At 45.0% G+C, this 52,553-nt stretch overlaps 1 protein-coding gene across 1 annotated transcript; it reads left to right on the top strand.

Annotated features, from left to right (window-relative positions):
• The first annotated feature begins 5,762 nt into the window (after positions 1–5,762).
• YPEL2 (yippee like 2) lies at positions 5,763–33,613 on the top strand. The gene is made up of 4 exons (XM_062592621.1): positions 5,763–6,068; positions 25,836–25,879; positions 26,633–26,741; positions 28,299–33,613. The coding sequence occupies exons 1-4, from the start codon at positions 5,952–5,954 to the stop codon at positions 28,386–28,388; spliced, it is 360 nt and encodes a 119-aa protein (XP_062448605.1). The 5' UTR covers positions 5,763–5,951; the 3' UTR covers positions 28,389–33,613.
• Positions 33,614–52,553: the final 18,940 nt, after the last annotated feature.

Raw genomic sequence — 52,553 nt, 5'->3', positions numbered from 1 at the left:
GCAGTCTCCCGTGATTTCTCTTGTTGATATTTTCCTGTCTCCATGGGCTTGCAGGGTCTTGGAGAATGAGCTGAGAAAACACAGGCCTTAGGGTAGGATGCTTATGCCTCATTTATCAGTAATAACCCCTGTTGATTGAGGTGGCAGTGCTGAGCTGCATGGAGTGTCTTATTACCGTGTTTAAAATTGTTGTGTTTCGGAAACTTGATACTAACAGCGTAAAGGTACATTGTCTACATCCAAATACTATTTAACCTCTTTCTTGGCTTTCCCTTGTCTTCCATGCTTAAATTCAAAATAATCTTACTGTCTTTCAGGACTTTTCAGTACATACATCTTACCCTCATACCTTCAGGTATGAGCTGGCTTTAACTTTTCAAAGCTGTTGCGGTTCTGTATGGTTGTAAGGATCTCCAAAGCTGCTTCAGGCCCAGGATCTTTTACTGCAGTGCTACATCATCAGAGTGCAAAAGCTCCTTAGCTGTTGCCCAGTGTCTCTGGTGCCTGTGAGGATTCAGCACTCTGATGTTTGGACACTGTTGTTCTACAGGGAAAACTGCAGAACCCAGACTCCTGTTTCAGTGTCTCATCTAGAGACTATCCTTTCTCTTTTAACCTGCAATCCCTTAAAAAATGTGGAGGCAGTTAGTTTCCTTTTCAAAAAACTCTCCCTCATAAGTAAGCGTACTTTCCTCAAGTGCTTTGTTACAGTCACAGTAACAACCTGGAGTACCTTTGGAAGCTAAAGTTTGTGACGTTGTGGAGAAAAAGACACTCAGAGCTGATTCTTGCTGTGCTTGAGTTACAGTCACCATAAGCACATCTTTAGTTCTTGGTATATTAATGAGAAGAGACACCAAAGAGGGAAGGTTGGCTTTCAGCATAGACAGACTTTTTCAGAACTTTCATAGGCAGCTTTACAGAGCATTTGTTGTGTTCTGGTAAGTATTTAACTGATTAAAGTTTCTCATCTTAAAAAGCAAATAATCTGCAAAACCAAACCCAACAGACCTGCTGTCTGCCTTTTCAGAATGAAGAGATTGGCCTCTGAGCTGCTTTGCATGCAAGTTTTATGCAAAACTGGACTTCACTTCAACAGCTTTTATGTTCTCCACCATTTGGCATATGGACTTGTACAAACAGTAGCCTCATCTAGCTAGTGTTGGGCACAGACTAACCATTTCTCCTTTTCTGTGTTCCTGAATTTCTAAACAATCTCACGTGAAAAGTGGCTGTTGGACAGGTAGAAGGCCTGAATAGGAAAATACATATTGTGTTTTAGCCTTTGTGGAGAGGTGGTGTCTGCTTACAACTTAACAGGATTAGGCAAGGCTTCCCTAATGTACACATGCAGAGTGTGTGCAAGCAGTACGTTCAGCTGATTCTCTCACTGATAGCCACAGTAATGGTGTCTCTAAACTTTTCCCTAGAATTTTTTCTTTCTTTTGCTCTAAATTAGTTTTCTGACTTCTTGCAAATCACTTAATACACACACATTTCTTTTCCATGGACTTGAGTTGGGTCTATCCCAGAGATGAAATACTGGACTGTGTTGCTGATGGCAGATATGCAATCTCTTTAACAGTACTGGGTGCCATGATTAATCATTAATAGACCCTTAATAGAATGACTTTGCAAGTGCCCACCACCAGTGAGGTTGACAGTTATTAACTCATGTGATGCTGAAAAGCCACAGGCACAGCCACAATCATCCATGTGCCTTTGTTCTGCAGTAGAACGAATGCAGCAGTAACCATTAAATGTACTGTAATTCAAATGTGTTTGTCCCTAGGACAGAAGAAAAACACAGGAGGTTTTTTCTTGTGTTGCTGACAGCAGTGGCTCCCATTTTGTATGTTTTGAGATGACATCCAGGAGGGAAGTGGGTCCTTACAACTTAGTAGCTGTGCTCATAGGCTGCAAGAATGCATTTCCTATTGTTTTTCCCTCCTCTTCTGCACTTTGATGAGAATAGAGCTCTTGGTGGGTAATGCGCATCGATCAGACGATGGGGTGGAATGCTGTACGTATATAGTGCCTTTATAAAGTATTACTATGATACTTGTACTTGTCTGAAGTCTTTTAAAGGTGTTTCCCCTTAGCATCTTCACTAGGTTTCACACCAAGATCATAGCTCACAGATTTTTATTCTCTCCCCTGCCCTAAGTAAACAGATCAATCCGTTTGGTCTTTTCAGCACAGAACTGAGAACAGGAACTACGGTTTATCTTAATCTGTGCCCAGATATCGTCTCACTTGAGTTTTTCATCCACTTCTGAAAGGACAAATGGATTTGCCAACCTCAGGTGTGTTGTGGAGGTCAAATAAATGAATACTCCTGAAGTGCTTTTTTAGAAAGCTTTTTACAGTAGATAACAGAGAAATGAATTTAAAAATTAGGTAAATCCACTGGTAGTGTTCTAGAGTATTGATGCTTAGGAAGCCTGGGCAGAGAGGAGAGCAAAGAATGCATACAGCATTGCCCTAATATTTTATCCTGCTTGGGCATAATTTATGTCTCTGTTTGGCTGAGATGATGCCTATGGATTGCTTTCTCTCCAACTGTAATGCTGCAGTGCTAGACTGTTGTTGCTGTGATAGGCAGCTGATTGGAAAAGAAAGCCCTTGGCATGACAGTAGGGGGGGAAATAGTAAAACTCTCTGTTGGTATGTTTACCTACTCATTCTGCAGAAAAAGAGTGAGAGAGGATTGCATGGTTTTATTACGGTTAAATGAAATTTAAAGTTCAGACACAGGTTGTTTTCTCATAGAGAAATCGGGTGAAGTGATTGCCAATCCTTTCTTGCTCTTTCTTCCAGCTAGTCTGTCTGCTGTAATTTGTTTCTAACTGACAGGGCTTGGTGATTTGCCTTGGAATCCAATTGCGTTTGGCCCAAGTAAGAGCACATTTAGTCTCCTGCTTCCTTGCACTTGGATGGCAAGGCACATGGCTCACAAATTCCAGCTTCTGAGATCCGTTACAGATGGGATATAGTGTATCAACTACTGAATCAGGGCTTTGGAATTTGGGGATGGTTCTGTTGTCTTGTGACTATAAAGGCTGGCACTTGGTTAGTTCAGGAAAGCTGAGATATATTGATTTTAGTTAAAGCAGCAGAAAATAAGGAAGGATTCTCCTTATTTTTGTGTCTTTTTCCTGTCCTGTTGTAGCCTGAGGTTTCAGTCCCCTAACTCCTTCTCACCTTAGAGGGGAAAACAATGCTGTCTAATGCAAAATAAACTCACTGTTGACAGTTTTCTGCTCTACTTGAACTGAGGCAGGATAAGGGTTTGATAAGTGTTTGATTTCTCTTCCTTCACTGATTGCTGTCAATAGCCAGAACTTACTGAAACCCAGAGCTGTAGCTATGCACCAAATAGTGCACAGGCAGGCTGCTTAGCTACAAGTTGGCCAGATGAACTCCCAGCAAGGCCAAAGGAAGCTCTTGTTTTTGACTAGAATGAGAGCAGATTTAGTTACTAAGAAGCTGCAAAGTGAGCCCTTCTGTGTCAGGATGGGTCTTCCAAAGCTCTCACTGTAACTTTAATTGGAAAAGATTAATCTGATTAGTTAGTATGTGCAAAGAGCTTTAAGGATGAAAAGTGCTATGTAAGTGCTGACTGTGGTGATGATGATAGATATGCTTTATCAGCAATTTGCAGGATGAGTAAGAATCTTTCTCCCTTTGACTGTAAGAGAGCTGCCTCCTGGAGGGCAGAAGAAAAATATTATAGAAAAAAGGAAAAAAAATCCCCAAAACAGAGATGTCCTGTTTCCTTGTTGATGTCTGCCTCCTATTGAGCACTCTCTGTGGTTGTCATATAACGAACCCTTGACAATACTAAATGATGCCCTTGTGAGCTTATAACTACTCTCCAGTATAGTGCTTATAATAACTGTACTGAAAGGATTGCAGATACTGTGCCTGGCTCTCAGAGATTGTCTGGTTGCCAGTAAATCCTATGGATAATGCTTTCAGAAGCGATAAAGTAACTTGGATGGTTTGAATCCTCTTTTTCAACAATTACGAAAAGACTTAGGAGCAGAAGTGTTGAAGATGGGTTTCCATAAACGGCATTTTGGTACCTTAGTGACTAGGGGTTTTGCAGATCTCACTCTCTGACAGTGATCACACTTTAGGCTTTCTGGCAGACAGCAGTGATAGTATCTGATTTTTACCGTCACTTTCTCAGTATGACTTGAACTGTTGTGGCAAGATGCTTCTGTCCAATGGCAGAAGCGGCCATCTCTATGGGATGCGTACATAAGTTCTGCAGGACTGTCTCTTGCAAGAGTTTTCTTGGGTCCTGCAAGAGTTTTCTTGGGTCCAGCTTTAAGTTCCCTGATTCATCTTCTGATTTCCAGCCTACTTTTTTTGACAGTTTCCCCAGTTGCAAGCAAGAAATATTTACTTAGAGTAGTCCAAGTCCAGCATTTTTTTGTAGCACACCTTGAGCTCTGTGTATTGCTGGCCCTTTGGGAAGGCTCATCCAGCTGAGCAGTGGCAGAACAGCTAAGCATGGAAACTCTGAGCTATTTTAATAGTATAGCAGCATAGTGACCTGGGCTGGCTTTACCCTAACCTGGAAGATAATCAGATATACTTCAGGCAAGTTACTCCTGGCAGCTTACAGACCAGTTCTTAAGCTTTTGTGCTTTGCCCACCTTAGAAATTTACATTTCAGGTCATGTTGGATTTTGGGGGAGAGGGGTTAAGGCAGTTGTAATACTCAGTGTACAAAGTACAGTCTTGGGAACTGAACAGAATCATGTGTTTTATGGAAAAGAAAATCCTCTTGGGAGGGGCAGTCTGAGTCCATGATTAATTTCTAGAGCGTGCCTGCATGCCATGTAGCAGATGAAGTGAGGGGAGCTACTTCATTTATCCTGTATTTCTTTGATCCTCAGAGGAAACATTTGTATCTTAAAAGGCTTATAGATGTGGGTATCTGAAAAACTGATTTCTGCCAAAGAAGACCCAAACATGAACTATATAGCAAGTTCCATCAAATATATTAGATAAAAGGTGTTTCAGTACTGAATAGGATTTTTAAACAGTCTGCTATTATCAAGAGTAGCCTTTGGAAACTGCTTCTAGCTTTGACTGCTGTCAGATGTTCTGAGTAAAAAAATACTGAAATGCAATTTATAGGACAGCTTCTACTGTTAGAGCTTTCAATAAGTTATAAGGGAGAATATGATGAAGTAACACTCCATTTCCCATGTGGAAACGAGGGCAGAATGAAGAGGAGAACTGGTTTGGTGACTAGTGCACTTTCCTAGTCGCTGAGGAAACCCAAGTTCAGTTCCCAGCTTTCCCACAGACTTCCATCGTGTCAGGTTAGTGAGTCACCTAGGAGAGCAGCTGGCAGTGCCAACTCTGCACCTCTACTTTCTCTGTAGCTAGTAGAGCAGGGTTTCTCTAAGGGGTAGTACAGAGCTGGACCTTAACATGTGTTGTCCTCCATAGGCATTTGGCATACTAGGTTTGATGAAAATCATTTTCTTATCACTTTTGTGCCTCTGTAATCCTTTCCAAATCCATTAACTGCTGGAACAATGAATCCTCCTTAATTTAGTCAGCAGATAGTATTCTGGTCTCCTAGCTACTCTGACTCTTCCCTGCTTTCTTGATCAAATGCTGGATCATTTTGTTGGCTAGGAGACTGTGATAGATTGCATTTTAGTCTAGTGTATGTTGAGTGCATTTACTTAGTGTGACTCTGCTGCTTTCTGTTCTTTTTCTGAATTTAGGTTTGAGTGAAGCCCCTGTCATCTCCATCAGAATCTCTTCCTCTGAAGCTGACATCAGTGTGTGGAGCCTGCCCCACACCCATCACCTGCCAAACCACGGCCTTTACCTGCGTCTTCCGGTGTTTCCCGTGCGACCCATCCTGTGGGAGTGCCTCCTGGGCCACCCCGGAGTTCACGCAGCGCTCAGTGGCTCCAATGGTGAAGATGACAAGGTCCAAGACTTTCCAGGCATATCTGCCTTCATGCCACAGGACCTACAGCTGCATTCACTGCAGGGCTCACCTTGCCAACCACGATGAACTCATTTCCAAGGTACGTGCATGACCTCACCCTGCAGGTGTTCAGGTAGATGCCTTCTCCCTGAGGAGCAGAATGGCATGCTGACACTGCAGTTCAGTTGCTTTGGAAATGCATGGCCTAATTGGCGCTGCAGTTTTTGCCTGGAAAATGGGCTGTTCGCCTAATGGATCTACTTGTGAGCTTCCCTTTTTTTTTGTTTTAAGTCACCTTGAAACTAGCTGTAGGGGAGAGGTTTCCAGTTTCTGACCTCTGGAGTGCTTTTAATGGTGGTCTGTCTCATCTCAGTACTCACTCCTCCCCCTCACTCCCAGCTGCAGAACTCCAGTACCTGGTGCCTAAGACTGCATGAATTACCTTCTTAATACTTCTTGTTCATGTACTTGCTTGTCAGCATAGCCAAAGGGTTGTTGCATGATCATGAATTGGAGAAGTGTCTGGAGATGTTTCTCTGTTAATCTGTAAACTATGCTAAGCAACTACCTTAGAGCCCCTCCTTAAGAGAAGTTTCTCTGAACTGCTACTGAAATGTAAGACAGCTTTCCAAAAATTATTGAATTGTTGCTCAAACCTTTGTCGTTTTGCCATTCTCTTAACAAGAGACTTTGTGGTGAAGAAGCAAGGGGGGGGGTAGGTTGTGCTCTGAGCTGATGAGGGTGGAAGGATTCTGTCCTGTGTTCTGACCTATTGATCACAGAGGAAGGGGTTTAGAAGATAAGCTGAATGAGAAGCTTTCAGAACCAGTAAATGAGGAGTCTTTGATGTGGAGGGAGTAGACCAGAAAGATCTTTTTCTGAAGTTCAAAAACTACTGCTAAACTTTCTCAGAGCAGCTATCTGAGCCTGCTGTGCCTGGCTGTGGTCAGGCATCAAGTTTCTAGGTCTTGGCTGCCTTGGCAATCAACCATTCCATAAACTTTATTCAGCTCATAAATTTTATGTTCAGAAAAAGCAGACACACCACAAGATTTATTAGCTGAGATGAGAGGAAATTATACTATGAGCTGTGAGTGGTGGTGGGGGAAGGGTGCAGCTTAAACCTTTAATTCAGCTTCTTGGAGCAGTGTGTAGAGAAAGGCCCGGATCGCAAGGGATAGAGGTGCTCTGTCTGTTAGGAAGTGTGTAGTCCTTCACTCCTACCTGCTTGCACAGAAAATACAAGAAAGTGTCTCCTGGCATCATGGGCGTTGGTCCTCACTAGGTTGAAATCTTAGCAACTGTGAAGGTCCTCTTGGATTCTTCCTGCTGGGCGTTCAGGACCTGTCGTCTTCCATCGGAGACTGTTCCCTTCCTTTTTCCTCTTAGATGTTGTATGGGCTAAGTTGATTGGCACCTCTGTGATGTTATCTCTATGCCAAACAATAGAATTTTAAGTATTCTGGTATGAATAATGCTGACTACAAGACTGCAACAATTTTTGTTTTTCATGGCTTCCATATAAAGAAGCTTCCTATTAGGATATCGTTTCTTAGTCATTCTGGGCCTCATGGGAGTTCCTCTTCTGGAACAATCACTGCCAAGAAAGACTGCCTTGTCCTTAAGGGTGATAAAGCTGAGAGCTTCTAAAGAGCCAGAGGTTATACATTTCCTCAACAGAAAGAGGCTTTGAAATGTAAATGTCAACAGCACAGTCTAGCATATGAATATGCTGAATATGAAACACTTTCAACTTCTTAGGCCAGCTATATGAGTTCAGGACCTTGCTCCTATGCTCAGTTTTGTTATCTGTAAACTCCTCTGCCTGTCCAGGGTAGCAGGAGAGTTGTCATAAGCTGGATTTTGTGTTGAGATACAGAAGATGCTTTACTGGACAGAGGGAGACTTGTTTTACTTACTGTTTTTATTGTGGATCAGGGTTTGTGCAGTGACTTTTTTTTTTTTTTTTTTTTCCTCCCCTGATACAACTGATCCCCATCCAGGGAAAATACGAGGTTATAAACAACCAGTAATTTCAACTTTGATGCTTTCTTCTCCTTCTTGTCCATGCTTTTCTGGTCCGCTGTGCAATGCAGCCAGTTTTGCAGTCAAGTAGCTTCCAGCAGAGCAATGCCAGTGCTGCAGACTGCTTGGAATTTGAGCTTTCAGCCATCAAGGCATACAATAACTGCCTAAGAATGCTGATTGCTAAAATATGCACGTAAGAGAGAAGATAGGAAAGCATGAAATAGGGTAATTTATATTGGATTGTGGAAATGTTAATTACAGTGTGTTAGGGAGCTCATACCTGTTCTTTTTAAAAACCCATTTTGGACTGTGGTGTAAATTCATAATGAAGCTGGGGTTGCAATGGCTGGTGGAGCATTAGTGGGTCATGCAACTTGAGCTCAAAAGAGTTTGGGATTTTAGAGTCAGAAACCTTATTAAAGTACATTCTTTGTATAATTGTAAACCTTATAAAAATAATCGTGCATTCATAGTTTGTACAGCCAGCTATTAAACTGAGAACAGAGGAGCAGTGGCAGTCCCTTCCTCAAAGGGTTTGCAGTATGTGTAGAAATTTTCCCAGGCAAACTTAAATAGTCATCTTTTTATCTGTTTGAGTTTGGATTTAAACATCTCCCTGAGGCCTTCTGCAGTTCTTTCATCCCAACCTTATATTAGCATCTGAGAACTAGGCAGTGCAATTACTTTACTTGTTTTCCATATGAAAATCTAGCAAACCAAAGAAAGAAACAAGCACCATGAGATTTGAAAAGAGAGTGAGATATTTTTTCAAACTGGAGTGTTTCTCAGTCTGCAGTGTATCCCATCTTGAACCTGACTATGTCACTTTAATCACAACAGCCTAAATGACACCATCTTTGGAAACTTTCCCTGGAAAACAGGCTTTTATATAACAGCAGGGTGTTGGTGTTTTGGCTTGATGAAATTAATTCCTCTATTCCTCTTGCCCCAAGTTGTGCAGAGACCGCTTGAGAGCTGTGCTGCTTTGCATGCCGTGAGCTTTTAGCTCCTTTGAATACATACAAATTGCAGCATCGGCTCATGCAGTTGGCTAAAGCACTGGCTAGAGCTGAATCCCAATTTTGTTCTGTGTAAATTCATAGTTTATTTCCTCTTCATCTCTAAGTTTCCTCTTTGCCCTTCAGCACCAGTGTTAACTTAATCTGGCTTCACAGTATTTTGCCAAGATTTGATATCACAAGGCACAAACATGCCTCAGCAGGACTGATTTTTTTTTTTTCCCTCTTAAAGGAAACCTTGTACGTTTAAGGTGGGTAGAAGATTCCTCAATAAGGCATTGCTATTTAAAGAAAAAAATCGATGCATAGGCTTTTAAGAAACTCCAAAGCTGTTACATGAAGCCAGTTACCAAAATGTTGCCTGCCTACTTGGCCTTTTATCTTCTGCATGCAGAGAGAGAAAGTGGTTTAGTGTGTCTGATTTGTAATAAGATCTCAATTATGGGTTGGATCGTCTGGCTGAGAAAGGTCTTACTGACTTAGGAAATAGAAGGTGACCAGATAGATTAGGTGGAGTGAGTAACTAGTTTTCCTTTATATATATATATATATATATGTATATATAATACAGACATACTATATATATATATATGTATATACGTGTGTGTATATACACCCACACATCTATATATTCCTTTGGTGTCTGGGTTTAGCCTGAGTGAAGGTTCTTGTTTCCTTGTAGCAATGCATCATTTAAAAATGTATGCCAAATTTAGTACATACTCTTGTTTCATTGCTTTTTCCAAAGCCTAAGTGGACTGAGACTGTGGGAACTCAACCTAGCTCTGCAACTGATTCCTGTGTGACCTTGAGAAAGTCACTTAATGTCTTTATTTCTGCTTTCCCCACTTTACAATGAAACGTTACTGTTTTGTCCAGTCTGCTTAGAAAATAAAGCTTTGGAACAGGTACTGACTGTTAGTGTGAATTAGTACAGTGTATCCTAATCCTCTTTGGCTTTAGTGTAAAAAGATAATGCCAGACAACTATAGTTTAAAAATTGTTGTTTAATATCTTCTTATGGCCAAAAAATACGTGAAAGATGGTTTTTTGTTACACTTTTCCTTCCCAAACAGAAAATCCTATGTTTTTCAGATATATTTAAGAAAAATATGTATTCCATAACCAATGGTGGTAAAATCTCTCCTGAAGTGGGAAACAGATGGGCTGCTTTTGAGAAGTGTGGCTGCTTCATTGTTTTCCAGTAGGGCTTAAGGCACAACTAATGTAGTGGGCATTCAGCAGCATAAACAGCATTTCTTCTTCTTCTCGGAATGGTAGTTGTGATGCTGGTTTGTACCTGCTCTGTGCCATGGGAATTCTTTGATAGCCTTTGCTGTTTGAATTCGTATGTACCTGGTGCCCTGTGGAATAGGATGGGAACAAGAACAGAAAGATACAAACCAAACACAGCTGCATTAGAGTCTTGGGCGCTGACTTTTCTTGCTATCTGTACAGTAATTCAGCAGAAATGCCCTTGATTATGGAAGTATGTAGGGAATGTCTTGTGGGCGTCCTGCAGTTTCTTTTTTTCATGAGTTACTGTGATCCAAGTGCTAAACATTATGCAGTGATGTGTTCTCTGAAGTTAGCCCAAGGCTTGCCTAGGAAGTATAATGTTTTTCTTTGATGTCTGCACAGGCCCCTTTCCGAACATGAATGTGAAACCATTCAATACAAAAGGCTGCAGCTCTGCCAGCACAGAGAATTTAGGAGAAATAGTGAATGTATATGTGTCTGACTTTTATATTTGGGGTTGGACTAGTAGCTAGGAAATGCTTAGAAGCTCTACATCTATCTTATGGGACAGGAAGGAGATGCAAGATTTCTAAACAATTGCCACTTACAGTCATTGTGGCCTTGCTGCTTCCCTGGGAGCCAGACTGCTGGAGCCTGAGGTGGTGGTTGTAGTTATCTTTTGGTGATCCTGATGGCCTGCTTGAAGCATCAAACTTTGCTCCATGTTACATGTGGAGGACCTTAGAAGGATTTGAAACTTTAGTGCCATCTTTTAAATAAGCAGTGGATAAATTCAGCTACTTCAAAATATTTCATGCACATAGGCAGTTTATGTGGCAGGCACTGAGATAAGTGGCAGTTGCTGGGTTTTTTCTTACCTCTTGCTCTCCCCCCTCCCCCCCCCCCCCCGAAAATCTGGGGAAGGCAGTATGTAGTTCCTCACTTCAATTCTCATGGACCAGCAGTGCTGCTAAGTCAGCATGTCAATTTGCCTGGAAGACATGAAATTATTTGCCCAGGGGGGATATGCATACATGCAAACAAGCTGAAAACTAACCATAAAATTGTGCTGTAGCTGTTTCAAAACTTTAGTGGAAAGAGAAAGAGGTATTTAGTAAGTGTCCAAGATCAGTGAAGTGAAAATCTTACATTTCCATCATGGGAAAAAACTGTATGTGTTGAGGTGAGTATTCCTCCTTTAAAGGTGAAATTCACCATTTTGCTCTATGTTAGATTTCTTCTTTCTTTAAAAATAGTTCTTGTTTCTTTGTGAATATAGATTTACATTCCCAGCTCCACACTAATGAACTTCTAAGGCTGAGAGAAGCTATCAGATCATGGAGCATAACCTCTTGTAGTACATGGCTCAGTGGATTTCATTGTGGTTGCAGCATGTCTTCCAGAAAAAGCATTTAGACTTGATTTGAAGACTTCAAAAGGGAAAATTCAGTGATCTGCATGGTCATTTTTTCCAGTGTTTAGTCATCATTACTATTAAAAATTGGAGACTTTGAATTTAAATTTCTGGCTTGTGTTCCAGTCATTGGCTATTATTTTCCCTTTTTGTTAATGAAACAGATCTATAGTACCTAGTATTTTTCCCTATAAAAGGTATTAGTATGCTGTAATTAAGGTCATTCTTGATCACTTTTTGATAGGCTAAACAATTTCAGCTTTGTATGTCATGGTGAAATGTTGTTTTTTCCAGTTCTAAATCACTTTTGTGGTTCTTTTCTACATCTGTAGCATTTCAACATCTTTTTAAGAATGAAAACCAAGCTTGTTCCAGCCTCAGTCTCAGCAGTGTACAGCAGAAACTTCTTTACTGTCTATGCATTTCAGAATTGCGTTAGTGTTACTGACTTGACACTGCACAGTAAGTTTCTGTTTGTTTATTTGTCTGCTGTTAGCTCTTTATGCACCAGGTTTATCAATTTCATGCACATTTCCAGCAACTGTACAGTAGCTTTTACATCATAATTCTCACTCTTGTTCCCTAAGGAGTTGTCTCTTTTAGATATTATCTAGAGCTCTGTTTTTAATTGCATGTATTACTAGAGATCAAGCTGTAACTGATGAGCAGCAAAGCAGTTTTCTAAGAAGTTTTTAATTTCCCTTTTCATTGCTATGAAGATGTATGTATGTACCTAGTAGTTTGTCTTGACTTCCATAAAGTTTAAAATTAGACATGAGCTGAGAGAGCTTCAGTTCTCAGTAAACAATGTGTCATCAAAGTTGTTGTTAAGCAGTAGCTTTTCCCTTCGATTTTTTAACCAAGAGATGGAGCATGATTGGGCAGAAATGAACTCTTGTATTCACATTCATCCCAAGACACCTTTATAGACAGATTTGTTTACTGTTCTTGCTGTTGTTGGCCTTCATTATGGTGGGGAGGAGTGGAGTGGGTGTCATTTGAGTACCTCTTATCAGCTCTGAGAAGCCTTTATTTGAGAGAGAGAATAAACAAACAAATGCCTCTTGCTGGAAAAAGTCAGAATATGAAATCTTGAAATCTGTGCTGTGTAATGAATATTGGTAGTACCTGTTCTGTAGCACAGCTGCCTAAATTGGATCTTTCTGTCCTGTGTAATTGCTTCCTCTGGGGCTCATTCTACAAGTTACAGAGTGCTCCTTCAGTTCCTGGTGTCCTTAATGGGATCTGAAGGCAGTCAGGGATAGGCCTCTTATTTAGTCAGGATGTGGTTGTTTAATGGAAAGAGCCCAAGGTAATTTGTACCTCCTTGTATAATTGTGTTTATACTGCAATTAATTGCTATGTGATTTTAAAAATATTTCATGCTGTTCCAGAAAAGAAAGAAAAGAGTAATAATTCAAACTAGTTTTGAATTCCCTGTCAGGGAGGAAGAACAGGATAAAAATGGATCTTCCGATCCATCACTTTCTTTGTGGAAATAACTCTCCTTTCATCTGCTTCCTCTACCTTAGAATTGATGACCTGGGCATAAATTAGATATTGTTCCCATCTATTATCCAGGCAACTGTCAGGGACGAAGGACACTGAATCATCAGGGTTTTTGCATCTACTGCAAATTCTGAATGACTGGAGCATGGAGCTGCTCAGGTCTGAGCCTCCCTAGGTTCACTGGGTGTTTGTTGTTGGCCCTTACAGTTGGAAGAGGAGGAAGTGCAAGCAGACCCAATGGCTTGCTGATTGGATGAACTGCCCTATGAACTTTCTTTGCAGGTGTGTAATTTTTATATGGTTGTAAGATTGGGCCCAGGGAAAACACAGATGCATGGGTGTGAGTGTTGCAACTCTGGGACCTCCATGTGCTGGGAATGGCTGGTGGGTCCTGTCTGTAATCCACTGACAGCTGCACGTATGTGTGGGCAAACTGTAACACTGGGAACATTATCTGTTGTAGGCCCACGTCTAGAGGGGCTGGTTGCAGGGGCTGTGTCTCAAATGCTGGTAGAGTTCACGAAAGATAGGAAAAATAAAGGGCTTTTTCAGTTGTTCCTTCTTGGGGAGAAGTACCCTGGTTTCCCAGGAGGAGCTTCTTGTGATGCTGTTTTCTGTTGCGTTCTCATTTTGTAGTAGCAGGAAATGCTGTTAGAGGGTTTTACATTTGTTTTAGGGGAGCCCTTATGTCTGCCAACAATAAGAAAATTTCTCTAGGATTTTGACCTCTCCTAGGGAGGGAGCAGGGAGGCAGCATCTGTCTGGTGGTGGTGGCTGGCCTGATAGTTTTTCTCAGCCAGCGGAACACAGACAGACAAGGACTGAAGCACAAACACGCCAGGAAGCTTCACCCAGAGTCCCCTCTCTTAAAATGTGCTGTATTTTCATCTAAATCACAACCTCAAGTTAGAATGAGCAGCTACAAAGAAGGTACAAACTGAGGCTATCATTACCCAAAACCTGGAATTAGATTTTCAGTGATCTCTCTCTTAGCAGTGATTGCAGTGGAAGGAATGAGTTAAAATCAGATTAAGCTTAGCTGCTTACAGAGTATCTCAAGTACAAATACCTCAATTCCGGTCTAGCTCTGAGAGAAGAGGATGAGGAGAAATACAGGAATGTGTACACACATGTTCTGCTCCAAAACTCTAGGTCAGGCCTGGCCTGCATTCTGGCATGTGGTGTGACTACCAGAGCTGAGAAATCTCAGTGTCTGGGGAACTGTCCTCTGATGTACACATATACATTAGATTTCCGTAGAGGGCACATCCACAGTAGTAAAATGAGGTTCAGTGCCGTAAAGCTTGTTTTGTAGTAGAGATGAACATGCAGAATATAAATGGCAAATTGAATAAAGAAAGGGGAACTTTTAGCCTTCTCCTCAGTGGTGAGGTGTACATATATTGGCTCAGTCTTATTGCAGTGGATCTTATTGAGAGGACAGAGAAGAGCCCTGCACGTTCTCCCGTGGACAACTCTACATTTGCTGAAAAGCAAGTTTCCTCTCATTGTCAACATTAGTGCTATTCTGAGCTTACTGGCAGCCTTAATGGAATACAATGTTCCATTAATACATGGGCAGTCGCTGTTATGCTGCTAATTCAATAACTATTGCATTAGCAGTTTCCATCTTCCACGTTCTATCTTGTGTTTATCTCTAAAATCCATATAGTAAGTAGCAATAATTAATGTGGAAAGAAAGGGCACTACCCTCTCCCTACTGCCTTGCCACTCCTTTTTTAAACAGCTTGATTGTTGGTCAATCAGCCAACAGGCCATCAACCTACAGGAAAACAGCGGCACCCAAAAATCTTTTTGGAGAAGAAGCCCCGTAGCTTGCAGAAACACCAGAATAAAATATGTTTTTCATCTCTCTGTGTCCAGAAAGAGAGAGCTGGGCTTTCTGTTGTGCATCCGTTCATGCTGTCCTTATGTTCTAAAGCATAAAGTGTTGTGTTTGAATGATGTCACCAGTGACTTAAATGTCAGAGATGCCAAGCCCGTCTCGGCTCCCTTGAACTTCCTGGGGATCTGGGAGTGCTAGTGGCTCTTGAGAGTGAGAGTGTGAAGGCGGAGGGATCAGTGTTAACCAGCAGAATGGCCTAAGGCCCAGCATGAAAACCTGGAAGATGTGCATCTTCATATCAGAGAGGAATTGGTTCCCCTTTCTTTTCCTTCTCCCGTCCTGTATCATCTAGATCATTCAGTTAGTAGTAGTGCTCGTGTGAGGAGCGCAGTATGCTTTATATGATTGAATATAGCTTGTACTGAAGGGTGGCAGTGGCACCAGAAACCATCAAAAATCATAAGAGAAGCTGCAAAAAGTTGCAAAGTTTTACAGAAGTAATAAATCTGGTATTGTTTTTGTTTGCTTTCAATTTTTTGCCTTTAGCGTTCATATTTTGAAATTCTGCTTTGAAGTCTGGAGGTAGAAACACACTTAAATAAAAGCAGAGTCTAGGGGCCCAGGGCTTTAATGAGTGGTCTGAATAGCACAGAACTCACAATAATGTGGTGAGACCCAACAATGTCACATTTAAACTGAGTCAGTCTGGAGGGGAACCTACCCTGTTGGAGAGAGAAAGGGACGGAGTTGTTTGCAACTATCTGAGTTTGCAAATACTATGTGGAGCTTTGCTCAGCTTTAGCTTAGCAGCATGCTGGCTTAAATAGATATTAGAAATCTGTGCACTTGAGGAGAAACATAAATCTAGCAACTTGTATTTCCCTAATTACTGATTTTCATTAATTGCAAAGCCTATGGAGAGATTTTTCCTTTCCTCTGCAACTGCAATATAAAATTTGCCTTTGAAGGAAATCTCTTCCTTTCTCCTCTGATTATAATGGGCAGGCATACCGACACATGAGTTAATAACTGGGAATCTGCTCCTGAATCCTGACCCATTTAAATCAGTTTGTGCAGCCCATTTGCCTGGAAGCAACACAGCCCCATTGGAGCATTGGTGTCACCTTCATGTTGTGCTGACGTGTGTTCGAGAACCGTTCCAATAAACAGGACAGAACAGCATTTCATGGCTCGCTTCTGATGGTATCGGGCGTCCGCACGGTCCCGTTTGTTTTCTGTCTTCCTGAGCAGTCATGATGTTGTAGCGATAACCCTGTAGAATGGTCTCTTGCAGTTTATGTCACTTTTTCCCTTTGTGCTTTTCGATGTTGCTTCTATTGCCAAGGAGTCTTGTGAACAATGCAGTTTTTTCTTAGTTTCAGCTCTCATAAGCATGGGAAGATGAGAAAATCTCTCTTTTTATTATCATTTAAATAAATGCTATAAGTCTTTGTTTTTAAAAATGATTTAATTACTACTAAAATTTGCATAATTTTTAAGCCAACTTTATTATTTCAAGAATAAGGTGGGGGGAGGCTGGTATGTGACACTGGAACACGTGGATTTCAGAACAGCACAGAATCCGCAAAGGAAAAGTTGCCTGAGGGCAAAAGGGCTCTTGGGTTTTTGGAGGTCTGAACAGGCCTTTGGCTGACTGACAGCTGGACAGCTTCTTTCAGCCACTTTGGAAAGTCTGCCTTAAAGTCCCTTCTTTTATTTTTGGCACAGAGAACTCGGATGCAGCTCATGCAGTGCTGTTTGTCACCCCGTAAGCACCAGTGGAAGAAGTGGGTAGCGCGTGTGCATTGATCTTGTGCTGGCTGTGGTCTGCTTAGGAACTTGGAAGAGTTCCTGTACTGCCGATGGGTGGAGAGTCTCCTTTCTCGCGCAAGGCCAGGACTTGATGCTTTCCCCACAAAAGTGGGTTGCAGTAGAAGCGTCAGGTTCTTCAGTCACTGTTAGTACGCTCATTGATTAAGCTGAGTTCAACTCTGAGAAACTAGTTTAAATATTTCTGCCTACTCAAGTCAACTTTTTCCCTGACAGTGTTGTCATATGGGCCATTCTTGGCAGTGGAGAATGTATTTTGCAGGAGGTGGAGGCAGTGCCACCAGGATAGCCTGCTGGTAGTTCTGAGGGTGTGTGCTCAGACCTTTTGCACTGTCCGGCTGCAGTCTCTCCCCACCTATCCTGTGTGGCGAAAGTGCTGAGTTGGTTCCTGTTAGGACAAAAGGCTCTTATCGGGAGCCCGGCTTGCCCCTGCTGTGCTGTAAAGAAAACCCACCACCGTTTGCTTTGGGTGCGGAAGGAACAGGAATGGGTACTTGCTGCTGCCAGGAGGCAGAATAATAATAATAAAAAAAAAAGTCACAGTGATGTCTCCCATTTTTCCAGTATGTGCAGTACCTTCCATCATTACCAGGGCACAGCACTGTGTAAAACTGCTTTTTTTTTGTAGGATGTAGTTGTTTGTAGGATAAAACGTAGCAGACTACTAGTTATTCACTATGCTATTGCACAGCAGCTTAGACTGCTAAAGAATAATGCCATGCCGGAATAATTGAATTACTTCAGAGATGAGTTTGGTCCACTAATTCTGTATTGACTTTGGTCTTTAAATAGCGTTAAGGACCCATGTTAAAACTCAATTAAAACTCAGGAATGCAGTTAGAACAGGCTGAGGTCACATCTGTGCACAAGGTGGAATAATGTAACCGGTTCCCTTGACGTGGGTTTCTATCTAGCATAATCATAGCAAAATTGAATCTCAGTTTAATCTGATCATTCACTGTCCCTTCTGTGAGGAAGACAAAGGTGGAATTAATGAACCCCGAGGAGGGCTCTGTAGTCTGTGTGGATACAGAGACCTGCTAATTGAACTTGTACTCCCTTGGCAAGTAGTTGGGTATGATGAGAGCAGACGATTGAAACTGCTTGTGCTGTCTGGTGCAGGCCCCCATAATCTGCAGTAGATATTTTCACAGTTAAATTTTCCTGTTTTTCTTTACACTATGAGAGCCTGTGTAGTGACTCACCAGTAATCTCCACTTAGAGTCATCATGTACGTAGTGCCGTTACTAGGTATACGGGCTGCTGTAAACATATTGCAAGATGTTTTTTTTTTTAATCAGATCATTTTTGCCTTAATTAATGGGGCTTGAAGGATGCCATTAAGGCAGAGCTGTCTGTGCGATGTTGGTTGTTACGTGGGACAGCAGCTGACAGGCACTGGGATTAAGGGCTGGAAAGAGTGGGAGGAGAGTGAGGAATGCAGAGATAATCTTTTTGATGAATAAGACAGAGCATCCGAGAGCTGCAGCTGCTGGTGCCCAGTTCCTCGGCTCTGTGTGTTTCTGTGGCTCTAGAATGTAGAAGAGGTGCAACTGTGTCTTATAATTGCTTAGTCTGCCTACTTTAGAGAGGAAAACGGGTAAAAATACCAATATTCAGAAAGGAGAAGGAGCTTCTGTATTGATAGGTTTGCGTGCATGAGCGTGGGTGCGGCAGATCTACCTGGCCTGAGCCACACTGCAGACTGTCGTGCTGCAATGGAGCCAGGAGTTAGGCCTGGCCACGGATTTGACCACCCAAGTGAGGGGTACTGAAAACAGGATGGCCAGATGGTCAGAATTTTTTTTTTAATCTTGTAGACAATGCAAACAGAAATTGCCTAGTTTTGAAATTGAAACTTCCTTGTGTCCTATACACACTTGACCAGGATAACACTGCAGATTCTTGTTTACAGCAGTGGCTTGGCCAAGGTTGTTATGAAACTATAGTTGTAACTGGGAGAAGCCTTCTATGGTCTTAGGCTTAATTGCTAGAAAGTCTCTGGGGAATTTGTCACAAGGGCTGTGAAATAGGAGACAGGAGCTCTGGTTCGGTCTTTATCTGTCCATGTTTTCTCTTTCACAGCAGCCAAGTCCAGTGCATTAAGCCCTGTATTCCTTAGAAAAACTCCCATTGAGTTTGAAGGGATCAGGCCTTTGGGCAGTGTGTGTTTCTGCTGAGAACCACTTGTAAACTAAGTATATTATGACATTTTCTTCATTTTGACATGAACACCATAGCAAGGATTAATCTAAATCTGAGCTAGTACTTATCTCTGTAAGAGCGTCCTCATTTTTTGTAGTTTTACTGTGAGTTTCGTAGGATTTAACAGTTCTTGAAATCCCATCTGCTCGAATCAAGGGATTGAGTAAGACTTTTGATTTATCTGAAGGCCTAGGAAAAGCCCATCTTTGGGCCAAACATGACTTAGATTGGTAGTGTCTGGCATCTTGTGGGTTGCCAGTGAAATTTCACCTGACCTGTATTTACATGACTCCCTAGTATAGAAATGCCAATGAGTATAAGGGAGTCAAGCCAAACTGAAATAGAATTTAAAAATGCATTGGAGAAAAGGAAAAAAACTCTAATTGGGTGCCTTGAAATAAGCGGTTTCTGAAGGCCTGTTGGGAATCAGAGTTGGGGAGCTGATTACAAATAAATTGGAATCATCTTATCTGATTTGATGAGACCAGAGTCTCACTGAGTGTTGACCTCTCCCGTCTGAAATCTGCTGCATGTTTCTATGGTAATGGACTTCCTCTCCAGCACTAACCCAAGGCTTTAGCCAGCTGCACCCCTCGTTGCCAGTGTTAACAAGGTTACGTGGAAAGCACTGGAAGTCAGTTTCTACTAGAACTCATGTTTGTGGTCATTTTGTGTGTCACTAGTAGTAATGCAAGTCTTGCCTCTTCTGCTCCTTTGGCAGCAGGGTGGTTTAAGAAGCTTGGTCCATCCATCCTATCCCCAGCCATAGGAAGTGGTCCTTCTGTTATGCTGTTTTTTTTTCCCCCCATGACTATATTTTAGAGTGATGTAATCAGAAATAATTTTACAGATTGGTAGTTTCTTTTTTTCAGATATCACGGATCAGTGCAACTGAGGAAGCAGAGTAGTCTGTATTGAGGGTGTTGGGAGGAGATCAGACTGGTCTCTTGCTAATAAGAATAATAAACTGGAACAATCTTCTGAAACTCCTGAGTTGAGCTTATTTGGCCAGTGATGGGACTTCCCTCAGTTATTCACATGGAACCCTTTGGGTTCAGAGAGCCTGTTATTTTAGAGCATATCTTTTTCAAAAAAGTCTTGTGTGCATTCTGGTGAGATTGACTTCATGCTTTGATCACACTGAAATGTCTCCTCCACGGCCCCCCGCCCCCTAGTGAATTTGTATTAGAACAGAAATCTCATCCTTTGAAGTTTAAGGGCTGAATCAGCAGCAGGAATAGATAAATCCTGCAGGCAGTCTTCTGCAAATGACTCTAGTGATTTAAAAATAAAAGGTGTACATGTAGATGGGAAGTGAGAGATAACAGAGCTATCTGTGAATAGATCATTGGATGAATTTTTCACCCACAGACATTAGTGACGTTTGAAAACTGTAGCTCCTAATGTTCTTTCTCCTATTCGCCGAATTTCTCCGTCCCAATGGAGACACCACAAGCATAAAAAACATGCTGTCTTTTGAAAAGTCCAGATGGCTGTGATCAGTTGGCTTTTCCTATTGCTGCTGTTTCCCATTGCCTAGGACATGCAGACTCCCACTGATTTCCAGTGGAGGCTTTGGTCCCTCTATTCCTGTTTGCATTCTTGCAACAAGAGTTATTTGTAGCTTGGAGGGGCACATTCTGTTCCTTTTTCCCCTTGGACATCTTTGGGACTGGTTGCCTTTTCATTTTTGTTTTATTGGTTTGTGTAGAGGCTGCCAGCTGGATACAGGTAAGTGGGGGTTTTCTCTGCTGCAGTCTGCAGAGAACAAGCATCAGTATGTAACTGTTTAATCCTGGCAACTGCTTCCTGGTTTTCCAGATGATTCCAGCTAGCTGCTCTTGTGTTTAGGCTATTGTCAAATGCCATCACAAAGACTTTAGGATGTTAATCCTGTCATCTGTTCAGTGCGTGGAACTGCTGAGTGGGCTACGGAGTGAATGGGAAGCTGTAGAGACTAGGGAGAGGAGTATGGCATGTGGGTGTGTTTGGAGCATATTCAGAATTCATACCTTTCGCATGTGAAATTTTCCTTCCACATCTTCAGCAGTCACCAATAGCAAAGGAATGCGCAAGTGCAAAGGTCTGATGCCAGTGGGAAGGCAGGTGGAACATGAGACAGGCTGCTTGAGGTTGATGTGTCCTTGTGTCTGTCTGTAGTTGTCCCTGTGCTGTTGCTCTGCTGAAGAAGGCTCTGAAAGTCATGTGCATTGCTCAGAAAGCACTGTCAGAGCAAACAGAATGTTAGATTGAGTGCTTCAAATTGAGGTCAGAATATAACACTTGGACTAAACCAAAGTGACAACTCCTAAGGTCATGGGTATTGAGTATATAGAGGTTCAGATCTGAATCTCGCAGGGTGACTCTGTCTCTAGTGAGCAGAACATGTCTGCTGCAAGGGAGCTAGTACTTCTTGGATGCTGGTTCCATGTTATGCTTCCCTCTGCAGCAGATCTGGTTTAGGAGCACCCGTGAAACCAAGTTCCCTATTCTGCAGTCTGTCTCTCACTAGAACTGTCATTCTGCATCATGGTTCTTTGACAGCAAATTTCACTTAAGAACTTCCTGCTCTGAATTACTTGTATCTGCCCCCATACCATGGTTATTTAATAGCTTGTGTGATTCTGCTTTAAACTGGATACATGATATGATACAGTAAGTAAAGGCTACTTTCCCCATTCACCCCCTAAAAAAATACTGATTTCACAGATCTAATTTGGAATCAGCACAGCTGAGGGGGCAGTAATGAGTGTCTGTAAGTTGGGTGATAGGAGCCTCTTAAATCAGAGCAGCTGCCAGAGGAATGTTAACATGGAGCTTTTGCCATAATGAAAGACAGCTTGGCAGGCAGGAGGATCTGCAGCCAAGTAGCTGACTCAAATGGTTTCCCACCTGGGTACTCAAATCGGCTCTTTTTAGGGCACTACAGTTTTTAGATGCCTCTATGCTCAGTGGAGCTCCCAGGCTCAGAAAAGGTTTTTGGCGTGAGTCATGGGGAGGGCTATGTTGTGTATTGCACATCTCAGAAGCCTGAACTGGTGTTTAGAGGGCTCAGGCAGAACAAGGAGGGAGGGTTCTGTTGCTGGCATATACAGATGTGTTTCCAGCCAGACACTTAAATGTTAGCAGTGAGAAGAAAAATATGTGCTTGGGCTCTCAGTGGGAAACAACAACAAAAAAAATCTTTTCCATTTCTTAGCGCTGGAAAATGATGCCGGGAGCTGTTGTCTTAGAGAACAAGAAGTCTGGATTTATATGTACGTGTGCAAGATGCACATCTGAATGTGTATCAGGAAAATGCAGAGCACAGAAAGAAGGTTTTATTGCTGACTGTTGCTGTTGGTGAAAACCAGGTGTGTTGTGGAAATCTCTTTGGGCTTTTCTTGAAAAAATGAACAAGAAAATGTCTGTATATAAACAGATCTGTCTCTCCTGGCTTCAGAAGAATTGGTACATGCTGTAATGGCAATGGAGTTCCAGAAAAGGTTGAGGTTACAAGACCCAGAAAAAAAACTACCTTTGCTACATTTCGAAAGGCAGAATCAGCTTTGCCTTGTGGAAGTCGAATGCATTAGTGAACTTCTTGTGGTGGTTACCAGCTCTGCCTCACTTCTACTTAAGGATTTGGCAAATTGTATAAAAAGATGCAGGGTGGATAATAAGACAGGCAGCAGCACTGAAAGCTGAGCCAGTGGTATGTTGGACACTCCTGCTTGGGCAGAAGTGATTTTTTGCAGTGACTGCCCTTAGATGTCCTAAAGCCCTGGCTTGAGCTGAAAGGAAAGACATCTCTGAGAGGATGCTACTGTCCTCTGGGAGTGGGTTGGAACAATGTCCAAGGAAGCCCCAAACACAAAGCTGATGGGTTTGATTTTATTGTTTATTAAAGACAGGCCTTTGTACAGCAGTAATGGAAAGTCCTGTTTCTGTACCAATAAAAATTTTGCTCCCATGGTGGTTGTTATTGGCAAACTTAGTCACTTTGGTGTTTATGGAAAAATATTTACTGGGAAGGACTGGATGGTTAGCAAGTTTCATCTGCTTTTGTTTTACTTTGGCATGTGTGTTTCTGTGGGACCTTCTGTTTTGTCCGTCCTTCCAGGCTTGTTTCACTCTTCTACAGCTTAGAGAGCCAGCGCCGTTTGCTATAACGGGGGTAGAGCGTTGCATGGGATTGGCCCAGACTCCTCCTCCTGGGCTGGAGAGGGGGGTCAGTTTTGTGTTAATTTTTAATTTACCATGCAGGACACCAAGACAAAGCAGTGTGTGTTTTGTAGCACTCAGGCTAGACCTAGTTGGCATGTGTGGTATCAGCCAGCTGACAATAACAGTAATAAAGAACTTGAGTGCTGTAGAGAGATTAAAAGAAGCCCCTCTAATAAATGCAAGTACACAATCACGCTTCAGCCATGTGTCCTATTTAATTCTTTCCCAGGAAGAGGCATTCCTCCGGGTGCTGCTTTTTGTCCAAGTGAAAGAGATATCCAAGTGCCTCAGGCATATTCTCTGAATTCAGAGTGGCTCATCTGAGCCCTGGGTGGCAAGTAATATTAGACTCTAAACTCATCTCTAGAACAGTTGCTCCTCTAGGATTGTGCAAGTTATCTTGCCCAGCAGTGACTTTATAGCTGGAAGAGCTATTGCTGCCATCTGTACCTCACAGGCAGCTTTCATTCCTGGATATGACTCTCTGCCTGTGTGCCCCATGGCATTGGTTTTGCCCTAGAGATGCCTCTGGTCAATGGTGAGGAGCCTTTTCTGTATGTTCTTGCAATTGAGGATCTTTCAGTGGGCCTTGGCCATTGTTTAGAAGTGTTTCAGCACCAAAAAGTGTACCAGGCTGAACACCATGACAGATTGTACTTGTTCTTTTGTCAGAGTGATTTTTAAATCAAGCCTTTAATGAATTTTATTATTTCCTGCTGGTCAGTGGATTTCCCCTCTCTGCCTTTCAGATGAGTAGGACTCACACTGGAGAGAATGTCTTACAGGCTGATAAAGAACTGCTCGCTATTACCCCAGTCAACACGCAAGAAATACTCCTTGGAGCTCTTTGATTTCTGCTCTTCCACATCCCACTTGTCTTACACTTGATAGCAGTAGAGCAATCCTGCATTGGCTGGGGGGAAGGTGGACGCTTGTCATGACTGAATGTAATAATATTTTTTTTTCCCTTGGAATGGCCTGCTGTAGGGACTGAATTTGGCACCTTAGGTCTGGAAGCCTGAGGAGTTGGTGCCCCAGTTCCAGCAGCAGGAACTGTCAGCTCGGAGGCGTGCAGCAGCTTCCCTGGTGTGTTGATGCAGCTCGCTAGAGGAAGGCAGGAAGCAGTTCATTAACACTGACTATATATGAATGTAAGAAGCAGTGCAAATCCGTCCACAGACTTGCTGGTTGTCAGATGCAACTTCGCTTCTCTGTGAGGCAGCGGATACTTGAGCACTTACCGTATGCTGTAGTGTCTCTGGCTGAGTGTATCCCTAGAGCTCGATTTACAGATCGGGACAACCGTGTGCTGGGAAGGGTAGAGACTTCCTGGAGATTCCTGCCTGTGATCGCATGTATGCCCCAATGTATCTCATAGGATAACTTGTGTGCAGCGAGCTCGCTTGCTCTTATAAACACCAAATGTTTAATTCAGGGTATGCCAAAGTACATTGTAAATGCAGGTAGCATTTGCTGTATGTGAGCCAGCTCTTGCAAGTGATACCATTTCATAGGGTAATGTTACAGACTTGACACACATGGAGCCTGTCGGTTCTTGGAGGCATCCCAGATTTTTGGAGTGTCCTGCTGGGTTCGGATCGAAATGCCATTTTTCGGCTGTCTTTTGGGGAAGCGTGGGGTAGAGTGGCTGTGCCTTGACTGATGATTATCTGGCACATGCTCTTCTGCCACTGCTACTGCTGCTCTCTTCTCTATACTTACCTCTAGTCAGCTCTATCTTGTCCTTAGGTTCAGGTACAATCCTGAGGTATTTTACATAGGCAGTGTATGCTTAGTAAATAATTTCCCTGGCACCACTGAGAATATAAAGGCCTGCAGAGATTTCTGCAAGGTTAAGGTCTTTTGTAAACTAGCTTGAGTAGAGATTGCACTTGCATGCCAGCACCTCACACAGTTAAGTCTTGATTTTTGAGTTTGCTTCTGCATGCATCTATGCAATCTTTATAAGTGGAATTCACATGTCATTATAGTACTATGGCAGTGTTTTGAAAGTGCAGCAGTGAAAGGGAAGTGTATGGGAGCATATTTAAGCTTTATTCTTTTAGAAAAGAGATTTAAAACAATATCTGGCAGCTAACCTGAGTTAGGCTAGGCTGACACAGCAGCATGTGAGGTTTAGGAAAGTGAAATTCATAAGTAGAACCAAAAAGGTGAAAATGAGCATCACTAGAATACGAGAGAGAGAAAAAAAAATAGAGCTATACGTTGGACTCATATAGATACGTAAATGCTGATAGTATTGGGTGATAGAAGTAGGTGAAGTTCCCAGTAGGCTGCCAGGATGCCTTGGAAAATGTACACGCGTTAGAAGCTGAGGCAGCTGTTCGCTCTCTGTCTGCTGGACAAGACCTCTGTTAATCAGTTCTTGTCTTCTCCTGACATTTCACTTTCTGCTGGTTTCGTCTTGAGGACTGCAACGATGCACATTTCTCCGACTTGGCTAACAGTTGCTATAACTACCATTTGAGGTCATTAACGCAGTTGTTGAGGGCACTTCTGGTTTAGGCTCATTTCTATCAAGCAACTGAATTTTATTTTCTTGCCTTTCAGTCCTTTCAAGGAAGCCAAGGACGAGCATACCTCTTCAATTCAGTGTGAGTATAGCTTCTTGTGTGTCATCTCTGCATCTTTTAGGATAGATTTAAGAAAACCCTTGTAAATAAGCAAACAAAAGGTTTGTCTTCCTTTATTGTAGAAAAACTCTGCCTTAAGTCTAAGGGAATAGCACTGATTCATGTTTGATTTTACATTCAGGTAAGAGGCTAGCAAAGATGGTTCTTTTGTCATCGAATTGAGAAATAAGAGCTAAGATGAGTCATTCTCTTCTGAGGGAATATAGCTGGACCAAAGAATCAAAGTTTTGTGAACATAAAGAATACCTAATACCTAAATATGAACTTACCTTTTAGAATTAGCATAAATATAAAGCATTATTTTCCCTTTGGAAAATAGTTCTGGTGAGAGCATGTTTTCTGCTGGGATATCTGTCAGAAGAGCTATTGACTTCAGTTACATTTTTCACATTTCCATTTGGGAGAATTAAAAAAAAATATGCCATTTTATCAAATTGAAAATGAAAATTTTCTCAAAGTTTTACTAAACTTTATTTTACTAAAATATTATAAATCTCTTCAAAATTTTTTAGAATCATTAGTTGAATAAAAATTGTGTTTTACCTTTTCATTCTGTTCTGGGACTGCAAGAGATTTTGTTTCTAGAACAGCTGTTTTTATTTTGAATTTCTTGCTTATATTTTCAAATACTACAACAAAATTGCTGTCAGTTTCATAGCAGTGTCTTGCTGTGGAAACACACATTAATGGGAAGCTGCTCTCCTTTTTCCCCAGAGTTAATGTGGGTTGTGGCCCCGCAGAAGAGCGGGTGTTATTAACAGGATTACATGCGGTTGCAGACATTTACTGTGAAAACTGCAAAACCACACTGGGTTGGAAATATGTGAGTATCATTTGTTTTCCTGTGGACATCTTTGCTGCAGCTCTTTCTGAAGGTGTATGTGTGGTGAAATGGCCTCGTGGAAAGAGCATTGACTTGGGAACCAGAAATGTGGATTCTGGTCTGTAGCTGTATCTCTTTTCCTTTTTGCATTTCCATTTTCCTTCTTGTATTTTGTTTGTTGTTTGTAGTCAGAGCAAAAGCTCTTTGTGGCAAGACATCTTGCTAAGATGTTTAAGAGTGTATACAGTGGGCCTTGTTTTGATGGACATCCTGTGATGATACTTAGTGCAAATAAGGATAACTTCACTCAGTCTTTGTGGTTCATACTGTCTTTTTTTCCAGACCGCCTCAGAATAACAGAATGATCCATACGTTTGTTGTTAATCCTCTATCTTCCCCACTGGAAATGCTATTTAACATGAGTTTATCTGTTTGCTGTCTCTTGCTCTTCATAAATTCAATTACGCTCAAATAAAAGCTTACGCTATGTTCTAATTTCTGCTTCAGGAGACACGCAGCATACTTGTTTGTTCAAAACATTCTGACCAGTGTTTAAACAAAACACTTATTGTATCGTGACCTTCCAACTGCTCTATAATAAAGAATAGAAAAATAAAGGACCAAAAAACTGATGCAGTAGGAATCCCTGCAGAAACACATCTAACAAATGGAGAAGGACGTTAATACATAAAATTTGTACTTTTGTAATAAATTCAATTTTCACAAACACAGCAGTGAGCTCAAGTCTCTCCAGCAATAGGATTACATTCTTTCAGGTGCATTGTGAGCATGCAGACAGCATACCTCAGTAGAGCTGAGTTCTGATTATCACTTTTGAGGGTGCAACCAAAACGTGTAACTGCAGTCTCTCTCGGTTAGAGGTTCCAAGGACTTCCTTATTTCTGGAGTTCTGTGTCGTCAGAGCATAGCGTCCTTGTAGCTGCAAGCGTCCATGTGTACAGAGTGGGTACTTCCCATCACTTGGTGTATTTGCTCCATTTCTGCTTGAAGTTTGCCATAATCAAGCTTACTCCCAATGGTAGTATTTACTCCCTGTTTCATCAAAGGACCTCTGCATCGTTAACAAACATTAATAAATTCTCAGGCCACTTTGCACAGGGGCAGGTTTTATCACCAGTGATTCCTAAAGCATAGATCAAGGCACAATTGCTGTAGGCCTACAGAAAGCTACATGTTCACATGGTGCTGATTATTTCTTATTTTCAGCCTGTAAGGATACCTTCAGATAAATTATGTTTCCTACATGTTAATTTTCATCATGAGCAACTGGTTTGGTCCAAACCCTTAAAAGAGTCCAAACTCTTGTACTTGGAGCGTGCTTGGAAGTTCAGCTAGAATCAGGGTTTAAGATTCTTCCAAACATAGTTTTCCCAAAAGGTAGTAGTAATTGCTGCTGATTGCGCTTTTACTTGATAGACAGATCTCCCACCCAACCTAAGCCTTGTACTCAGAATTCCTGGGTCTGATCTGTAACTGTGACTTTAGAATATGTAAACCTCCAGATGTCATTCTGATCTCATTGTTTCTCTTTTTTAGGAACATGCTTTTGAAAGCAGCCAGAAGTATAAAGAAGGCAAATACATCATTGAACTAGCTCACATGATCAAGGATAATGGCTGGGATTGAATGGGAAGAGCCCAGCCCTTCCAGCGTGTAAGAGAATGCCATCCAACCGAACATTATATCCAAGAGTGAGAGAGTGACTGAACGCTTGGTTCCATGCATTTAGAGGCTCTGCAGTTTGGGAGCGTCTTCACACCCTTCTCCATCTTTATTGGTGACTGGCCTCTAAATTTCTGTCTCTCTGTCTCTTTGCTTTGTATCTGTTTGTGAGTTGACCCTGGCTGCTTCTCTCTCTGTTCTGGCATTGGCTAAGAGAATGCACCGGATGCCCGACAGCCATTCCATGTTGACGAATGTTTAAGTGCAAACTGAAGTTGGCTCTGTGGTGGCATTTTATCAGAAGGTCTCAGTGCGGGAGGAAGACCTGAGTTTTGGGCAGGAGAAGGTGAAAGGGGGTGGAGAGTGGGCCAAAAGGGAAGCCGTCAGAAGTGAAACTGTACTTCTCCTTTAAGTCCTGGTTAACCAAGGCTTGAAACTATCTACTTGTCTAAATGGACAGAAATATACCTCACGGCTGCGTTCTCTCCAAATCTTAAAGCTGTGGCTCCAAAAGTGGGGCTTCAGTCCGAGCTGGCTGAGCACAGGTCATAATCAGTGCCCTCCTGCTAGCTAATTGTGAATCTGTGTTTTGTTTGCCATTTATGAACTTGTTTGTGGGAGGAAGGGGAGACCTGATGGCTGGAGAGATTCCCTGCTGCTCCTTTTTCTCTCTTTTTCAGAGCAGGTTGGCTAAATCCTACAACAGAGCACAGCTGTGGGAGCATCCACAGCTGGAGAAACCAAATCTTGACTCTTGAGCCCTTTAGAGAGGAGGAGAAAAACACTTTAGGCAGAAGGGGGCTGAAACTGCAACTTAGAAGATAGAACAGAAAGCAAAGCCATGTGCTAGGCAAGAAAGGGGAAATCATTTGGGGGAGGTTGGAGACAGACTTAGTGGCATAAGATACTCCTTGATCTCCCAGCCTTTAGTGAGCATACTAGGGAGTCTTTTACCAATCCTGTGCAAGTAGATAAATGCTGTTACAGTATCTTTTTCTTAAATCTCAGGCCCCAGCCATCAGCTCCACCCTTGGAGCCTGTCAAAGAAATGATGCGACAGTGGGGAGAGGAGGGAGCAGAGGACCCTGCCAGTTGTAGCAGTATTGCGTAGGTGGATATTTCAAGCCATGAGGTATTCCCCCACAAAAAAGCTTCTCCCCCTAAAAATTAAACATCTCCCCCTACCCCTGAAATTGTTTATGCCTTGGAGTTAAAGGGGAGGGGCAGGTTTGGGTGTTGCAACTGTAAGGGATAAGTCCTTCCCATTTTAAGTTTTTCGTATTAGTTAGTATGGACGTTGCCAAGGTGGTTTGTGGGGAAGGGGCATCGTGTGCGAGAAGGGAGCTGTGTTACACGTAAATGACAATGTGAAGTTTGCTCTGCAACAGTCCAGCCAGTATCTGGTGCATGACTCAAGACTATTTAACTGAATTTGTTTTTATCTCTCTGAGTGAATTTTCTTTTTGTTTGTGGAATTCTTTCAAGTAGGTTAATCCACTGGGGGAAATCTTTGTTAATCCAGAAGGAAAGAGTATTGTGCAGGGGTTTTCTAACTCCTTATGAAACCGAAGCTTTGGAGTTGTAGCCTGTTGTTGCTGGCCCCCACAGCCAGGATATTCAGAGTTAGCTACAGAGATTGGAGTGGGGAGAGAGCAACAAAATATTCCACTATTATATGGAGGAGATAGGAGCAGAGAGGCTACTTACAGATTGGGGCCAACTTTCCAAGCTGGGGCCTTGTGCTGAAACCCAAACCCGATGGCCTGTCTATCTGAGTAATGGCTATTTTTTCCCTTAAATCACTATTCTTGTGACAGCATGTTGTTACAGCCTTGGAAAGGGAAGTGAGCTGTAGGCTGGCTGTGGCTTCTGTAATGGGTGGGATTAACTCACTTATGTGGCAAGCCTGTTAGGAGGTAGCTTCTGCCTTTACCCTTTCCGTTGTGGCTGCGTAACAGAGACGCTTCAGCTTTCATTTCTGATTGTCCACAGTCACTTTTTCCATTGTCCACATTCCCTCATCTGGTAGAAATCTGGTAAAAATCAAAAACTCTGCAGTACCCATTAGCTTGTTGACTTTGGCACTGGCCTGAACCCATTTTTCTGTCCCTTGGTTTTTGAACCATGACAATTTATTGCGTTGTGGGTAGTGGGAAGTCATTTGCATTCTTTGAAGAGCTCTTCAAAATCCCCAAATATGCAGCCTTTAAAGGCATCTGATAGGACCTGGGAGAATTAAGGGATAACCCAAAATCATTAACATGAGGTTGACAAACAGAACACATCTGGGCTCATGATTTTATGTTGGTAGTGTTACGTTGGCCCTGGTTGCCTATAAAGAGCAGTCCTGCCTAGAGGACTGCTCTAAGAAATAAAAAGAAGTTACAGAGTGCTGTCAGATACAGATGTTTTTATATTTGAGACCTGAAATGATGATGATCCTTCAGATTGGGCTGTTTTTTAACTGTTCACAGGGGCAACATTTTAATGGCAACCAGTGCAAGTTTAAATATAACAGCATTTTAATCTGATATTAATTGGCTTTGTCCCTTCAACATCTACAGATTTACGCTTGCTGAGAATCTGACCTCAAGTCCTGATATAAAAAAACTGTATGCCTGTGAATGTCCATGCACACAGAGAGTTATTTATAGACAGGCTTAAATACATTATAGAGGGAGATGAAAAAAAAATGGCCTGTGAGGCTCATTTGACATTTGTTCTCTGTTGTGTGTCCATTAAACTTAAAAGTACTTCTTAGTCCGCTGCTAACTCATCTGTGACTTGCTGTATTAAGACACATGACCGTATTGGGAGCTGGTGACAGACAGGATGATTAGATCAGTATGCTAGTGGATATCACAATCAGCGCAGTCTAAATTGATGGCTTGTCGGGTAATAAATTCAGAACATAACCAAAGATCTGAGCTATCTGCATCCCTCTGGTCATGTCGCTTAGCTGTAGCCAGGTAGTTACCTTGTGGGGTGAGCAAGGTGGGACCTCTGTTTCCGAGCTAGAGATGTGGCCCACAGAAACTACCTCCTCCAGCAGGTAATGCCTGAGCATAGAGCATCGGGCACTGGGGGTGCTGCTTTCCAGGGCAAGTTTCCAGCAAGAACAGCAGCAAGTTTTGCTCTTTTCTTTTTCTTTTTTTCTCATACATATACATATATATATATATATAATGTGGTGGCCTGGTCTTTGGCAAACTGCAGCCATGGCTGTTGGGAAAGGCAAAGTGTATACACACCCTTGAGTTTACACCACCTTAGTTTACCCCAAAGCTCAGTCTACCCCAAAACTTCGATAAGTTTTTTTTAATTTTTTTTTTGCTCTGGTGGATTATCTGATGTGAAATCCTGATCCCTGTAATAAATATTGAGATAATAATATATACAAAGCAGAAAAAAAGCATTATCTTGTGAAATATACTTTTGTAAATAATATTTAATTTTTTTAAAAAATAATATATTTGGTGCTGTTTTCTCAGAGCCCCTCCCTGAGAGCACTTTTTGTTGTTTATAAGTGATACTGTTTCCTTCTGTATTTGTTGGAAAATATGTTTAAAGGGAAACAAAAATCATAATATATGTTGTCCTCTAAAATTAATCCATTTTCCTCTGGACGTGGCAGGAGAGGGGAGTCGCTCCTGGTTCCACTCAGCAGGATTTGGCTCCTGCACAGGCCATTGCCAGGTTACGGAGAGCAGCCTGTGGTCCAGGGAGATATTGGCGTGTGCGGGTGGGACGGAGGCGTAGCCCCAGGCACCTGGGAGCGCTCAGCTGTCTGGAGCTGCCCACGTGCCGAAACAGCTTCTTCAGTCAGTGCCTGAGGTCCCAGTCCGGCAGTCTGATCCCTGCAGGAGAGCTCTCATCCCCACGGGGAGCCCCACAACGCTCGGGGGGCTCTGTGTGGGCACGGCTTTTCTGACGAGATCTGGTTTGTAGGATCTGGGCCTGAAATTGTCTCTTGCACCAGTACTGGCTGGAGTGAAGTAGATCGCAAGACTTAGAATATGCAAGTGAACATAAGCTTGCAACCTCTGAATCTCTGTTTCCAGTTGCTTGAGGGCAGCAGGAATGGAGGATGGCGATTTCTAACTAGTCATCCTTTTTAAACTTAAAAATGTCTTTGGACGTGGATCCTGGTTTTCTTCTTGTTTTGTTTTGAAACCAGGCTGTTATGTAACAAATTAAAAGTTTACCTCTCTGGCAGTAAAGTTATTTTTTTGTTTTCCTTTCCGTCTTTAACCTCCCACCTTCTCCCTGCTCTTCGTTTTTAATTCATTGGGTCTCTTATTTATCCCAAAATGGACCAACAGCACAAACCGTTGGACTGTTTTGCTGAGCAAGGAGCTGTTTTCAGTGCTGAATAACTGCTGCACGCTCTTTAATTTTCTGTTTGGGTGCAAACAATTTGAAAATATGTATAAAAAAACACCCTACAGATGAAATTTGTTGTTCTTGTGATAATCAAATAAGAATTTTCTCTGTATGCATTTTTCTAACTGGTATGTGAGAGTGTATTAATCATGCATTTCACTGCACTTCCTCCTTTTGGAAGGAGCATCATGTTTCGGTGTGAACCAGTTCTTGGATGAATAGATGAGACACAAACACCCGGTTGGGTAAACAGATTTGCAAGAACCAGAGCTCAACTCAGTGGGAAAGAGCTCTTCTCACCAAGTGAGAGGTCTCTGAAATTAAATGTTCAGAAACAATAATGTTAGATTTTGAAGAATCCTGTTTAAAAAGAATAAACAGAAGAGGGGAAACAAAATCACATTGAATTAAAAAATCAACGTATTTAATGCAAGCAGAATGGCATTGTGTAAGGTACAATTACAAATAAGCTATTCTCATAGTTATGAACTGTATGTATCCTTTGTTTTGTTTTTCGTAAGGATATGGGAATGCTTTCCCCACTGACAAAACTAAAGGACAATATTTCCAATACCAGCCTGTCTGTTGATGCTCTTGTGTTTACAAATTGTGTGTATACTTTTATTTCTTTGATCTTGTTTTAATTTTATTTTTTGGCATATTCTTTCAGGTCATTTGCTTCAGTAATAAATGCAATTGTTTGTTTTCAGATAATTGTTTTTCACCTTTTCATGTATTTGTACATTGTATATAGTTCTTCAGTATTAGAGGGAGGCATATTGTTTGTCATATTTACAATATGTGTTGGTGCTCATTTGAGAAAATAAAATTTTCAAGTACTAAAACGTGAGTCCACCTTTCTATTTTAGTCTTCTAGACTGTGTAAATTTTAAAATGACTACAAGCGACAAAATTTGGTTGTTCAGTAGATGTTAGCTGTTAGCATGAAAACAATCAGATAAACCCTCTTTTCTAGTATCTGCCAGTGCAGAGCAGTGTCCTGTTGTGCCCATGTGTTACTTCAGGACTCAGAGGCTGTAGTCACGGACGAGGGAGGCGTTGCACAAAGCGTGCAGACAGAACGAAAAGATGATCCTTAGCCCCGACCGTTAGCATTTAGTGTAAGATGAAACCGCAAATGGATACGGAGACAGGGAGGAAGTGTAAGGAAACAGGAATATAGTACTCGCCAGCCTGATACTGCGTTACTGTGTATGAAGATGTTACCTTTCCTTAAACTGTGGAGAGAGGGAATGGCATTTTCTGGGGAATTACACTACTTCAAGACTTTTTCCAAAAAGCAATAGTAACATCAAACTGCTGAAATAAAATGCCATTGCTCGAGCTTGGGTCTGTTAAGTAATTTCCTATTGAAATTGAATTATTGAATAATTTCCTAGTGTTTTGTTAGGATTTTATTAGTACAGTTTTCTAGCAGCACATGCGACTGTCAGATGAGTCCAGAAATTTTGAGTTGCCAGATAACCTCCCAAAGCTTTACATAGAGCTTGGGGAATTGGGAACAGATCTGCGGAAGCGTTTCAGGTGCTCGCTCTGTCCCCGGGAGCTGTGTGTTTTCTGTCTTGGTGCATTTTTGTTTTCACAACAAAATGAGGAGCAACAAGCCCCTGTGAAAAATCCAGCCAGTTTGGAAGCCTGTGCAGTTTAATACAGCCAGAGCCAAATAATACAGTTATGTGCATCAGCATGAAGCTTGTCCTACTGGAGCAAAAAATCAAGTGGCATGAATGCAGGTTTTGCTTGCTGGTAGAATTTAGTTTATAGTTCTGTGTCTTGTGTAGTCATGTTGCAGTGACTGTAGGGGACATCTGTTACTTGTAATGCTAAATTACCAGTTAAAACAAAGAAAGCATTGGTAAAGCTGTCTGGCATATTTGGATATTTGGAAGTCAAATGCCCACTTCAGGCTTTTAGCAGGTGAAATTTTTCTGGTTCGATTCACAGTAGTCCAGAAGCAAAGAAAACTTACGCTTGGGAAGCGGAGCTTGTACTTTAGAAGAGAAAGAGAACGCAGGGTGTGAGTGTTCCTTAAACATTAGAATGTAGAGCAGTTCCTTTGAATAGCAAAGGGAGCATGTCCATTTCAGACACATGCTATTGCATTTTTATGAATCATCTTTTCTGCTAGATGAAACTGCAACCTGCCAACACTCTGAGCTGATACAATGGTGTTAACTTAAATGCCAGAATTGCTTCTGTGAATCCAAACGAGTGGTATAAAATGCTTTGCTTCTTGGTGGCTTCGGTTCTAAAATCCATTTGAAACTCTGATTAGATTCAAAACAGTGCTTCCTTTGAGGTTGTTTTGAGTGAGCTGATGCCATCCCTCATCATCCCGCTGCTGCAGACAACTGGGGCCCGTCCCTTTGCCCTGCACCAGTAGCCTGCAGTTTACAATGCTGCTGCTCTTGACTGGGCACTCTGCGTGCCTTTAATTCCCAAAGTGTCAGAAATAGCAACTTGGCCCTCTTTGGAAAGGACCTAATCACGCCAGGTGCTAAATGCCCTGAACTCAAAATGTAGTTCAGGCCATAACAAGAAAAGCTGCACCTGAAAGGTCAGACACAAGCAGCTGAGGAGGAATCGGTGACTACGTGGGAGGAAGAGCAGGCTATGTTAAGGAGATGGTAATCTAGGTCAGAACTAAGGCCAAGGAAGAAGCAATTGCAAACAGACAATCCATGTGCGCCCTTCGGTGTGGGCAAAGAGGTTCCGCTAATGGGAAATACAATTTGTTGCCTGCCCAGCAAGCTCAATGTGATTTGAGTTCCTGGCTTCAGCAGAATGTTATTTTGTCATTGCAGGAGCACAACCTGTGTGTATATATATTCAGTGTGTGATCTAGACTCTGATGTTTGAATCCATAAGAAATAAATGTTAGATGGTCTTTACTTCTGCCCAGCACGGACCGAAGCAGGAAGGCCTTAAATATGATGATACTTCCAAAAACTGTGAGGCTGGTCCTTTGGGCATGTGGCGGTAGCCTGGAAATGAACACTGGGTATGTGCAGGATTGCTCCTGGCCTCTGTTCTGTAATTAGACTTGTTACTACAAACCCCTGAAGCTGATATATGCGAGCAGCTGCTGCTGAGTTACTCAAAAAGCCAAAAAGCTCTTGTTTGCTTTAACTGTTTCCATCATCTGTTGTCAAGACAAGCAATTACTACATTGAAAGGGCAGCTAAACAAGTACCTGTGTCCCATGGATATGCATGTGTGCACAAGAAGAGGGATTTGGTTTCCACTGTAGTCAGCTGTTCCTCCTTGGTTTAGGTTACAAGGCAATAAATTCCAGCAAACAAATGAAAGGCTGGTACATCCTACCCTGCTCTAGGTCCTCGTGAAGCAAGATGAGAATAAAAAGCCTGCAGCTTTGTAATGCCAGCAAGGCATGTTAACCAAGGTCTGCCTCTGAGTGGCTGCGTGGCCTGGGAAAAGTCACTTTGCTGCGGGCCTGCAGGAGGTGTGCGGGGTTGCGAGAGAGTTATTTTAGCAACTGGAATTCAGAAGAGGGAGTGGGGTGGGCAAAATATTCTCAGCATGCGATCCCCAGTCTCTGCGACTGTGGAGAGGTGTGGGGCAAGGACTGGTCCCGCTTGCTGTCGTGCTGCCCTGCCACCGTGCCCGGGGAGGGTGGCAAGGTGCCCCGGCCGTGCCTGCAGCGACGGACCCGGCTGCTGTCGGTGGGCCCGCACGGCCCTGCGTGGCCCCATCCTTGCCGCTGGGTGCGCTGACTCGGTCAGCACGGGGGGCTGCCTTTTGTGACAGACCCTACGAATCCTTTCCGCCGCTTCGCGTGCCGGCGGCGTGATCCCAAGCAGCTCTGAGTCATGCTCCCCTGGGTGACTGAACATGTGTAAAAGGAGCTTGCGAGGTCTGTGTGTGCTCAGTGAAGACCAGTTTGTGCATCTCTGCCTACTGCAACACGCTGCTAACGAAACAGGCACAGCTAAGTACCTTCTGCAAATCAGCTTAAAGCATCTCAATATAGGCATCTTAAAATGGCTTTGGAGAGCCTTAACTCACTGAATGCTGCCCAGAATGGATCCTTGGGGTAGCCCAACTGGCTGCCTTATGTCAGAGCTTAATAGCGGACATGAGCAGAGAAAGGTGGTTTGCCAGCGGGGCAAGGCTGCATCCAGCAGCCTAAAAGCACCACTAGATAACAGTGTAGTTAATGCACAGCACAGCCTTGCTTGCCCCAGGTCATGCAAGCCCACTGCTGCTGTAGCGTTTTATCTTGGAAAAGAAAGAGCCTAGAGCAGAACCAGCCATGAAGGAACTTGGGCTTTGTCCCTGTTTTGACTCTAATTTTAATATGTGACTAAGAGGAAAGTCTAGTTCTCTGCCTCATTTCCCTCCCCTACACACACCCCTCCCTGAAAACCTTGCTGCTTTTGCTGAGCCCATGAGGCTGCTTACAACTGCAGAGCACACCGCGATACTTTCCACCGATGGCACGAAGGTGCCGACGGCTGAGGGGGCGCACGATGCTGCAGCAGAGAGCCCTGCTAACCTGCAGGCGTTGCTCCAGACTGCGCAGCACGGTGCTTGACTGCTCCACAAGGCTGAGTGCTTGCCAGCAGTGCTGAATAGGACCTTCCCTTCTGCATCTAAACCAGCCCCATGTTCAGACATGGGGAGACATTACATCGTTTGGCAAGAGGTCATGGACGTGATTGTCTTGAATATGGCTGGTAGGAAAAAAAAAAAACGGTTTGATTAGAGCAGAGCGTTGTGTGTGGCTCCGGAGATTGCTGGGAATTGACTGCACAACTGCTCCCTGGTAGGAGAGTTATTTGCTTGTTGTTCACAAACTTAATTCTGTATGGTCATGGCAAGCTACCAGTGCCAGTTTGGATCTAAGTCCTATAGGGACGTTCCCTATGGCAAAAAACATTGTGCTCAGTATTTCCCATCATGGACAGCAAAAAAGACAATCTGGCCTCTTGGCCTGGCAGCCCTGTGAGTAAGAGCAGAAGGAAAGACTCCAGGGTACGTCCCAGCAGTGCTCCCCAGGAAGCGCCTGCCCTCCCACGTCAGCCCTTTGATTCTGCTTAGGAGGAAAGTGGAGAAGTGCCAGACCCTCAACGTGGCCTTGAGGTGCATTTACACCGCACGTGCAGAGCGAGCCGTTCTGGTTGGGAGGCTTTTGTGCCGGCAGTTGCAGCTCAGCAGGGCTGAGGCTATCGGTCGAGGGCTCCTCAGGAAGCCAAATCGCTCTTTCCTCTGCTCCCGGTGCTGGCTGCCAGCGTGGGCGAGGAAGGAGAGAGACGGTCCCTGTGCTGCAAGCACAAATGGGCTATATTTGCAATACAGGGCCATTCTCTCACTTTCTTGCATTAGATGTATTATTAAGCTGCAATTAGAGTGCACCAAGCTTAAAGCAGTCTATTAATAGCAAAGTGCAGATAAGCTGACTCAGACAGCGACAGAGGAGGCTTTGGGAAGCGGTGGCAGCAACCTTGGCCCTCCGCTCCAGGGCAGGAGGCTGCTGGCATGGCAGTGGCAAGGCTGAGAGGGAGAGATGCTTGTACAGTAAAGCTCCTTCCTTCCGCCACATTGCTTTGGTGATGCCAAGATGGGAATAACGATGGCCACAGGAGCTGCCTTCTTCAGCCTGGGGGCCGGGGTGACCTGTTGAAGGCCCAGCTGTACGGAGAGACGCTGCACGTGGCTTTCAGAGCTCCCTTTAGATCCGACCGGTCACGATTTTTTCAAAAGACAATCATGTGGCTATAAATACAGCAGGACTAGTGGCCTTTAATCCTGGTTCAAGAGCAACTCAACACCTCGCAGGCCACCGTGCAGGATGGCTCCTGTCCTGAGGTGTCTCCTATTGCACTGACATGGTGGTTGCAAACAGAGATGGACCCAGTCTGCAGTGTCCCATCGCGATGGGACTTTCCTGGGAGATGGGTGACATTTGTGACTGGCTTTTTGGTCTTCTGCCCTTTTTTTTTTTTTTTTTTTTTTGAGATGAGGGGTGTTTGAAAAAGATGCTTCAAGCTGCTTCTCAGTTATCAGTTGACGTGCTCCTTCATCCTCCTCTCACTCTCTGCCTTGATACTGAAGCACTTTACAACCTTCAGTGAACTAAATCTGGCACTTTAGGGCATTTGTCCTTCTGCCCCCCACAGGGACGATCGATCTCAGTGGAGACAGGAGATTTTTCTCCCCGAAAGAAAGGTTTTACAGTAGTGTTTTTTAACACCGACAAACACGCCAGGGCTATTTTTACCCACCTTTTGGCTGGGGGTATAAATAGCAGGCGAGGCTGCTCGCCCGTAGCTGACTGGCATAGCGAGACACACGTTCCGCCGAAAGCGCCTCGCACGCCAGGGAAATGTCACTCGGAGGTGGCTCGACCGCCGGCAGCTCCCGCGGCCGCCGGCGAGCCTTCGCGGTGGCCTCACAGCGCGGCCTCTTCAACTACTGCAGAGGGACCAGGGGCAGCGGCGGCTCTTAATAAATTAAGCTTAATAAAAGCTCTGGGAGATGCATGCTCAAGTCTCACTGCTGCCCCGGCGATGGGAGGCTGCAGAGATTTTCTGGAGAGCAGCAAATGGTGGCGAAGGGCGGAAAATGGTGGTGGGAGGGCACCAAAGGGCAGAAAATGGTGGCAGAAGGGCAGGGAAGGGCGGAAAATGGCAGCAGGAAGGTGGTGAAGGGTGGAAAATGGCGGCGGGAAGGCGGCGGAGGGCAGAAAATGGTGGTGGGAAGGTGGTGAAGGGCGGAAAATGGCAGCAGAAGGGCGGCGAAGGGCATAAAATGGCAGCGGAAGGGCAGGGAAGGGCGGAAAATGGCAGCAGGAAGGTGGTGAAGGGTGGAAAATGGCGGCGGGAAGGTGGCGGAGGGCAGAAAATGGTGGTGGGAAGGTGGTGAAGGGTGGAAAATGGTGGCAGGAAGGCGGTGAAGGGCGGAAAATGGCAGCAGAAGGGCGGCGAAGGGCATAAAATGGCAGCGGAAGGGCAGGGAAGGGTGGAAAATGGCATCAGGAAGGTGGCAAAGGGGCAGAAAATGGTGTCAGGAAGGTGGTAAAGGGCAGAAAATGGTGGCCGGGAGGGCGGCAAAGGGTGGAAATGGCATTGAGAAGGCTACAGAGGGCAGAAAATGTTGTCAGGAGGGCAGCAAAGGGCAGAAAATGGTATCAGGAGGGCAGCAAAGGGCAGAGAAGGCAGTGGTTAGCGATGGCACTGGGATCGCAGCTGGAGGGCCCGGCTGGGCCATGTTAGCGGGCGTCGCACGCGGATGTGGCGAGAGGTGGGTGATCTCGGCAGGCGCGACCGGGCGAGAGGAGGAGCAGCGGCTCTCCGGGCGTCTTTCCTGCCGTCGGGCTCCCCCTCTGTAAACGCGGGTCAGGAAAATGATTTTAAAAGACGGCGCCGGGATCCCTTGCTGGGGAGCGGCGCCTGTTCGGAGCTGATGTGAGCCGGGGGGAGGGGGGGCTCGGTTAGATTTGCCTCTTGTAAAACGCTGGCCTTTTTGTTGAAAAGGGGAAAGATGTCAAAAATAAAACACTGAGGGGAAAAATTGCTAAAACCTGACATTTTCCTTTTGCCTCCCTCACAGGCAATGCTTTGCTTTCTCCGAAATTTGTGTATTTGGTTGAAAGTCCTATTATCTTCCATGAAAAAAAAAAAATGAGAGAAGATTTTTTCCATTCTGCCATATTATTTATGACTCATGTCCTCAAAAATAAACCAGTGGCTTCTGATCATAGCTGCCTGTTGCAGAGCCAATCTTATTTCTTCTTTTTTTTTTTTTTTTTTTTTTTTAGCAGACATTTTGTTCTCCATGTATGGAAACTTCAGATTATGTTAAATAAAATGCTGGGGGAAAAAAATAAAATACGTAGCTAGTGGCCTAGCCTCCTCCGGTGGAAATGTGTGTTGCGAAGGATTTCTGTGAACACTCTTGGACTCTTTACAGAAATAACACAAGACTATAGGAGTGCACGTTTATATAGCTCTGTTTCCTTCTTAAACTCTGAGTGTTGTTTTCTTTTCCACTTTGAAAAGGATTTTCCCATAAATGGGCTATTTTTGTGCAGTTTTTAGGACAGAAATCGGGAGTCTCTACAATGCGCCCACTGTCGGAAGAGCTGAAGTTCTGGGTTATCCTCTGGCAAATGTCGCCAGACTTTGCCAAATTGCTTCCTTAACCGTTGCCTTTCCCCATCGGAACAGGGATACAGGATCCATGCTTCCCTCAAAGGGCTTTTCTTGAAGCTTCCAACCTTGAGTCTGAGGGACGTTGGGGATCTTCCCCCGGACGCGGTGCGGCGGTGAGGAGCCCGCCAGCGGTGCCGAGCCCACAGCCAGCTGTGGCTGTCTCACACCTGGGCAGGACACGGTTACCCCGGAGGACTCACACCTCCGCCACCACCTAACCAAAGGTGCATCGTTTGCGATGTGAAACGTTAATGCAATTAGCATTCACGCCTGGAGGGCAAAATAATGAACACTTCATTAAGTAAATATGAATTTTAACTGCTAGCTAAGGAGCCTTCATCTATTACATTTCAGCTCGTTAATATGCACTCTGATTCTCACTGATGAGAAAGCTATGGTACCAAAGCTGTAGTGCCATATATGCAGCTACCAAGGCATCTGGCTGCCCTAGAAACCACCGCCTTCCCAATAAAATTCCCACTGTGCTCATCAGAAGGGCACCGCTCATCCCAGGAGGAGGCTGCCGTCCGCCTATCCCCAGGCTTTACTGGTCTCTGGAGACGCTCCCATGGTATGTTTGGGAAGGAACTTCTTCTGGAATGACGGTGCTGCTTAAATGCCAGCCATGCTTCACTTCCCAAGCAAAGCTCTTGAGAGCCATCTCCCGTGACAGTGCCCTTGCGCAGCTCAGTTGAGGTGCCCCAGTGCCTGGCAAGCGGTGAGGAACTGCAAGGGCACAGATCTTTGCAAGGAAGGAAATCTGCTATTGGAAAATACCAAACATCCTCTGCATGTACCTTTTGTGAGCATTTATGCAAATATGAACAAATAGATCTGACCACTAGCCAGTTCTCTTGCACCTTTTATGAACTTAATGAAGTTGTGCATTGTTAAGTCCTGCTGGTTAGGCTTTTCAAGCCAAAATGTAGCATACGGTAGGAAATGACACTTTCTGTAGAGATGAGTAACGTAAGAGCATCTTCCTCTTAATCCAAATGCCCCAGTTTGCAGATTGTGTGTGTTATTCCCCAGGAACTGGAGCTGATAGGGTATTCAGACTGCTGAACAAAACACTGTGGAGCCAGGCTATGGTTTTTTGAGCAAAGTGGGGGTGGCAAAGCTTCAGTGCAAGACATGGAAGAACAAATACGGTAAGGAGAGGTTTTGCCTCTGCCTGCAGAGCTGCAACTGGTGAAAAGCCATGGCTCCAAGATTCCCAGGCTGCATGACCAATTAATTTTAGCTTGTATCCGTGACTGTTTCTCTGCTACAAATGACTTTAATATTGCATTACTTAAAATGATTCTAACATATTGGGAATGTGGATAATATCATATAAATGGGACTATTAAGGAAAGAATCTGCTATTAAGACTTGCAGAAATGTACTTCCATCATTTTAAATGATGGGATGGCTCTGTTCTGGATCAGCTCCAGCAATCCATTACAAAAATAGCACAGATGACCTCTTTTTAATATTTATTTGTATTGCTGGTGACCTACAGTATATCCATGGATGAAGTATCTTTCTATTTTAATCTGAAATAGTAGAAATGGTAAGTACTTAGGTCAATAATTGCAGCTCCTGTACAAGATTCATCTAGCGGAGAGCATCGTCCAAGGATAGATCTTTGGGTTTGCTTGCTTACTGGGGTTTGGCTATGGCTTTGTGGGATTTTGAGTATTTTTTTTTCCAACGAGTCTGGAAGGCATAATGTGAACTGACTTGACCTCTGTGTATGGGAACACCATTCCTGTTTTCACTCGTGTTGTCCAGTTAAACACGATGGAAAGGAAAACCCGCCCTTCCAGTTCTGGTTTTCCTTGATCTCATGTTGTTTTGCTGTTTTCCTTTCTTTCCTGGGAATTACAATCTCTAGGGCTGTGCAGTTAATGTCATTTGGGTTGTGCTCCTCTTTGTGCTCTGAAATATAAAGCCATGGCTCTTCCAGTTGCTTTCTCCACCTTCTGCATCAAAGACTGTTCCCTGTACCTTGCAGGAATGTGCTGAGTGTCCTGAGGGATGTCTGACTCATTAAAGCCCCATGTTTGCTTGAGTGCTGTGCTGTGAACAAACTTGCAAATCACTTGCAAAAGCTTCTCTGCTTAAGCATCTTGATACAGTTGTCTTTGATAGATTCCTATTGCGACGATGCCCAATTTTGAACTTAGCTGACATATCTGAGGGCTGCTATATGAGTATATCTGGGCATTCACCTCTTGAAAAATTAATTAATAGGACAGAAATGTCCTGATTAGTCTAAAGCTGTGTTTAAAACTGTCGTACAGGAGTTCAAACTGCAGCTGCAGTTTTAGAAGTGGCTGTTATGTACCATAACACTGGACAGTCTGTACCTTTCACAGTTGGATTAGAATAACTCTATTTTGATGGGATTATTAAATTACATACTCAAGAAAGTGAGAATGTTCTTGCTTTCCTGGTGGTAATTTCTTGTTTTTTGCAAGAAGCCGCCTTTTTTTTTTTTTTTTTTTGAGGAGGAGGAGGAGGAGGAGAAGGAGGAAAGCCAGGCATTTGCTGTGATGAGTAGCATCTACTAATGTGGCTCCTGCTTGCAGAATTATGATGATGAATTTAACCTTTTGAACACTTATGAGTGAGAGTCTGCATGGCTTGAGGAGAACTACTTAACATCCCACCTGTGCTCCCTGTAATAACACTTTTCTGTTAGTCTGACTTCTTTCCACGGAAAGTGGTGTTTGTAGAGCATATTCTTCAGCTTGGTGAACAGCTGTCTGTGATTGCTGTTCTTGGCCCAACTTAGCCATCATCTTTGGTTATGATCCCAAACTTTCACCTTGACTTCCTTGGTGATGAACCCTAATCCCAGCTCATGTACTGCATAGGGCCATGGGTTGGGAAACAGCAATCTTACTGACACAGATAATTTTGCAGACTATTATTCTGCTGCTAGCATCCAAGCTACCATCGATTAGATTCCTTAAAAAAAAAAGAAAAAAAAGAAAAAAAAAGTCTTTCCTGGCCTCTAGGTATTTATTTAAATGCTGCCTTTGGGATATGATCCCCCAAACCACTGAATTTCTTCAGCTCCTTTTGCTGTTAGGAGAAGAAGGAGCCAGTGCGAGGCAGGGCTTGGTCCATGGCAGCACCCTGCGTCCGTGTTTCTGCGGTGGCTGCACGGTGCTCACCTCTGACTGCACACATTCCTGAGTTAAATCGCTTCTGCAGATTGTGAACTCCCCCCCAAGTGCAGACTGCTCAGAAATTCAGATTTAATCGGATTAGTCGTGTTCTCCGTATCCAAGCTGCACCCGGCCAGGCTTCGGTTTGGTCCAGTGTATGGGGGTCACAGTCTCGGTCCCCATCCCTGCAGCAACCTCCGTTACTGACTGCGAACATCTACCCTGGCTATTCTGTATCCTGGTTTCTCAATTTAAGAAAGTCTGGAAACTAGACAAGGTTGGAGTCTTAGGGGGGAAAAAAGCCCCTTGCTAGGAGACATGGCCTGGGGGAGAATGAAGGCATTTATGTGTTAGATTACTTGCTCACTAGCAGGAAAAGCTATTTTGAACCAGAGGCTGAAAATGTGTTTGAGCTAATCGCAGGTGAAATCTGATTAAGGGCTTTGCGAGGGAGGTCTGGACCACGTCCTGGTGGCCCGGGGTCTGTCCGCTCCGGACGGACTCCTGCCTCCCGCCTGCTCCCACGGGGCTGGGAAACGGCCCGGGACATAAGCGACCTCTCCCGGCCGGAGCCACGGGCGAGGAGCACGTAGGTGCTGGGGAGGCCACACTGGCCTCCGCCTGCTGCAGTCGGGGCAGCCCCCGTGCTCCTCCTTGGGCACCTCGTATCTTCTTAGAAACACCCGTTACAGAAATCAAAAGCTCGGGCTGCCCCAGCCTGTCGCAGTGCTGCAGCCCGTGTGTCGCGGGGAGGAAATCGGGGTGTTGCAAGAAAGCCACAGCCAGCCCCGGAGAAAATCAACAACTGCTGAGCTTTTATCAGGAGGACGGGAGAATATTTTTTGACGGATACAATTTCTGTCAGGGGTGATAGGAATATTTGGGACAATAGATTGTAAGTGGCTAGGGCAGTAAAAAGCAGGTGCACGTTGCTTAGGAAAGGCATGGAGATCTAAATTAAGGAGTTTGTAGTTCGTGAGTCTTGCACTGATTGCAGAGAGAAGTTGATGTACCAGTATCCTCTTCCCTTTGAGATGTGCTCGATATTACAATTAAAATGCATCCAAGCCTGGCAAAACCGTCGCACTGCACGGTTCAATGATTAACACGAGGCAAAGCTCAGCTCTGCGTTTCCAGGGATTTTGCAAGAGGCTTCGTTGCACGAGCTCTCACTGAAGTTGGAGGAACTGAAAAGTGAACTTTGGCAGCCGTCGGCCCGTGGAAGCTTCCTGCTTCTTTCCAGGCTGATGAGCACAGGAGTTAGAGGCAACTCGTGAGCGCTTGGAGCACGGGCTACCTGAAACCGCTGCGCAGGCAAGAGCCTGTTTGACTTGTCCGTATCAACAGTCCAAGGAAAATATTTAGACAACAGGCGACTGCTTTCAGGGTGCTGCAAATTTGCATCTGCCGGAGAAGTGAGCCATGATCTGAGCTACCTCTGCTTTGGGATGGAAATCCCCTGGGCGGGCAGAGCCCTTTCTCCCGGCAGCACTTCCGTCCCGGCGCGCCACGCCGGGGGCTGAGATAGCTCACCGGAGCTCGCTCTGCTCGCGTGCGCGTTTGCCTCCCCACCCTTCTTGTCCGGGGAGACAGAAAGCAATCCAGGGGCCAGACGGGATAGGTTTTAAACGCGATCTTAAAGGTCCGCTCCGCTAGCTGTAAAACCGATTTTAAATCCACGCTGCATCCCCCAGCAAGGCACCCGTTAGCTCGCCCTTGCGGGCGTCCGCCGCGTTTCGCTGGCAGCGGCCGCGGGCAGGCTGCAGCTGAGGCCGCTCGCTCCCAGCGGCCGGCCGCGGGGACGTGCCGTGTGGCACGTGCGGCGGGCCAGGATTAGCGCCGCCTGGTACAAAGCGAAAGGTCTCTAGAGGAGCAGCGAGGAGCTTTTGGGGTCGCTAGCCTTCAATCGCTCGCAGCAGCGGGTTTTAGCGCAAGCCGGCGCTTTCGGGGCCGGAGGGGAATAGCTGCGCCACGCCTGGCGCTGCCGTCGGTAACAGCCCGGCGTGCTTTCTTGCTCGCCCAATGCGCCGGGATGTTTTACAGCTTTGCGAAATTCACAACTGCATACGTTATGTCGGCTTGTAATATTTTTTTTCCTCGGGCTGCTGCACTCAGTTTCCTGGTTTATCGGCGTTAGGAGCGTCCTGAGGCAACGCCGGCGCGGGAGGCTGCGCGGGCGGCGCGCGAGCAAGCGGCCGAGCGCTAAGGACGGGTCCAGCCGTGCGGGAACGGTTCGGGTGCCTCTGGGCGAGGAGACGGGTGCTGTGCACCACGTGTTCAACGTGCCCCCTTCTCAGGGGGGCTGGGTTCACTTTTTACCATTTAGCCCCGTTCTGAGGTGACGGGGCGTTTTGCGACCGCAGCTTGCGGCTCTGCGGCCCGAAGCTCTTGATGGGGCTAAAACCATATGGGAAAAATACGACGACGTTTTTGTGTTGATTAACTGTTCCTGTCTCAGCTGTATTGGCTGAAATGGCTTAAATTCACATTCAGGTGTGCTGGCTGGGGTGGTTGTTTTCAATACGGGGTCCCTAAGAGCTGCATGGCGTTGGAGAGGATCTACAAAAGCCTGTTGTGAGTTGGCTTAAATTAAATACAGGAGTGTGGCTCCCTGGTAAAATTTTAGATGTCAGCAAATGTGATTAAAAATCACCAAACTAGGACAAGAAGGAAGAAAGTGTCTGCAGCCAGGCGCACGGCCCCCGTCGTCCCCAGACCTGCAACCAGCGGCCACCTGGCCTCGTCCCCGCTGAGCCCGGCAGCTCCGGGCGTCCGGCCCGAGCCAACTTGCCGTGAGGTTGCTGCCTAGGTTAGCTTAAAACTAAAACGCACGAGTAGCTGACTGTAATCTGCTGAAGATAAATTAGAGCGCAGGTGGATTGCAAAGTGATTTAAATCCAGCGAAGCGCAGCGCCCAGGCAGCGCGCCGGGAGGGCCAAGCGGTGCCGCACGAGCTGGGGAGGGGGACGCTGAGAGCCCGCAAAATCCGGGGAAACTCTACTTTCTAGGCCATTTTACTTTTATTCTGAAACGTTATTTTCCCTAGAAGCTCTGTTTCTCATTAAGTTTGATATAGATTTATTTTGATTCGGATCACTAAGCCTTTTTTATGTCAGGAATTGATGCTTTTCTTATTTATGGCATACATTACGTGTTTATGTGAGATTTGGGTGAGGATGTATTTAGGACTAAATTACTGGTAATATTTCAAAATTAATTTAAAGTACAGGCACGCACGTGTGTTTGGTTTTAAGATGTATTCACTTTATTTATTTTGATTGGGGAGGTACACTTTCTGTATCCATAAGGTGGCCGGTAATTTGGGCATTCCTGCTGTAAATCACTACTTTTTACCTCCCCTCCCTTTTGACACCTGGAGACCACTGTGTTGGATGCTGTGCAAACACGCTAAAACAGCAGCCCCTTATTTGATAAATCACGGCTTCCCCAAAACAAGATGCAGCAAACAGGAGCCAGGTCTCCAGCATCACAGGCCTGTGCTCAGTTCACCAAACCACAGGGCTTCCTATATGCATAAATGCTCAATTCTTGAGCTGTATCATGCCCGACACAGCTGAACACTGCTGAACTTCTTCTCCAGCTGGGTAAATATTCAGCAGGGTGGAATTTGAGTCCAGGCAGTTCTTCAGCAAACAGCATTAGGTGTAAACACAATGTAATTTCCTTTTCAGAAAAATATTTGCTTACCTCTCTGGTCACTCTTGAATTGAGAATGCGTTTATAGTGGGCTTATAAGAAATTGCCTGGTCTTGCTATTTTTTCCCGGGCAGAATTCAGCTGGGGGCATGCATGCAGGATACGCAAAGAGCTCTTACAGCTCCACAGTAGCAGCATTATGGAGAGGTCTGAGGCATTTCTAAAGACATTTTTCAGGTGTTTATGGGTTGTAGCATATAAGTCGCACCTCAGATTATGAGTCTTTGTTCACAGGAGCTCAGGATGGAAAATACATCGGAGAGCTGGCCATGCTGCCCGGCCTCATTCGCGCCATCGGAGCCCACCCGTCCGCTGCCGATGGAAACCTCGGCCCTCCCCGGATCCCATCCGCTCCTGATTTAGCCGCTGTGGATGCCGCTGCTGTTTGGGGGCACCACGGCAGGGCTCTTGTCCTGGGCAGTAAGAGAGGTCTCCTCCCCGCGCCGAAGCAAAGACCCAGGCTAGCTCGGCTTGCAAATCATCGCACGCATATATTTGCATATATCTGAATGCAGCAGGTAGAGCTGGGAGTGATGTTTCTATTTAGTGATGCTTAACCAGCTCCGGTGCACATATACATGGAGAGCAGCGGGAGACTCCTGTTTATCTTTTTGCACACAGCTGTGATGGTTTGGCAGGTTGCAATTTCCCGTTGCGGTGGCGCTTGGTTCCTCACGCCGAGCAGTAGATCAGAGCTTCCTCTCTCCAGTAGGAAGCGAAAGGGCCAGCCCGCAGCTTCCCACACGGCGTTTCGGCCACCACCGAGCGCAAACGCGGCTCCGCTGGTGCCGGCTGCCGTTTCCACGGAGGGAGCAGCTCCAGTAAAAGCACATCTCAGGCCCTTTCGGCTGTGCCTTCCTGCCACGGCCCTGCCGGGGAAGCAATGCTGGCTCGTGACCACGGCTTGTCTCGTTTTCCTTCCTTCTGCTGTCTGCATGCATTAACATAGTGCTTTTACTTATATCATTTTGCTGTATCCAGCATTCGCCGGCAGCCCCGGGGCTTTGGGTGACCCGTTTCGGCCTCGTTCGGGTGCTCAGCAGGAGGGACGCTTTGCCGCGGACGCCTGCAGCATCGCTTCCTCGATTAACGTTTAACGCGTGCTGTAATTAAGGAAATCCTGCCGGGTTCAGAAAGTCGTTAGGAGGAGGATAATTGGGACGGGGCTCGGAGCGGTCTCCGGCGGCCGCCGCTCAGCCCGAAGCGAGAGGCGCCGGCGGTGCCCCGACCCGGGACGCCCGGCGAGGATCTCGCTTCCTAGGAGAGGAGGACCGGAGACATCATCTCTCTACCCACCTCCTCCGCGTCGGGACCGAGGCGCCAAGGACGGTTGCCCCCTTCCCTGCCACGCAGCGCTCCGGCCTCTAAAATCCGGGAAAACGGCGGCTTTGGGGGGAGCTCGCGGCCGTCGGCCGCCGCGAGGCACCGCGAGCTCTCGCGCGCCCCCGGGTCCCGCTCTGCAGACCCTGAACTCTGCCGGCCGGTCGCTGCTGCGTGTCGGACTTCAAAAGTCGAGGCGCTTGCTGCCTGCCATCCTAGCTGTAATTTTTCCTACTTATCAAGATCATTTTGAATTACAACCTTATGTGCTCCTCTTATTTTTTTTTATTTCCACATGAATTTCCACATATTTGCATTTTCCCTTGGGCATCTCCAAGCAATGCCGATTTTTGCTTAAAAAAGGTAAAATTTTACCTACAGTCAGCTGATTTCCAGTTGTTCCTTTTCCTTGATAATCGCTCCACTTTTTGCATTTGTTTTGTTGCCTGTGACGTTAAAAGACGCCCAGCGTTTGCGTAGCGACTAGGGAAAGAGGAGTTATTTTACGGCTTGTTTTTTGCTGTATAAGTTAAGGGGAAGAAAAAAACGGAGTACTAGAAAGTAAAATTAAATCTACCGTGAAAATGCGTTGCTCTCTAGCAAACAGTAACTGCAATTACACCCGTAGTTTTGCACCGTCCAAAGGGCAACGCAGCCTAAATGCTGTTGGCGAAGCCGCTTCAAGCGTGCGCTAGCACTGATTTACGTTTTACGCCGTTGCAAAGGCAACGGGTGTGCGGACGCAATCGCCCTGCTCCGGAGGAGCTGCTGGAGCGCGGCTCGCTCGGGACGGACGCGGCTGACGCGAGGGTCGCAAAATTCGGCTGAAATCTCCAAACGGCGTGTGCAGCAGGGATCGTGCTGCGCGAGAGCTTGCCCGTGCCCCGCGCAGGGCGGGCGGCGCGGCCCCTTGCTGGAGTTGGAGCCGGCGGGAGTCGGGTGGGGACGGCGCCCACGCGGCTGCGCCCGCTCGCACGTCCGACCACAACCCGGGCCAGGAGATGGAGACGGCTCTGGGTAAGGGCAGGAGATTTAGCGCCGGCGGGAGCGTTTCAGAGCTTGGGCGGCTGCGGGCACCGCGCGGCGCTGGGAAGCCGCGGGCGCGGGTCCTTCAAGCCGCGCGGTGTGTTTCAAAGCGTACCCCAAGAGCCTTGCGTTTTACAGCCTCGCGAGAGAGGCGCCGAAAGAAACATCTGTCCCGCAAACGAGCCCGGAGGTAGGCGAAGCCCTGCCTGAGTCGCCCCAAAATGGTAAGGACGAAGTCTAACTCGTATTTCAAGGTTGTGCAACGTCTCTGCAAACGTCACGGGAGCGGTGCGGTGTGGTGCAATGGTCTGAGAGCCCAAGGACAAACGTATGTGGAGAAAACCCAGCGTGTTTCGTAGCAAACGTGTGTTTGGAGATAAGCCTGGGGCTGTAGCTCTGCGGGCAGGACCCACGTCTGGACGCGTCTGCCTGGGAAGGGCCGAGCCGTGAGGACAGCTCTGTGGGCTCGCTGCGGCTGGTCAGCGAGGGATGCTCTACTGAGATAGGATTACCAGGGGGCTACTATGGCAAGATTTGGTCAAAGAAACTTGTTTTTATCTTATTCTCTGGAGCTGTTGTGGTTCACGCTCGTTTTTGACCTCTCTCAGGTATACCTCTGAGGAAAGCGAAGCTACCAGGAATGAGTTGTCTTCTCCTCGTGGCTCCTCGCTCCCTGAAGAGCAGCTCTCGTCTGCGCGCGTCCACGATGGGACCGCGAAAGCGCTGCGTATGATCTGGACCAATCCCCTTGAAAATTAGAGTTGCTGAAACTCGTCGGAACGACTCAAAGGCAGCTCGCTGTCAGAGAGCGGCGGCAGCGGTCGTGGGAGCTGAGCGCGCGGAGGAGCTTTGAAACACCACAAGGCTCTACAAAAGACGGATCATTTTGTTCCTTCGGTGCCTTGCTCCTGGAACTGCAGGAACGTATCACATAGGAGACGCACAGGCCGCCATACAATGTTCTCCTGCGGATACTTAATTATGGTAGTGGCTGTTTCTTTAAGCAAAATGAGCTATATCAGACTGTAAATACATTTTTGTGTGAGGAAAAAACATTTCTTTGACCTGTTTTTAAGCAGAGATTGTAACTCTCCAGGGTAATAGTGGTGTATTGCTGCTTTCCTGGCAGCCTCAGGAGAGAGGGCAAAATGTAAGTGTGAATTTAAAATGGAATTATAGCCCTAACTGGCATGAAAAAAAACCTCCTGAATGTGGTATAAAACTACAATCATGTTGACTCTTCAATAGCCTGAAACTGTAATTCTTAACGATACCTTAACCCGTCCTAGCGGAGCAGTATTTCCTCGTAACAGAGAGCTAACTTTGCGGACCGATGGTAGCAATCCCGGTGGCCCGGGTACCTGGTCCTCACCAGTGAGTCTCTGTGACATTTACAGAAGCGGAAAGCACCAAAGGGTTGTCTCACACGCTGCTGCCCAGCAGCACGCCAGCGGCGAAGGCTGCACGTAGGAAGCTCCCTCACCCCGTGCTCACCCTAGGTCTGGAAGAGCAGCGGGTGTCAACGGTTTTGTGTGGCCGTGACCAAAGTCCTTGGGGGACTGGGCCTGACGGCTGTTTGCAACAGGGATGAGTGGTGGCAGACAGACCCCAGCATGTGCCTAAGTCAGGCCGCGGGTCTATCAGCTTCTCCAAATCCATTTGATGCTTTGTTAGTTGTCTTTGTGCCGGATCATTTGGTGTTAAAATATGGTTGTTGCAGCCAGATGGGGTTTGGGGACCTTCTTGGCTGTGACGTGTAGTGCTCCTTTGACAGACCAGAGATTTTCAGGTGTTAGGGACTTGAACACACCAGTTCCCCAGTATCCATCACCAGCATCCCCAGAATAGTTGGTCTGCTCTGGAGATTGCAGATCTCTCTGGAGATCTGGGGGATCTCACGTGCTATTGCTGATGGCCCTTTCAGCTGCCCAGCCACCTTCTTGCAAACCACTACCCACAAGCACGTTTCAGACCATCAGCAGGACCATCCATTGCTGAAATTGAGTTATTTCAGGAGAAAAGCCATGAGATCAAGCAGCTCTAGGAGGTCCCCTTGCAGCCTGTGTTCCTGTTAGATGCCTGTCACGGTGCAGCAGACTGAAACCCAGAGGTCCGTATTCCAGTTAACGCACTCACATTATCCCCTGGCGATTCCTGTGCTCCTGGCCGTGGCGGATGGACCTCTCTTAGGTGGGAAAAGATCTCTGAGTAATGGTCTGAAAAGCACCGCAAAAAGCAGGTAAAATCAGCTAGGATGAGTATGGACCTAGTAACCTGAGCACGTTCTTAGGGCACAGGAATATCGATTGTAGGGTGGTAAAGACAGA

The sequence above is a fragment of the Rhea pennata genome, chromosome 20, assembly GCF_028389875.1.
Source record: "Rhea pennata isolate bPtePen1 chromosome 20, bPtePen1.pri, whole genome shotgun sequence".
In the NCBI taxonomy this organism is placed as follows: domain Eukaryota; kingdom Metazoa; phylum Chordata; class Aves; order Rheiformes; family Rheidae; genus Rhea; species Rhea pennata.
Note: the sequence above shows the minus strand (reverse complement) of the source record. Positions and strands in the feature narration are given on the sequence as shown.

Bases quoted from the DNA above. Each gene is read 5' to 3' on its own strand.
- YPEL2 (XM_062592621.1), top strand. From the start codon at position 5,952: ATGGTGAAGATGACAAGGTCCAAGACTTTCCAGGCATATCTGCCTTCA. The intron at 25,880-26,632 runs GTGAGTATAGCT...CTTTTTCCCCAG, and splicing joins GCATACCTCTTCAATTCAGT to AGTTAATGTGGGTTGTGGCC. The intron at 26,742-28,298 runs GTGAGTATCATT...TCTCTTTTTTAG, and splicing joins CCACACTGGGTTGGAAATAT to GAACATGCTTTTGAAAGCAG.